General features: G+C 35.1%; 1 protein-coding gene across 1 annotated transcript; it reads right to left on the bottom strand.

Moving 5' to 3' along the window:
* Positions 1-13,118: 13,118 nt before the first annotated feature.
* On the bottom strand, positions 13,119-65,336 carry MUC19 (mucin 19, oligomeric). Its single transcript, XM_024740418.1, is given in 40 exon segments — positions 13,119-13,192; positions 13,931-13,996; positions 14,952-15,044; positions 16,790-16,867; positions 17,145-17,243; positions 31,501-31,539; positions 33,100-33,102; positions 33,340-33,371; positions 34,058-34,199; positions 35,843-35,968; positions 36,978-37,134; positions 37,795-38,034; positions 38,625-38,819; positions 38,914-39,018; positions 40,049-40,187; positions 40,497-40,648; positions 40,888-40,988; positions 41,082-41,134; positions 43,217-43,463; positions 45,561-45,687; positions 46,126-46,220; positions 48,483-48,632; positions 49,340-49,477; positions 49,654-49,738; positions 50,355-50,447; positions 51,679-51,814; positions 53,504-53,627; positions 54,051-54,173; positions 54,837-55,047; positions 56,892-56,989; positions 57,228-57,288; positions 57,714-57,831; positions 58,580-58,808; positions 59,428-59,487; positions 61,071-61,246; positions 61,335-61,489; positions 61,637-61,829; positions 61,947-62,090; positions 63,022-63,136; positions 65,312-65,336. Coding segments are annotated over 40 exon segments (4,797 nt in total).
* Between the last annotated feature and the right edge of the window lie 6,753 nt (positions 65,337-72,089).

Below are 72,089 nucleotides of genomic sequence, written 5' to 3'. Positions count from 1 at the left end.
TTCCTGTCACTCCAGATAATGAACGAGTCGTTCCTGATCTTTCAGTTGATGTTCCAGTTGTTTCTGATGGTCCAGATAATGATCCAATTGTCCCTGAACTTACAATAGAGATTCTAGTTGTTCCTAACAGTACAACTGTGGATCCAGTTATCCCTGATCCTACAACTGATTGTAAACTTGTCCCTGATCCCATAACAGTCGTCCCTATTTCTCCAGATAATGGTGTAGTTGTCTCTGAACCTACAAAAGATGACCCAGCTGTTCCTGATCCTCCAGGTATTGATCTAGTGGTGATTGATCCTTCAACTGATGGTAAACTAGTTCCTCTTCCTATAACTGTGGTCCTTTTTGCTCCAGATAATGGTGCAGTTGTCTCTGAACTTACACCAGGTGTTCCAGTTGGTGCTGATCCTACAGGCAATGATCCAGGAGTCCCTGATGCTCCAGATGAGGGTACACTGGTTCCTGATCCTATAACAGTGGTACCTGCTGTTGCAGATAATGGTGCACTTGTCTCTGAACCTACAACATATGGTAGACTTGTCCCTGACTCTCCAGGTGTTGAACTAGTGGTGGCTGATGCTTCAACTGATGACAAACTGGTTCTTGACACAATAACAGTTGTCCCTCTAGCTCCAGATAATGGTGCAGTTGTCTCTGAACTTACAACAGATGGTCCACTTGTCTCTGATCCTCCAAATATTGATCTAGTGGTCGCTGACCCTTCAACTAATGGTAAACTTGTTACTAATCCTATAACAGTGGTTGCTCTTGCTCCAGATGATGGTGCAGTTGTCTCTGAACTTGAACCAGGTGATCCAGGGGTTGGTGATCCACCAGGTAATGATCCAGGGTTCGCTGATGTTACTGACGAGGGTAAAATGGTCCCTAATCCATAAATAGTAGTCTTTGTTCCTACAGATAATGGTGCAGTTGTCTCTGAACCTACACCAGGTGGTTCAGGTGCTGCTGATTCTCCAGGCAATGATCTAGGGGTCCCTGATGCTCCAGATGAGGGTAAACTAGTTCCTGATTCTATAACATTAGTCCCTGTTGCTCCAGATAAAGATGCAATTGTCTTTGAACTTACACCACGTGGTCCACTTGTCCTTGATCCTCCAGGTACTGATCTAGTGGTCCCTGATCCTTCAACTGATGGTAAACCAGTTCCTGATCCTATAGCAGTGGTCCCTGTTGCTCTAGATAATGGTGCACTTGTGTCTGAACCTACAATATATGGTCCACTTGTCCCTGACCCTGTATGTATTGAACTACTGGTGGCAAATCTTTCAGCTGATGGCAAGCTAGCTCTTGATGCAATAACAGTGGTCCCTGTTGCTTCAAATAGAGACACAGTTGTCTCTGAACCTACAACTGATAGTCCAGTTCTCCCTGATCCTCCAGGAATTGATCTAGTAGAGGCTGTTCTTTCAAATGATGTTAAACTGTCTCCAGATCCTGTAAGAGTGGTGCCTATTGCTCCAGATACTGGTCCAAATGTCTCTGAACCTACAACAGGTGGTCCAGTTGCTGCTGATCTTCCAGGTGATATTGCAGGGTTCCCTGATGCTCCAGATGAGGGTAAACTAGTTCCTGATATTATAACATTACTCCCTGTTGTTCCAGATAATTGCTGAGTTATCTGTGAACTTAAACTAGTCAGTCCACTTGTCCCTGATCCTCCAGGTAGTGATCTAGTGGTCCCTGTTCCCTCAACTGATGGTAAACTGGTTCCTGAACCTATAACTGCAGTTCCTGTTGCTCCAGATGATACCACATTTGTCTCCAAAACAATAACATGTGATCCAGTTACTGCTGATCTTCCAGGTGATGGTTCATTGGTCCCTGATGCTCCAGATGAGGGTAAACTGGTTCCTGATCCTAAAGCAGCGGTCTCTGATGCTCCAGAAAATGGTGCCATTGTCTCTGAAACAACACCAGGTGGTCCAGTTGCTGATGCTCCTCCAGGTGATGATTCAGGGTTCACTGATGCTCCAGATGAGGGTAAACTGCTTCCTGATTCTATAACATTAGACCCTGTTGTTCCAGACAATGACACATTTATGTCTGAACTTACGCCAGGTTGTCCATTTGTCTGTGATCCTCTAAGTAGTGATCTAATGGTCCCTGATCCCTCAACTGATGGTAAACTTGTTCCTGATCCTATAGTTGCAGCTCCTGTTGCTCCAGATAATGGTTCAGTGGTCTCTGAACCAATACCAGGTGGTCCACTTGTTGCTGATCCTCCAGGAGATGATAAAGGGGTCCCTGACATTCCAGATGAGTGTAAACCGGTTCCTGGTCTTATAGTGGCAATTCTTGTTTCTCCAGATAATGGTGCAGTTGTCTCTGAACCAAGACCAGGTGGTCCAGCAGCTGATGACCCTCCAGGTGATGATCCAGGGGTTCCTGATACTCCAGATGAAGGTAAACTGGTTCCTAATTCTATAGCAGCAGCCCCTGCTGCTCCAGATAATAGGGCAGTTGTGTCTGAAACAACACCAAGTGATCCAGTTGCTGATCCTCCAATAGATGATCCAGGTGTCTCTGATGTTCCAGATGAGGATAAACTGGTTCCTGATGCTATAGGAGCGGTCTCTGTTGCTCCGGAAAATGGTGCTGTTGTCTGCAAACCAATACCAGGTGGTTCACTTGCTGCTGATCCTCCAGTTGACAATCCACATGTCCCTGATGTTCTGGATGAGGTTAAACTGGTTTCTGATCCTATAACATTAGTCCCTATTGTTCCAGATAATGGCACAGTTATCTCTGAACTTACTCCAGTTGGTCCACTTCTCTCTGATCCTACAGGTAGTGATCTAGTGATCTCTGATCCCTCAATTGATGGTAAACTGGTTGCTGATCCTACAGCTGCAGTTATTGTTTTTCCAGATAATGCTGCAGTTGCCTGTGAACCTACACGAGGTAGTGCAGTTGTCCCTGGTTCTTGAGGAATTGATCTAGTGGTCCCTGTTTCTTCAGCTGAGAGTAAACTTGTTCCTGCTCCCATAGCAGCAGTCCCTCCTGCTCCAGATAGTGTTGCTGTTGTCTCCAAACCAACACCAGGTGATGAAGTTGCTGCTGATCCTCCAGTTGATGATTGAAGGGTCCCTGATGCTCTAGATACTGGTAAACTGGTTCCTGATCCTGTAACACTAGTCCCTTTTGCTCCAGATAATGGTGCAGTTATCTCTGAACTTACACTAGGTGGTCCACTTGTCCCTGATCCTCCAGGTAGTGATCTAGTGCTCCCTGATCCTTCAACTGATGGTAAACTGGGACCTGATCCTATAGCTGCAGTTCCTCTTGTTCCAGATATTGGTGCAGTTGTCTCTGAACTTACAGCAGGTGGTCCAGTTGTCCCTGATCTTCCTGGTATTGATCTAGTGGTTGCTGATTTTAAAACCGATGTTAAACTGGTTCCTGATCTTATAGCAGCTGTCCCTGTTGCTCCAGATAATGGTGCCGTTGTCTCTGATCCAGCACCATGTGGTCCAGTTGCTGCTGATCCTGCAGGTGATGATCCTGGGGTCCCTGATGCTCCAGATGAGGGTAAACCTGTTCCTGATCCTATAACATTAGTTCCTGTTGTTGCAGATAATGGCACAGATATCTCTGAACTTAGACTAGTTGGTCCACTTGTCCCTGATATTCCAGGTAGTGATCTAGTGGTCTCTGATCTCTCAACTGATGATAAGCTTGTTCCTGATGTTATAGCTGCAGTTCCCATTGTTCCAGATAATGCTTCAGTTGTCTCTGGACCAATACCAGGTGGTCCAGTTGCTGCTGATCCTCGAGATGATGATCCAGGTTTCCCTGATGCTCCAGGTAAGGGTAAACCCATTCCTGATTCTGTAACTATGTTTCCTGTTGCTTTAGATAATGGTACATTTGTCTCTGAACCTACACCAGATTGTCCTGTTGTTGCTGATCCTCCAGTTGATGGTCGTGGGTTCCAAGATGCTCCAGATGAGGGTAATCTTGTTCCCGATCTTATAACAGTGGTCCCTGTTGCTCCAGATAATGGTGCACTTGTCTCTGAACCTACAACATTTGGTCCAGTTTCTTTTGAATTTCTAGGTGTTGATCCAGTGATCCCTGATCCTCCAGATGACCATAAACTGGTTCCTTTTCCAATAATAGTAATTCCTGTTGCTCCAAATAGTGGAGTGGTTGTCTCTGACCCTACAACAGATGGTCCAATTGACCTAGATTTTCCAGTTGTCCCTGATGTTCTCATTGATGGTTCATATGTTCCTGTCACTGCATCTGATATCTCAGTGGTTCTTGATCCTCTAACCGATCGTTCACTTGTCTTTGAACCTAAAGCTGATGATGCAGTCGCCCCAGAATCACCAGTTGATGGTCCAGTAGCCCTTGATACTCCAATTGATGATCCAGTTCTTCCTGATCCTCCAGTTGATGTTTCAGTAGTCCCTGTCACTCCAGGTGATGGTACTGTTGTCCCTGATTCTTCAGTTGATGATCCAGTAGTCCCTGTAACTCCAATTGATTGCACAGTTGTCCTTGATCCTTCAGTTAATGGTACTGTTTTTCCTGAGACTGCATTTGATCGTTTAGTGGTTGCTGATTCTTCTGTTGATGGTCCAGTTTTCTCTGTCACTCCAGTTGTATAAGAGAGACATGAAGACACATAAATGAAATTACTATCCAATCAATCAAACAAATTCACAAACAAGAAATGCATCGAAGCACTAAGATGAAGTGAGGTGATATCCAGCATCTGGAGTTCTAATTTTAGACTGCCTGGTTAGCAAAATGCCTCTCTGAAAAGATGTCATTAATTTTGAGCTCTGACAAGAAGCAGACAACTATGTGAAACTCTAGGGGAAATATCCTTACAGGCAGTGGGATCAGACAGTGCAAAAGACTGAAATGAGCTGTTTATGCTAGCGAAGCAGAACTAGATGAATGTATATGGATCATGGGAGGTTAGGGGGAGAACACTAGAAGGTGAGGACATGTACATAGGACTGGGCAAGTTATTGTGAATCAGGGGAGGGAAATTGGACATTTTTCTAAATGCAATGGAATATAATGTTATGCCTTGGAGTGATAGATTTACATATATTTAAAAATTCCTCTTTCCACTCTGTAGAGAATGTATGGTAAAGGGTGTATAATAGAAGTTGGAAGACCAGTATGAGGTTATTTCAGGAATCCAAATGATATATTAGTGCCTAGGGCTAGAGTGGTGACAAAGGAGATTGAGAACAGTGGATGGATTTAGGATATGTTCTAGAAGTAGCATTAACAGGCCTTGTTTGTATTGGGAAGTGCAAAATTAAAAGAGAGGCATCAAGGAAAACTTTAAGATTTTTTCCTGAGTAAAACGAGTCAGTTATGGTACCATTTATTGTTATGGGAAAGACTGATAGAACAGGTGGGAGTATGAAAGAAAATCAAGAATTCTGTTTAGCTCATACTAAATCTGAGATTTCTATTAGACATAAACGTGGAAATGTCGAGTTATCAATTACTCAATCTAGAGATTACTCAGTCTAGAGATCCAGAGAAGCCAAGACTGGGGATATATATTTGGATATCTAAACCTAAAATGTCTTTGAAAGTTTCTTATAGCTGACTTCCTATGGATTATGCAACCATGCCCACTAGGCCTGTCTTGTCTCTGACTACCAGAAGCTTCTTTCTGAGCTCAATTTAAGGGAACTTCCCACCCGCCAAGTCATGCTCTTGCATTTTTCTACAGACTAGTTTGCTATCTACCAGCTAACACTGTGATTGCCTCTGAAAACTTAACTTTATTCTCATTCATGCAACTTTGAATTAGTATTCTGTTTGAGTTATTGAAGCAATTAATTCCACCATACCTCATACCCTGTCATTCTCTGACACTGAGTAAAGCCTACATTTCAGTTTCCTCTATCATCTGTGGTATTCTAAAGTCATGCTGGGCTTTGTCTCTTTTATTCTAAGCTCTTACTTCTTCCACAGCCTGTTCTCTATCACAATTACTTTTACCCTGTCCTCTGGAATCCACATTCAATGATTCTATATGCTTAACAGTTTTACAAAATGCTTCTACTTCCTCCTGGGCTTAACCTAATGGACTTAATTCTGCAACAACCTGTCATAACTCAGAATGCTTCAAATCTTTATCTGAAGAATTCTAAAGGACCAAATGAGGATGGAGGCCTTGGATTTATAGAGATATGGATCTACACAGTGGTGTACGTGTGTGGATGCAAAGCTCCACTACTTGAGTATAGCAACAAGTAGCTTACTCCCTCTCACATCTCCAGTTCTTCTGGAAGGTTCTCTTTCACATAACCTGTTATTTTTACCCCATTTATAAGAATAAAGCTCTTAATCCTTTACCAGACTGTGAGTTCCTATTCATCTATTTACTTATTCACCAGATATCCACCAGATACTTATCAAGTCAGTCATTCAGCTAAGTACTGGGAATACAGCTGAAAATAAGAAAAGGCAAGTTGACAATATCTTTCTATACTTTTGACAGAAATTCACCATGTTGGTGGCCTATGTAGTAATGGTGAATAACTGGATGAAGAATCAACAGTGTAGGCCCTGTTTTGGCCTCACAACATACTCATCCTGTGACTGAAGTAAACACATTAATTTTTTCGTAAATAAAATGTAAATAATTCTGAATATACTGTCAATTGCTCAGGGCAGTTGTATAATTCAAGTAAGTAAATGTATGTGACAACACTTTGTCCATTTTACACTTAGTGAATTTTTTTCTGCTCATCATTTTTTATTTTTGCTAAAACAGATTAAGGTGACTCACAAATGATATTATATAATGGTTAATGATTGCCTCATATCTTTATTTTTATCCATTAAGTTGTATCAATATATTGGGTAAAAATCAAGGTATAAAAACAGTATTATTTTATTCTACGAATTATATTTCTCAAACACTTTTTTTTGCCTATTTCATGAGAAATATTCATCAATCCTATTTATTTGTTTGTTTTTAGTCTCTATCTTTAGTCCTTCGAAACATGTTAAATATTATGAAGCACAAACATTGTTTAGTATGGGTTGAGCTTTGAGCAAGTGAGGTATTGTCATGTCCCCTTTGCAAATTCTAGAAAATAAGACATTTTTAAACCAATGTGTAGAGATTTTAGGGAGCAAATTGTTTTCTGAATTTTTAGACAACTCAGAAGCCAATGTTATTTATTAAATTACTCTCAGAAATTGGGAAAGCTGTTCTTCATGGTTCTAGATCACTTTTCTGTTCAATAAAGAACTTATGGGAAAATATATTAATATTTTAAACTACAACACTTTCTAATATTAATGAACCGTGAAATTTTTCTAATACTAAAGATAGTGGATTTTTGCAAAAGACTGCAAAATGAAAGACTCTAACTTTAAATTTGAATATCCTTGTTAATGCCTGATAACTTTTAATATCCAACAGTCTATTATTCAAGAAAGAAATGAATTTATTGAACTCAAATATTTCTGTAATGGGAAAATTATATTAACAATCAATAAAATGCAAAAATAACTAACATTGTTTTATAATTATTTAGTACTTTCAATCCATATTTATTTTTGCTTGTTGTTGAAGTGATTTTGTGTAGTGCAATGCAGATCTTAGATAAAGAAATGGAAATAACTGCATGGGAAATACATCCTAAGAAGTCCCTAACTCAAAGACAACATTTAAGGACCAAACAGAAGATGGTCACTATTACTTTTTTACTTAAATCCACTATGATTGTATCAAGTAACATTCCAGTGATTTCTAAATTGGCCATATAAGAATATCAGATTTTAAATTCCACATTAGTCTTGTTTAGTAATGGAGAACACCTGAACTGTCAGATCACTGTCACACTCTGTGACACTAGTTGTACCACCTGACATTCCAGGTGTACCTGTTATAAAGGGAAAAAAATGGAAAAGTCTCATTCACAGAATTTCTTAAACTATGAGATAACCAATTCTGATTTAAATTAACTTCCAACTAAAGATTACAGAAGTGTCTACTTTTCCATATCAATAATAATTATTACCCTTTATACATTTCAAAAAAATGTGCTTTGACATACATTTATTCATTATTTCATTTGATCCTCATCACAATGCTACTCAATAGATTGCATTACTCAGTTTTTACAGATAAGAAAACTAAGGTAATAGAGGTTAAATGATTCACTCACTTAATTACATGATATTGATTCTAGGAGTAGTGTTTGCATATGGACACTGCTTGGGCAAGTTGTTTATTTATTTTTCTTTTTTCACATCAGAAATGATTATTGAATGTTTATCAAATGGCTTTTTTAGCCTCTTTGTAAAAAATTATTTGTTTTTATTTCTCTTAGAGCTATTAGTACAATGAACTATTTTAATGATTTTGTAATTTTGAAAAGCTTTCATTGAAAGTTAATAAGAATTATTATTAAACATTATTTTAATACACTTTTGGATTCTAATTTTAGCCACTTGTCTTTTGCTATGCAAACTCTTTAGATTCATTTTTCTAAAATAAGCCACAGAATTGACTGTTCATGAATGATTCTTCCAGGTAGTTCCTTTCAACGTGTAGATTTGAAATTTTTTTTTAATTACAGGAAACTTAATCAGATTTACAATTTTAAATATTAGTTCTATTTCATTGCCTTTTCTTCTCCAGAAACTGCAATTATATATATATATATACACACACACATATATATACATATATATAATATTTTTGTCTGTTTCCTATAACTATGTCCTACTCTGATCCACTTTACCTTTTTTAAAAGTGTCTGCAATTTTTTTGGGGGGGTGATATTTCCAATTCTACCCTCTAATCCCTTTCCCATATTTTCAGTCATTTATTCTCTGTTGGGTACCTTGTTATTTGGTCTTTACTTTCAAGAATCTTTTTTTTCAATATCTCTCCTTAGTTTTCATCAATTCCAATTTAACATCTTCCTATTATTTATCTGTTTCTACCCTGAGTTTTTTAGTTTATAGTTTTGATGTCTCTTTATATCTTCAGTTGTTTCTTTATTTTAAGTTTGTGTTAATGTTATGTTTTTCAAACTGAGCAGAACCCAGATGGCTCCCCCAAGTACAAAGGCCCTTCCATGTCCCCTGTCTCTTGTTTGCAGAAAAGCTGAACTCTCCCAGGCCTCCCTGGGTCACAAAAGAACAAGTTCAAGCAGTTAATGATTAGGGAATAGAGTCACAGAATCTTTCAGTGTCCGGTGCGCATTCCTGAGTTGTTTTACAGATAACTATGACTGCCACCAGAGGGAAAAAGCTAACTTTATGATGACCAGAATGTACCCATGACATAGGCTGGCCTATGTCAGCCATCTATGGCTAGCACAATTCCAAGAACTGGCCTCAGGAGAATGGGATTAACATTGTTGCTCATAATAATCTATATCTTTGTGGGTATCAAAATAATTATAACTTGCTCTGCCTGCATATGTAAGAAGGAAATTAAAATTTTCAGCAAAGAGATGCTACAGACCCATGTCAACATCTTCCACTCTAAGAATATGGTGCCATATGTCAACATGAAGAAGTTACAGAACATGGACCTTCACCCATAATTCCAGAGAAATAGAATGATGTCTGACAGTGGGGATTTGTAAGAAGTTCCTTTGCCCCTTTCCTGTTGCCTGTTTCTGTTCCTCTCAAACCTTATAGAAATGAGATCACTTGGCAACATTTAACTTAACTCCTGACTTATGCCCTAATGAATGCACATAATACCTTGCCTAACCTGTTGATTCTTTCCCTAGATTAAAAGCAGTAGGAATGAGGGCTTCCCTGGTGGTGCAGTGGTTGAGAGTCCGCCTGCCAATGCAGGGGACATGGGTTCGTGCCCCGGTCAGGGAAGATCCCACATGCTGCAGAGCAGCTGGGCCCATGAGCCTGTGCGTCCGAGCCTGTGCTCTGTAACAGGAGAGGCCACAACAGTGAGAGGCTCACGTACCGCAAAAAAAAAAAAAAAAAAAAAAAAAAAAAAAAAAAAGCAGTAGGAATGAAGAATTCAGTAGTTAAAGAGTGACTAGCTTTCTACTCCCCCTTAGTAATTCTGCAGGCAGACAATGCAAGCAAGAAAACATCTGAAGAAAGATCATGAGGAGTCAGGCATTCTGCATGCAATGGAAAATGATACAGAACCTAACATTTTGCCTCAACAATTCACTGAGATTCTTTCCCCATTTTCCCTTTAAAAACTGTCATGGCCAAGTAGAATCTTTGGAATTGGTTCTGGGACATGAGTCCACCTTCTCCTCAGATTGCTGGACTTCTGATTAAACAACTTTTCCTTTGCCTCTCAATATTGGCTTTCAAGCAGTGAACAGCCAAACCTGAATTCGGTAACATTTTAGTGTTCCTCTGTTTTATGACTAGATTTTTAGAATTTGCTTCCCATTGCTGAAAATTTCTGAAAATGTATACAAAAGAATAGTTTAAAATATATATTGGAATTTAATTTTTTTCATGCCTTTTTATTTTTGCATTGTGTTTTCCTAAAACAGCAATAGCAGGAGATCCTATGCAGTGAGGGCACAGAGGCTTCTGTGAGGTTCATCAGATTTCTAAGATCAAGGGCTTCCTCTTGTTACATTGAAGGGAAGATTCTTTTATAAGTGGAGTTTTTCCTTTTTCTTTCTTCTAATTTTTAATTATTATACTGTTTTCTTGAGACCCTGAGCATTTTTTTTTTCTTTTTCCATTGACATTCATTCTCCAAGGATTCCTTCACCTTCCAATATGCCTCCTTCCCCTTTACAAGCAGTTGCATGCCTTCCCAAGACTGCCAGTTCTCATTCCATGAACTCTCCAATCCTTTCTTTCAAACTCGCATTCACAAATGCTCTGACTTGCCAGATCCCAGATCTCTCAGTATTCTCTAATCAAGGTGAGACCTTTCCTTTTGGAGGTGAACTCAGTTGATGCTACCTACATTCTACCACTATAAAAGACCTCTCTATACTTCCCTCTGTTCTGATGCTCTGACCTGAATCTTGGTTCCTCTATGAGCCCCAGAGCACTCTTTTCCAGTCTCGAGATTTTAGTCTTCTCTAAATATTCTAGATATGGGCTCTGTGTTGATATTTCTGGTTGGTGAAAGGAGGTATGTGTAGCTTCTAATGTATGCAGCCACCATTTTCCTCTTTTTTTAAAAAAAATTTTTCACAGCTTCCTTGAGTTTAAATGCTACTCAATTCTAAGAGCATCAGTGCAAATTAAGGATCAGATCCTTTGTCCAGATCAGACACTGATGAGGGAGGTGTGGTTGGGAACTGCTAAAAAATCATGTCCAGACTTGCCTGACTTCCCAGGACTTGTGGGTCCAGTGCTTGGTTCCCCACAGGTGTTACCACCTCCAGCTTTGGGGATTGCTCCAAGCAATACCCTAGGCAAGGCTTAATTTTATAATGGGAGAAAAAAGCTAGCTAATTAAAATATAAAATTGATCATTTTATGAAGATGGCCTGTGTAAGAACAAATAAAAATTTTGAATAAGAGGCTTAATTCTCTCTATTGAAAATAAGGGAAGAGACTTCCCCTTTCCTTTTCTTAGAGTATTTACTTTAGAATATCTGTAAATGTAAGTTCTTTTCAGTGTCTTTGAAATGTATGTAAATCTTTCAAAAAAACTAAATAAGCCTCTTGTCAGCTTAATGACCCAGAAATGTCTTTCTCAAGGGCTTGAGCACTATCTCTTTGAAATGTAAACATCTAAGAAGACAGTGGTTCTTCCCCCTCTAGATACAAAACTTCCTCCTATCATCAAGATAGAAGTTTATTTTTCTGTTGTATAAAACCAGTTATTAAATAACCAGATGGTCACCCAATTGCCAGGTGAATTTAGAATGAACTATGTGTAATAAATGGTGCTGTCAAGTTCTCTTACTTAAGGACTATTTTTCTGGAGAACATGCATGTAGCAGATTGTATTGTCTTGGTGAGATTTCTTTCTGTCTTTATAGATCTTTAGTGAATTGGCTATAATTTGCATCACATTCTGGTTTAATGCTTATTCAATAATAAAACTGTTTTCTTTCTCTTCTACCTTTGTGGACAGGGTCTCTGGGTTTGGAGATTTTGTTTTCAATTCTATTTCCCCAACACCTGAAATATGATTGCTGTTTATTCCCCTGAAATTGAATACATCCCTAAAATTTCACTCAGTTTACTTATGTTTTGAGTATATTTGCTCGAGTTAAAGTGTATAGTTATAGACAAAGAATGTCTCCTGCCATTCCAGTAAACAAAGAATGTTGCCTGTCATCGCGCCATCAGCTACTGCGGCCTCCCCCACCAACAGTGAACCCTCAGGGGAATTCAAGATGGAGAAAAAGAGGATACTGGCCCTACATAGTTAAGATGAACACCTAAGGAATAATTTCAATGAGACTAGACTCTTGCATCTTCCCATACACAGAAAAGCACTAAAATCATTAACTTGAGATGTCTGATTTTTTTATGATTAGCTGTAATCTTTTGATGTAAGACTACATGTATTGTTTTCAGCAAAAATCCTATATATCATGGCTTCCCCCTTACCCCTTCAGAACAGTTCCTCAGAGCTATCTGGGAGGCTGTCTCATGGGCTATAGTCCTCAATAAGGCCCCTAAATAAAACATAACTCACAACTTTTAGGTTGTGTGCTTTTCTTCAGTCAACACAGTCATAGTGTACTGATCATAATGTCATATTATTTTCAAAATAGAATAATTCTGTTGTCTTTAACCCCAACAAATCAGTTCTCTTACTAGAAGGTCCTCTTGAGTTCCCACTTCAACAATTGTCACTGAACATTTCCTCGATTTAGATTATCTTCTATTGGACATGGTTTTTGCCTTTGTGTGTATATAAATATTTATTTCTCCTGCTCAAAAATCAAGTTCTAAGAGAATAAGTATCTTACTCATCTCCTCCCCTACTTTCTCTAGGACACCCAGTGTGATGTGGGCACACATCAATAAATAACTCTTGATTTATTTCTGATCTTCATCAGTTTTGACACCACACAAATAATAATAATTAAATTTTCCAGAAAACCTTGCCTCTGACAAAATTTTAAGTAAAGAACTCACATTTCCATTGTCTGGTTTTATTCTGATTATATTCATTCAGTACCTGCTCCAGAAGTGTTTTCACCAGCAGCTCCAGTGATGGCAGCATTTTCCTCTCCAGTTGTTCCTAATTGAAAAGAACAATGGTTCTCAGTGGACATTGGGGTTGCCAGATATAGCATATCAAAATAGATGGCACCCAGTTTCACTTGAATTCTAGATAAACAACAATCACATCCCAATTATTGCATGGGGCATACTTATACCAAAAAAATTTCTTATTTATGTGAAATTCAAATTTAAATGGCATCCTGTGCTTTATCTGGCAACTCTACTCTATGTAGGTGGTTGTAATGAAAATGCTCAAACTACCCATATTCATTTGTCCTAAAATTATAACTGTTAAATCCATAGCCATTGCTCAATTCACCTAAATTCCCCATGAGAACTTGGAATCTCAGCTCCTGATGGAGCACCACCAAAGTGTCCAGGTGACCTGCACCTTGACTCTGAGCTACCAGTTGGGCTGGAACCATGGAAAGGTGGTCTAGCTGTGATGCCACTGCCAGTTCCAGTGGTAGTTCCAACAAATTCTCCTGTTACACCTGATAAACAGTATTGGGAGAGTATATATATTATTATGACAATCCAGTACTGTAGTACTTTTGAAGTGAAGATTTGGAGAAACCAGAAAAAAGACTTCTTGAAAATGTTAATCATGTTTATACTATTCTACATCCTACATCTTTTGTTGGATGGTATGTTATCAACTAATACTAAGTGCAATCAGTGGTATTCTGATGAAAGACTGTTCTTTTTGACAAAACTCGTGGCCTCAGTGAGATCCTCTACTCACCTAACTTACCTTCAGATTGTGGCACTTCACTGCTTGGTGCTCTAGTTGTTTCACCAGCTGATGATCTGGTAGTCTCTTTCAAAATAAACAATATATATCAAATTACATATATATACATATATATATATATATATAAAGATCTTTAGTTAAGCGAACAGAATATGCTGTTCTCTGCTTTCAAAAGACTTGTCACACTTATACATTCCCAGTTCACTCTTTCCAAAAATTGATCATAAGAGCCATCTGGGTTGCTTATTAAATATACAGATACACTAGCCCAGTGATTCTCAGCTCCAGCCTATACATTGGAACCAACTGTAAGGCTTTTAAAAATTACTTATGCCTGGGTCTTTCTTCCAGGAGTTCTGATTCAATTACTCTGTAAAAGCCTCTTCAGTATGTATTTTCAAAAATCTTTCTAGTCAATTCTTATTTGTAGCCAAGATTGCAAACCATGACTTTAGCCCCACTTCACATTCACAGCCTCGGAAGTCCAAAGGCAGGAGTCTTAGAATCTGAAACATAACACGCTTTGCTATAAATCACCTCTGAGCTAATGTTAGAGAAACACTGCCATTAATCCCATAAATGCAGGGATAGTGAGGTCACGAATATGTGCATTTACTAGTAACTAATAACTCAGAAGTGCTGGCTACTTCCCTAAGGTCAGTAAGAAGATGCCTCAGACTTCACATTTCAATACCTGCTTGGCCTCCTGGGGTTGTGCCTGGGGTAGGTGAGTCTCCACTTGTGCTCTTGCTTCCATGCGTGGTTGTGAAACCCTCTGATACTCCTGGGGTCCCTGACACAACAGCAGGGAATGAGTATTACTTCCACTGTTGCCGGATTCTACATACCACTCTTCCCTAATGTGACAGAATTGAGGTTTCTCACATAAAAGACAACTTTAAATGATCCCTATGATTTCTGTGACTAGATGGTCTTATACCACATAGAGCTTAATCTTTAGTTCAACCTGCAATATGTTCAGTGCCATTTAACAGGGGTTAAGGAGCACATCCTGAACTGCCTAATTTCCCTGGGCTTATTGCTCCTGTACTTGGTTTGCTGGGTGTGCCATCTTCCTCATCTCCTGTTATTGGTGCAGTAGGACCCCTGTTCCTGCTCATAAAGAATAGCAGTTTGAAAAATAACCTAGATATAAATCAACTCATGTAATCCTATAAAAATCCTCTGAGGCAGGTAATATTACTATTCTCACTTAACAGACATGGTTAAGTGACTTGCTCCAGGTCACCCAGGCAATCTAGACCTAAGTTCATACTCTAACACGTGCTTCTCAGAAGATCTGTAGTAAAAGATCAATTCTGTAAAATTTTCAGTCTTCCATATTGATGCTTTGGAAAAATGCCATGAAAGGAGAGAAATAAAATTTAAAAAAATAAATCCATACACAACATAAGCTTTTATTCAACAAATATAAAAATTGCTGTGTCAAATTGCCATGTTTCTAAATACTTGTTTTCTGTTTCTGTTCTTATCACTTCATGGACCAGTAACAAACAGTTCTGAATTGCATTCATTGGCAGAGCAAACTTTGAGAAGCCCTGGACTGACTTGTCATTATCACCCAAATAATTCCCATTCAAATTCTAGAAAATATATACTAGTCATCACCCTCAAATTTCAGTCAATTCACTGATCTAGTTGGAATTAAATAGTTTCTTAATTTGTGCTACCGTAGCTTATATCTTTCAGCACATTATTTTTTATGCAAACAATATCTTATTCCAAAAAGTTTTTGACAAAGATTTTAAATTGAGAAATTTACTAAGGGAAAATAAATGTAGGAAAAATAAAGTCAGGCCATCGATTAGTTAATAAATGCATAAAGAGAAATTCCATGCAAACACTATAGAAATGGCTTTTAATGGTATATAAAGGAGTTTTGATTTATCCTAAAAGCAATCTGAAAAGTTGAAAGATTTTAAGTAGTGGAGTGGTATGATGACAGTTGAGGTTTTGTAAGTTCATTCTGGTGTGGTATCAACTAAAGTGTAAATTGGGAGGGAAGTGGGGAAGGGTGGGAAAGTTCTCAACATTGACAAGCATCCATTGCCTAAAGGGCTTGTTAATACACTGTTTGCCTGGCTCCACACTAAGACCTTCTGATTCTAGGCAGGTAGGCCCCAAAATTCTGTGCTTCTAAAAAGTTTGCAGGAGCTGTGGATGCTGTTGGTCTGGGAACTGCACTTTGAGCATCACTGTATCAGAGGAAAGTGAGCGAGGTGGGTGCATGTAAAGACTAGGTGGAAAACGTCTAACATCTGATCAAAAGCAGAGGCAAATGTGATGCACAGAGGAAATTTAAGAGTTATTCAATATTTAAAGTCACTAACTAGCAGCATAAGGGACAGGGTGAACTCAGGCTTGTTTGTTTTTAACCAAAATCATCTACACTTAAAGAAGTCAATAATATTTTATTCATGAAACCAACAGTAGTTGAAATTTAGTCAGTGATGCACAAGGGCAAGCATACTCTCACTGACTTCTCTTGGATGTTTGCTCTTAGGCACAGATCACAGAATTGTGGAGCTATGACAGAGGAGGCTAAGGGTCTGGGTTCTAATCCTGCCTCTGCCAGTTTTGAGAACTTTTATTATTTTCTTCCACCTGGGAAAAAAGACACATATTTCAGCATAATTCAGAAATTTCAGTGTGCCATAGAAATGTCACTAATATTTTGTTAACATATAAATATTAATTTTTGAATTTTTCCCAAAGTCATTCAGATAACATAGTGCTGCCACCAGACCCCTGTTATCTAATGAACTCAGAGTACAGTTGTTCTTGACTTGAAAAGGAGGACTGCTTGTGGAAAGAAGCTATGGAATCATTTCTTTGTCTCACCTGCTCTGAAGCCTATGTCACTTGTGCTTCCATCTTCAGCACCTGTGCTTGCACTTACTGATCCTCCAGTAGACCCTGATGAAGGTAAAGAAAAAACAAAGTTTTTTTCTGTTAAAAAAGTGTGTGCTGTCAACTCTCAAGGTAATGGGTGTATATGATTATAACATGATATTCAATAATAAAGTAACTTGTGCAAAAACTATGGAGTCTACATTTTAATTACATATAAAGAACATCCAAATCTGATTATATATGTCAGATACATTTATTTTGTAAAATATTGCACTGAGCAGTATTGCCTGAAACCAGCTGCATAGGAGTGGCTGGTATATTTGTTCTGAACTTAATTTACCTGATATGAGCCCAGGACTGGTGAAGGTGGGGCCCACTGCTCCTGTGGTGCCCACACTTCCAGCTGTGGAGGTGATAGGCACTGGAGTTCTAGTAATACCTGAGAAAAATATAAAGTGAACTTCTCATCTCAAGTTTACTTGGCCTTTAATACCAATGGGTGATTTAGCTGTTCAGTCAGTTCCTACTATAGAAAAGAGAATCATGAATCCAGTGACTTTCTTCAAAGAGTCCTTAAGATTTTTGTTCTGTTATTACTTTCCTACTAAGATTTTGGTTTAGTTCTTGCCATATTTTTTTTTAACAAAGTCATGTTATCTTTTCCCACAAAAGAACTTGGGAAGAGGTAGGTCTGAAATTGTTGATATAGCAATAAAAAGTATGGATAAGCCTCTACTAACAGGAATATATGAGAATCCACATCCATTTGTCTTCATGGTTTAATTACCAAAACTGATAGATAAAGCATTTCTGTTCTCATTAATTTTGACATCCATAACCATTACAATTTCAGTTGATTTTTCCATTACTTGCAGATGAACATACACACTAAAGTACTTGATGTTATGAATTACTGTGTATCAGATTCTTTGTTGCCAAGACATAAATGATAATAGAAAGAGCTGTCTTTACCAAAATATTGATAGCTCTGTGTATTACAAAGTAGTAATCCACCCTAACAATTTTCAAAGTGACTGTGTCCATTTATTTTTACCTCATGATAAAATTAATAATTTATTTTATTATTTTAACCTCATTTATTTTTCACCTCTCAATAAACTTAATAATTAAAATAAAATCTTGCAATTAATTTCCCAGCTACTGCTAAGTTTTTTGTTTACTTCTAAGAACCATTTAAATTTTTATAAAATCTTTTATAAATGATTAATTTGCCTTTTTTCTTCAATGGATTCTATTTTACTTAATATAAATTTGAAAGATAATCTTAAGGAGTATCTATAACATTTACCATAATAAACAACACATTCAGTACTGCAAAGTTTATTTTTTGCAAAATATCTTATTCCTGAAAAAAGTTAAAAATACATAAAATTGGTTTTAATTAAGGAAGCAGTATGTTTGTGATTAATTATTAAAAATACTAAACTCCTCTGCTAAAATTTAAGTTTATTTACATAATGAATTATTCTTTAAAAAATTGTAAGTAGTAATAAATTTGACTTTATTGAGTATTTATTATGTATTACACAAAGCTGCACTATCACATTTACTCAAGTCCTGTAATGTAGATATTATATTTTTCCTACTTAAAGAATGAGAAAACTAATCTTCAGAGTGTTTGACAGACTAAAACTAGGGTCATACAGCTAGTAAGTAGAAGAGAAGAGATTCTAGTTCTTATTTATCTGCTTCTGCTTCCCACTACACTCAGCTGGCTCTCTGTAATATCCTGGTACAATTATCTTCTTTCTATGATTGATGCAATTTTAGAATAAGCACATTATACAAACAAATAAAATTTATATACAACTTATATAAATTCTGATAAAATTTAACTTTTTGAGACAAGAAAGATGCATTTTAAGATATCAAATTGTTATGTAACAGAAACCTACATTTTAATTATATGAATTAATATCCCATTTAGTCAATGAGCTATTTTTAGTTTTAATAGAAACTTATTAAATAAGTTATAAATTTATTAGAAACATTAAATAAGTTATTATAAATTTTAACACAAGTCCCAATTTGAAATTGGAATCTGCAATTATATGCTACTACTTCAATAACTGATTTAAATTAAATTTAACTTTTTTTTAAATATCAAAACACAAAAGCCTTAAGACTAGAATCTAGAAAACTATGTCCTGGATTTAATCCTCTCTCTGCTACTTATTACCATGTGACCTTCAACACATGGCTTAACCTTTTGTGCTTCCATTTCCTCATTTGTAAATTGAGGAAAATAATGGTGCCCACTTCATAGAATTCTATATCAAATGAGATAATATGTGTCAAATAATTATAATAGTGCTCAGTAAATATTAGCTCTGTGTCAAGATTTGTCAAGCTAAACAGGAAAGAAGCATAATTGAATAATTTTTCTTCTAAAACTAACATACTTCTTGCAATGGTTGGCTAAGCATCTCTCAGGGCATTTTAACCCTTTGAAAGCCTTTACTGTATAGAAAATAAAATAGATATATAAGGCATGGAAAAAAGCTTAAGCTTTGCATATTGCTTCCTTTAACTTCCTTTAAAGTTTTAAAGTCAAATACATCATAAATCCTCTTCTGAGCACCCAGGCCTTTCTCCTTCTATCTGGCAGGAATGCCTTTGATCCATCCGAGAAGGTCATTTAAATTTATGGAAGAAACTTTAAAATAACTTGTACAAGTTATTGTACAAGTCATTTTCAAGTTATAGATGGGAAACAAAAACAAAAAAATAGCTAATGGCCAGTGAAAAGTACTTGATACAGGGAAGTATTTGATCTATTACTTGATCAAAAGTACTTCACTCAGGGAACGAGATAAGGGAAAAAAGGTGCCCTTCTGCACAGTCTCTTTTTGAAATAAATCTTACCTATTCAAGAATCATAGGGTTTTTTTTGAATACCACATTGATATCTTAAGACAATGTAGAAAATAAAAATAGAAGAGTTTTGGCTAAATTAAATTAACCCATTAATCATATTGGTTCAATTCAACAGGACAAATATATTATCCAAAATGAAAGTACATTTAGAACATTGAGACTATAAACCAAATTTCTGGGTAAAATGGGTTCTCATGTCTAAGAAAGAAATCCTTCCATCTATCGTAGACAGTTCATGGAGAGGCAACACATGTTCAAAATGATGTGTCTTCCTAGCTATATTATATCTGGAAATATTACATTTCATTTTTCAGTGTCTATTTAAATATTCTTAGTTGAGGCATACTATATTTAGAAAGAAACAAAAAACTTGCTAGTGATGATGACTAAACTCTTATCTTGGGATCCATTTTTCTCATCACTGATCAAGAGAGCTTCACCACTAGAAAGCTAAAAACCAAAAATCATTATGTAGTTATGAATTCATCACAACTTGTCAAATGCTGTTCAACTTTTAAATCACTGATGTCAGTAAAAGAGATGGGATATGATATTCAAGCCTTCACTTTGTGCAAGGCAATTTCTCCACAAAAAGGATCCTTACTTCCTTTAAAAAATGTTATAGATAATCTGATTTGCAAAGCAGAAATAGAGACAGAGAACAAACTTATGGATACCAAGGGGGAAAGTGTAGGGTGGGAGGAATTGGGAGATTGGGATTGACACATATACACAATTGATGCTATGTATAAAATACACAACTAATGAGAACATACTGTATAGCACAGGGAACTCTACTCAATGCACTGTGGTGACTTAAATGGGAAGGAAAAACAAAAATGAGGGGATATATATATATATATATATATATAGCTGATTCATTTTGCTATACAGTAGAAACTAACACAGTGTTGTAAAGTAACTATACTCCAATAAAATTAAAAAGGAAAAAGGAAAAAAGTGTTCTAAAAGCAAACACTTTAAACTGTTTTATTTTTACTATGGCGTGATGCTTATTGGATGAATTTATAAAACCAGTTTTTTTTTTAATTATGTTGATGTGCCTTAAAATGAAATGCTTTATTCTTACATGAAAAATGAAGATCAATAGAACATTAAACTTAGCTTTTTTAAGAGCTTCAAAATAAGACTATCAATAAACATACTCGTCCTTCTGAGAGTCTACTGATTGCCACCTTCACTTTAAGTAGATTCTTATGATACTTCAGTCACCAGCAAATGAACATGTTATCTCTTATGACTGTTAAAATTCAAAAATGTCACATTCAATTCTCAACATTTTATACCCAGTCCAGGAATCTATAGCACATTTTGAAGTATAAAATTTATGGTTGGTATGGTTCCAGAGGGGAGACCTTCAAGACAGCAGAGGAGTAAGACGTGGATATCACCTTCCTCCCAACAAATACATCAGAAATACATCTACATGTGGAACAACTCCTACAGAACACCTACTGAATGCTGGCAGAAGACCTCAGACTTCCCAAAAGGCAAGAAAATCCCCACATACCGGGGTAGGGCAACAGAAAAAAACAGAGACAAAAGAATAGGGACGGGACCTGTACCTCAGGGAAGGAGCTGTGAAGAAGGAAAAGTTTCCACACACTAGGAAGTCCCTTCACTGGTGGAAATGAGGGCTGGGCAGGGGGAAAGCTTTGGAGCCATGGAGGAGAGTGCAGCAACAGGGGTGCAGAGGACAAAGAGGAGAGATTCCCTCACAGAGGATCGGTGCTGACTAGCACTCACCAGACTGAAAGGCTTGCCTGCTCACCCGCCAGGGTGGGTGGGCACTGGGAGCTGAGGCTTGGGCTTCAGAGGTCAGATCCCAGGGAGAGGACTGGGGTTGGCTGTGTGAAGACAGCCTGAGGGGGCTAGTGCACCACAGCTAGCTGGGAGGGAGTCCGGAAAAAAATCTGGACCTGCCTAAGAGGCAAGAGACCATTGTTTTGGGGTGCACAGGAGAGGGGACTCCTTCCCCATCTGCCCACAGAAGGTAGAGCACCGCCTAAATGAACTCCAGAGAAGAGTATGAGCTGTGTCTATAAGCTCGGACCCCAGAGACAGTCAGGAAACACTAAGGCTGCTGCTATAGCCACCAAGAATCCTGTGTGCAAGCACAGGTCACTATCCACACCACCCACCGCCCCCCTGGGAGCCCATGCAACCTGCTACTGCCAGGGTCCCATGACCCAGGGACAACTTCCTCAGGAGAACACATGGCATCCCTCAGGCTGTTACAACATAACATCAGTCTCTGCCACTGCAGGCTCACCCCACATTCTAGTTATGACTACTGTACCCCTCACTCCCCCTGGCCTGAGTGAGCAAGAGCCCCCTAATCAGCCACTGTTTAACCCCCTCTTGTCTGGGCGGGGAACAGATGCCTGAGGGTGAACTACTTGCAGAGGTGGGGCCAAAACCAAAGCTGAACCCCAGGAGCTGTGTGAAAAAAAGAAGAGAAAGGGGAATTTCTCTGTGCAGCCTCAGAAGCAGCGGATTAAATCCCCACAATCAAATTGACTTACCCGGCACCTGTGGAATACCTAAATAGACAACAAATCATCCCAAAATTGAGGCAGTGGACTTTGGGAGCAATTGTAGACTTGGGGTTTGCTGTCTATGACTGATTTGTTTCTGATTTTTATGTTTATCTTAGTTAGTTTTTAGCCCTTGTTATCATTAGTGGATTTGTTTATTGGTTTGGTTGCTCTATTCTTTTTTTTTCTATTTATTATTTTAATAATTAAAATTTTTTTTTCTTTCTTTTTTCTCCCTTTTCTCTTGAGCCTGGTAGCTTACAGGGTCTTGGTGCTCTGTCCTGGTGTCAGGCCTGAGCCTCTGAGGTGGGAGACACGAGTTCAGGACATTGGACCACCAGAGACCTCCCGGCCCCATGTAATATCAGTTGGCGAGAGCTCTCCCAGAGATCTCCTTCTCAACACTAAGACCCAGCTCCACCCAATGGCAAGCAACGTCCAGTGCTGGATGCCCCATGCAAAACAATTAGCAAGACAGGAACACAACCCCACCCATTAGCAGAGAGGTTGCCTAAATTCATACTAAGTTCACAGACACCAAAAAACACACCACCGGATGTGGCCCTGCTCTCCAGAAAGACAAGATCCAGCCCCACCCACCAGAACACAGGCACCAATCCCCTCTACAAGGAAGCCTACACAAGACACTGAACAAACCTCACTCACTGGGACAGACACCAAAAATAACGGGAACTATGAGCCTGCAGCCTGCAAAAAGACCCCAAACACAGTAAGTTAAGCAAAATGAGAAGACAGAGAAACACACAGCAGATGAAGGAACAAGGGAAAAACACACCAGACCAAAAAAATGAAGAGGAAATAGGCAGTCTACCTGAAAAATAATTCAGAATAATGATAGTAAAGATGATCCAAAATCTTGGAAATAGAATGCAGAAAAAACAAGAAATGTTTAACAAGGACCTAGAAGAACTAAAGAGTAAACAAACAATGATGAACAACAAAATAAAGGAAAATAAAAATTCTCTAGAAGGAATCAATAGCAGAATAACAGAGGCAGAAGAACGGATAAATGACCTGGAAGATAAAATAGAGGAAATAACTATCCCAAAGCAAAATAAAGAAAAAAGAATGAAAAGAATGGAGAACAGTCTCAGAGACCTCTGGGATAACATTAAATGCACCAACATTCAAATTATAGGGGTCCCAGAAGAAGAAGAGAAAAAGAAAGAGATGAGAAAATATTTGAAAAAATTATAGTTGAAAACTTCCTTAACATGGGAAAGGAAATAGTCAATCAAGTCCAGGAAGCACAGAGAGTCCCATACAGGATAAATCCAAGGAGAAACACATCAAGACACATATTAAACAAACTATCAAAAATTAAATACAAAGAAAAAATGTTAAAAACAGCAAGGGAAAAGCAACAAATAACATACAAGGGAATCCCCATTAGGTTAACAGCTGATCTTTCAGCAGAATCTCTGCAAGCCAGAAGGGAGCAGCAGGACATATTTAAAGGGATGAAAGGGGAAAACCTACAACCAAGATTACTCTACTGAGCAAGGATCTCATTCAGATTTGACAGAGAAATTAAAAAGTTTACAGACAAGAAAAAGTTAAGAGAATTCAGCACCACCAAACCAACTTTACAAATACTAAAGGAACTTCTCTAGGTAGGAAATACAAGAGAAAGAAAAAAACCTACAAAAACTAACCCAAAACAATTCAGAAAATGGTAACAGGAACATAAATATCGATAATTACCTTAAATGTAAATAGATTAACTGCTCCAACCAAAAAACATAGACTGGCTGAATGGATAAAAAAACAACACCCACATATATGCCGTCTACAAGAGACCCACTCAGACCTAGGGACACATATAGACTGAAGCTGAGGGGATGGAAAAACATATTCCATGCAAATGGAAATCACTAGAAAGCTGCAGTAGCAATTCTCATATCAGACAAAATAAACTTTAAAATAAAGTCTATTACAAGAGACAAAGAAGGACATATCTATTGATCAGGGATCAGTCCAAGAAGAAGATATAACAATTGTAAATATTTATGCACCCAACATAGGAGCACCTCAATACATAAGGCAAATGCTAACTACCATGAAAGGGGAAATCAACAGTAAAACATTCACAGTAGGGAACTTTAACACCCCACTTTCATCAATGGACAGCTCATCCAAATTGAAAATAAATAAGAAAACATAAGCTTTAAATGACACATTAGACAAGATGGACTTAATTGATATTTATAGGACATTCCATCCCAAAACAACAGTATACACTTTCTTCTCAACTGCTCATGGAACATTCTCCAGGATAGATCATAACTTGGGTCACAAATCAAGCCTTGGTAAATTTAAGAAAATTGAAATCATATCAAGTATCTTTTCTGACCACAACGCTATGAGACTAGATATCAATTACAGGAAAATAACTGTTAAAAAATACAAACACATGGATGCTAAACAATACACTACTTAATAATCAACAGATCACTGAAGAAATCAAAGAGGAAATCAAAAAATACCTAGAAATAAATGACAATGAAAACATGACGACACAAAACCTATTGGATACAGCAAAAGCAGTTCTAACAAGGGAAGTTTATAGCAATACAATCCTACCTCAAGAAACAAGAAAAATCTCAAATAAACAACCTAACCTTACACCTAAAGCAATTAAAGAAGAGCAACAACAACAACAAAAAATAATTTAGCAGAAAGAAAGAAATCATAAAGATCATATGAGAAATAAATGAAAAAGAAATGAATGATATGATAGCAAAGATCAATAAAACTAAAAGCTGATTGTTTGAAAAGATAAACAAAATTGATAAACCATTAGCCAGACCCATCAAGAAAAAAAAAGAAGTCTCAAATCAACAGAATTAGAAATGAAAGAGGAGAAGTAACAACTGACACTGCAGAAATAAAAAGGATCATGAGACATTACTACAATCAACTATACGCCAATAAAATGGACAACCTGGAAGAAATGGACAAATTCTTAGAAAAGCACAACCTTCCAAGACTGAAACAGGAAGAAATAGAAAATATAAATAGACCAGTCACAAGAACTGAAATTTAAACTGTGATTAAAAATCTTCCAACAAACAAAAGCCCAACACCAGATGGCTTCACAGGCGAATTCTACCGAACATTTAGAGAAGAGCTAACATCTATCCTCCTCAAAGTCTTCCAAAATATAGCAGAGGGAGGAACACTCCCAAACTCATTCTACAAGGCCACAATCACCCTGATACCAAAATCAGACAAAGGTTTCACAAAAAAAAACTACGAGTCAATATCACTGATGAACATAGATGAAAAAATCCTCAACAAAATACTAGCAAACAGAATCCAACAGTATATTAAAAGGATCATACACCATGATCGAGTGGGGTTTATACCAGGAATGCAAGGATTCTTCAATATATGCAAATCAATCAATGTGATACATCATATTAACAAATTGGAGGATAAAAACCATATGATCATCTCAATAGATGCAGAAAAATCTTTCGACAAAATTCAACACCCATTTAGGATAAAAAAAATCCTACAGAAAGTAGGCAAAGAGTGAACTTACCTCAACATAATAAAGGTCATATATGACAAACCCACAGCCTACATCATTCTCAATGGTGAAAAACTGAAAACTTTTCCTCTAAGATCAGGAACAAGACAAGGTTGTCCACTCTCACCATTATTGTTCAACATATTTTGGGGAGTTTTAGGCACAGCAATCAGAGAAGAAAAAGAAATAAAAGAAATCCAAATCAGAAAAGAAGAAATAACACTGTCACTGTTTGCAGATGATGTGATACTATACATAGAGAATCCTAAAGATGCTAGCAGAAAACAACCAGAGCTAATCAATGAATTTGGTAAAGTAGCAGGATACAAAATTAATGCACAGAAATCTCTTGCATTCCTATACACTAACAAAGAAAAATCTGATAGTGAAATTAAGGAAACACTCCCATTTACCTTTGCAACAAAATAATAAAATACCTAGGAAAAAACGTACCTAAGGAGAGAAAACATCTATGTGCAGAAAACTATAAGACAGTGATGAAAGAAATTAAAGACAATGCAAACAGATAGAGAGATATACCATGTTCTTGGATTGAAAGAATCAATATTCTGAAAAAGACTATAAAACCCAAAGCAATGTACAGATTCAATGCAATGCCTATCAAACTACCAGTGACATTTTTCACAGAACTAGAACAAAAAATTTCACTATTTGTATGGAAACACAAAAGACCCTGAATAGCCAAAGCAATTTTGAATAAGAAAAACAAAGCTGGATGAATCAGGTTCCCTGACTTTAGACTATACTACAAAGCTACAGTAATCAAGACAGTATGGTACTGGCACAAAAACAGAAATAAAGATAAATGGAACAGAATAGAAAGCCCAGAGCTAAACCAACGCCCATATGGTCACCTTATCTTTGATAAAGGAGGCAAGAATATACAATGGAGAAAAGACAGCCTCTTCAATAAGTGGTGCTGGGAGAACTGGACAGCTACATGTAAAAGAGTGAAATTAGAACATTTCCTAACACCATACACAAAATTAAACTCAAAATGGATTAAAGACATAAATAAGGCAAGATACTATAAAATTCTTAGAGGATTCAACAGATGAATGGATAAAGATGATGAGGCACATATATACAATGGAATATTACTCAGCCATAAAAAGAAATGAAATTGAGTTATTTGTATTGAGGTGGATGTACCTAGGGTCTGTCATACAGAGTGAAGTAAGTCAGAAAGAAAAAAACAAATACCATATGCTAACACAATATATGGAATAAAAAAAAAAAGGTTCTGATGAACCTAGGGGCAGGGCAGGAATAAAGACGCAGACATAGAGAATAAACTTGAGGACATAGGGAGAGGGAAGGTTAAGCTGGAAAGAAGTAAGAGAGTAGCAGTGACATATATATACTACCAGATGCAAAATATATAGCTAGTGGGAAGCAGCCACATAGAACAGGGAGATCAGCTCGGTTCTTTGTGACCACTTAGTGCGGTGGGAGGAAGATGCAAGAGGGAGGGGCTATGGGGATATATGTATACATATAGCTGATTCACTTTGTTATGCAGCAGAAAGTAACACGACATTGTAAAGCAATTATACTCCAATAAAGATGTTTAAAAAATAAATTAAATAAAATAGAATTTATGGTTATGCAGTTAATTGAACAAAGATAACCAAGTGGTACTATCTGAGCCCCCAAGTTACAGATTTTTGATGAAACTAAATCAATGATTATTTGAATAATTTCTAAGTTCCTACCTGTTATGTATGATATGGGCATATTCTCAGAAAAGATGTTGTGGAATAGTCGATGAGGAGCTAAACATTAAATCACTAATAATTATTTTAGAATTGAAATTTAATTAATATACAAAATTTTATGTGCCTCAGTTCATCTGGGAAATAAGCAATTACTAATTTATTCCAGTATCAATATAAAGCTACATCTACATTATCCAAAAATTCTGGAAAGTTACTAATGATTCTATAACTTGATAATCAATGTTTTCTCTATATTAGGATTATTTGACTAAATCTACTTAAAATTTATTTGATTTGTGGCACATTTACAGAATTTTAACATGAAAAAAATAAACTTCTAAAAACTACATTTTTCTCCTGATTTCAGATTAACGTTGGGGCAAGCCTTAATGATTCACATCTCTGAAATTATAATTTCTGATTTTATAATTTCTTGCTTTCACAAATAAAAAGGAAAAGACAACTCTTTTTTCTCTCTACATCATACCAGAAAATCCCTTTTTCTTCTGATATTTGTAATGCTGGAAAAAATATTTGAGCTCTTTTTATCTCCTCCCCTGTAAAATATGAGGGCACCTGTGTTGTGGAGGATTGTGGAATCAGGGGATTGTTGAGATTTAATGAGAAATTGAAGAAAAAGTTCTTGATATAATGACTAAAATATAGTAATCACTCATTAACAGTTATTATTTGCTATATATTGTAATACAGTACTAAGATGATGTTTTAGTAAAATAATATTATACTAATAGCATGAAATGTCTGCTGGAATTTCAGTGAAATTAAATAAAACATTAGGATTTGGTAAGGTTAAGCATTAAAAGTCATAAATAATACCAAATGAATTCAGGAAAACATCACCTAGCTAATCTTCCCTATAATTAAACTCTACATTAGATTTATAATTTTTTTAAATGCTATGGTGGAAGCAATTGATAAGATTTTTGTAGTGTTTTAAGGTTAATTTTACATGTAAAACCTTATCAGTGGCTAATGATGAAGTAACGAAAGCTCTAGGTAATCTACTCATGGCCTTCTGTTTTATGTGAAAAGTTTGCTTGCTACAATACAGAATGTTGACAAAATTAAATTGCCAGAATATTATGTTCAAAACTGAATGCTTGGGGAAGAAAAGGCAATAAAAGAAAATATATGTATAAACTGGAAAAAAATCAAACCAGTCTTCTTAGTTCTGATTGCCTACTTTTAATGCAAGATGCAGATATCAGCATCACATTGAAATAGTTATCCAAATTGCTTATGACTCATGCATGACTACACAATTCATCAAATCAACAGTCAAGAATACATTAAATGGCCTCAAGATTCAAAAGTTTTAGTAGCTGAGTGAATGATTTTATTTTAACTGAAAGAGACCTATATAACTGAACCAAATTACTTATCTTAGACACAGAACAAGGCTGAGAATTAGGAATTCAGTCCATTGTTTATGGCTGAGATAATACATAGATAGAATATCATTATGCAGTGTATATTAAACAACTACTGGGATGAAATTGTTACTAAGCCTTCAGAAATAAATTTACAATTATAGAATAAAGAAAAATATTTCTGAAACGTGTCAGTTCTTCTAAAATTACATTGAAAGAGCCAGACCTGCTAATGATATTCAACATAAGAGAAAGTTTGATAGAAATTAAAAATGTCAGTTGGGCATTTTAATGATATTCCACACTATGATGGTGATAAAATTACATGTTTGCCCTTTGAATATAAGCAACATGTATTAAGTACCAAATAAATCAGACAACACTAAAAATTACAAAAGTACCACAAATTAGTCATAATTCTATATCATGATATAAAATCATAATCAAAAAGTAGTCTTGATTTTACACTATCTCTTTGTATTCTAGAGAAGAAATATTAGCTCCAATGAATGAAATGTATGAACTATAAGATTCATCAGTATAAATAATATCTAATCAATAGTATAATCTTCACTAGAAATTCTGTGCCAAAAGAAAAAACCTGAATTAAAATTTGGGACAGGGAAAAGAAGAATCATCCATTAATTCTACAAATATTTATTGAATACTAACTATTATATAGCTTGGGACTAAGTGCAATTGGGAATACAAGGATGGCAAACCATTATCTGTGACTTCAAAGATGTTACCTAGACTTCTTGTGCTGATCATTTTGCAATATATATAAATATCAAATCATTATGTTGAACACCTGAAACTAATAAAATGTTAACATGCCAATTATACCTCAATAAAATATTATGTTTTAAAATATATATGTATATACAGAGACAGACAGATTGGAGAAAGTAATAAATAAGAGGAGAAAGAAAAATAATGTTAATTGAGGGGAATTAAAAGGTATTAAGTATAGGAGAGTGGGTCTGTTGATTCTAATATGTAAAACACAATTTTAATATATGTAAAAGCCTATATTTGTCAGTTTATAGGCTTGTTGATTCACCTATGGATGATTTCACTGCTTGATGTAGTAATCTCTGGAATGGAAGCTGCTGAATTGGAGAACATAATGGAAAAAAATGTTTCATGTGGAAGGAAAATTGTGTTACTGATAACATCTATGGCAATATATAAGATGGATTACCTTGAAATTAATGTTTCAGAGAAATTTGATTAAATAGTACATAGATGTCCAAATGTAAAATTAAAGTTTAAAATCTATAGACCACAAGTAAAAGTCAAAGACTCTTATCAGTTTGTATAACATTTTTTTCCAAAGTTTTCTTCTAAAATGTTAAAAATAAACAAAACAAAATCTTCCCTGAGTTTATTTTTGTGTATGGTGTTAGGGAGTGTTTTAATTTCATTCTTTTACATGTAGCTGTTCAGTTTTCCCAGCACCACTTATTGAAGAGGCTGTCTTTTCTCCATTGTATATTCTTGCCTCCTTTATCAAAGATAAGGTGACCATATGTGCATGGGTTTATCTCTGGGCTTTCTATCCTGTTCCATTGATCTATATTTCTGTTTTTGTGCCAGTACCATACTGTCTTGATTACTGTAGCTTTGTAGTATAGTCTGAAGTCCAGGAGCCTGATTCATCCAGCTTTTAAACTTATAGCTAGTGGAAAGCAGCCACATAACACAGGGAGATCAGCTCTGTGCTTTGTGACCACCTAGAGGGGTGGGATAGGGAGGGTGGGAGGGAGGGAGGGAGACACAAGAGGGAATAGATATGGGGATATATGTATATGTATAACTGATTCACTTTGTTATGAAGTAGAAACTAACACACCATTGTAAGGCAATAATACTCCAATAAAGACGTTTAAAAAAAAACAAAAATCTTCCCTGAAAAGTGTAACTGCAAAGGTATAATACTGAAAAAGGAAGTTTTGGAATTTTTTTTAATGATTAAGTTGATTAAGTTGTGGTTGATGATTATGGCTTGCCTGTGCCTGAGCTACTGGTCACCAGTGTAATTGCTGTACAAAGGAGAAGACAAATATTTGGAAATGTATGTTAAAATGGTGTTGAAAGGCAAGATTACAAAGTATTTATTTAGATATGGGTTAGATATCTCTATAATTCAAATAAATAATAAAATGTCAGTTAAATTCATTTACCAGAAGCACTCCTGTACTTCTCTGATCACTGCTTTAATTACAAATGATTCAATTAAAGTTAAAATTCCTTGGTGTCAGTTGAAAAGAAAATATAAATTATTTTCAAAGAATTTAGCATAGAATTTTCTTCTGTAGCCACTTTCTTCCAAATTAGTAATATGTAGAATGTTATTTTTAGGACACATGATCTCTGAATAGGGAAAAGGTTCTTCACCAAAATCACAGTTGGGATGTAGACCCTGCCATTTGTCATTTAGAAAATAAATAAATAGAGAATGACAAATTTGAGAAAAGGGCCAAATGCCTGAGTTGCAAATTCACTTTGATGCTTATTTAGAAGCTAAAAAGCAAATAAGCATTTTTTTTACCTGCTTCAGCGCTTAGTATGGAGGTAGCTGTTGTAGTAGCTGTTTAGGGAAGAAAATATTTATGAAAATAAATTACTTAAATAATTTTGCTGGGAAATTTAGTTCAAGAAACCAGTTGCCATAAACTTAATAAAAGTTTCTGAAGTTGTATGCAGAGGTTAATTAACAAAACAATCTTTCATTAAATCAATATGAATACCACTGTATACTTACTGTATGCCCAACAAAGATAACTATTTTCTGTTATTACCACTTAACCAAAATCTCACAGGAACTTTATAAGACAGGGCCAAGACAAACCCTGACATGTGATACCTTAGCTTTAGGAAAGTAACCAATGATAACTAAAATAAATAACACTTCACTGATGACCACATACTAACTACATTACCAAAACCTAAGGTTTCCAATTTACTATACTATCTCTTAATTGACACCACCTCCAAATAATGATCAACAGGAAATAAATTCTATCCCTGAATCATACAAGACAGGAATGTGTAAGTGTACTGTAGCAACTCTAAGTACACTTATATCACCAATGTATTATAAGTTCCAAACCCAAAGGTAAACTGCATTTTGCCCAATACTCTCTTGAATGGACATAACTGAAATACTTGCAACAAATTATAGCTTGCAACAAATACATGAGTTAAGAAAAATAAATTAACTTTTATTTCTATGTTTTCAAGTCATCTCCCAGTATAATCATGATTTCAAAATATTTACTTCACAGGAGATCACATTTACTTCTTTTTCATTCCACTTGTTCCAATTATCATCTAAAAATATCAAGCTTTGGATGATTATATTTAACTAATAAGCATACAATACCTATTGTACGTTCTAATCATATTTCTAACTTGAATCACAGGAGTATAATATTTTGACATATTTTCTAGTAACTGTTAATTTTATGTGTTTGTTTTCTTTGAGGTACGCGGGCCTCTCATTGTTGTGGCCTCTACCGTTGCGGAGCACAGGCTCCGAACGCGCAGGCTCAGCAGCCACAGCTCACGGGCCCAGCTGCTCTGCAGCATGTGGGATCTTCCCGGACTGGGGCAGGAACCTGTGTCCCCTGCATCGGCAGGCGGACTCTCAACCACTACACCACCAGGGAAGCCCAGTAACTGTTAATTTTAATTTGAAATTTTATATCAGCATATTTACCAGCATATCTTTTGCTGGCACAGATTCATGTGAAACTATAAATGATTATCCATAAAAAGACATCAGAAATACACATTTAAACCATAATGATGATTTTACCTGTAAATGTTGAATTTGTAGGAGCAGTTTCTGAAATAATCATAAATTACTATTATTGACAGGAATGAAAAATTGTGAAAAAAAATCTAAAACTCAAGTTGCCTATGAGTTATCTGGCCTTTTTTATTTCACTTCTTGCAATTTCGAATGCAAAACAGGAGTCGTTTATATATTCTTTGGAAGCTTATTAAAATTTCTTTTTAAGATATATGTTGCACATGAGTAATCCTTCAAGTATTGAATTCTATCTATATAATCCTCACCTTCCACTCCATCCCTTTATTAAATTATTTTAGTTGATGTCTCACTCCCTTAATTCCCAGAACCTACAGACTGGCAGGAGTGTGGCAGGAGAATTGCCCCATCTACCAGTGGTTCGAAGTGCCTTGACAGCATTGGTTTTGAACTGACCCAATATGAACAAATACCCTGAAACGGAATAGTCTCAATCCACTGAGGAGCAGTCTAAAGCATTAAGTACTTACTCCTCTGCTGTTGATGATATGAAAAGATTCCAAACCCTTTACCTCATCTTTCCTAAATTGATTACAGTAAAACATAGTGACTCACCACTGCACTCCAACTCTCCTGCGATGCAATAGCTGAAAGTTAAATTATAAACAAAAAATAAACAATCAAAATAAAAAACAAGAATTAGGTTGAAATTTTTAGCTCCTAATTACATACATCTCCCAAATTTAAAATAACAAATTGTCTAACCGTGAAAATCAAAACAGAACCAAATAAGAGAACAGTAAATAACTGTTTCCCCAAGAGCATGCTGTGGATTCAAACTGGTTTTTTGTTTTTTTGTATTTTTCATGTACTGTTTCCTAATCTTTTCACTGAGGAGTTCTTGGGACCTAAAGGAATTTTTGGAGTCAAGCTGTAAAGTTAGTTCTTAGATTTTAAGTTTCAAACATGACTTTTTTTTGATGGCCATGCCGCTCTAGTACAGACCTCCCTTCTTTACTTCCATGTCACTGTCTGAAAGCCTATAAACATGATCTTACATTTATGGAATGAAAACTTTCTTTTTACCCAAAAGTACATAGTGACATTTTCTGTTCTGTCTTATGCACTAAGTATAAGATTTAACAAACCATTTGTTGATATGTGGATTTACTGAAAACACAAAATAACCAACAGAAGTGATATAAAACTGAACCTAAAGCTGACCTTCCCATTTAGAAATAACAGTTAAAAAATATATTCACTGATTTTTTTCTTAATTGTTTTCTAAATAAAAATGGAAGAAACAGAAATACTGGACAGTTAGAGAATTTACCATATTCTCCCACAGTTATCTTGGATCACTCCACCAGCAGGTATGATGTCATTATAGAAGCAGCTGCACTCAGACAAACTGACGCATTTCATGGTGTTCTCATCCAGGAAGGGAGCACTGTCTGGGCACTTAGCATAACAGCCTGTGTGTAAAAATGACCTGCAGTTCATCTCTATTTGCTGAAACTACATTGTACCTTTGTAAACTTACTTCAATGGTTCCATGAACTGAAGTAGATAATAGCAAAACAACAGCATACTCTTAGTGAAAAATATATAAAATTGAAACGGCCACTATGGAGAACAGTATGGAAGTTCCTTAAAAAACTAAGAATAGAACTACCATACGACCCAGCAATCCCACTACTGGGCATATACCCTGAGAAAACCATAATTCAAAAAGAGTCATGTACCACAAAGTTCATTGCAGCTCTATTTACAATAGCCAGGACATGGAAGCAACCTAAGTATCCATTGACTGATGAATGGATAGAGAAGAGTGGCACATATATATAATGGAATATTACTCAGCCATATAAAGAAATGAAATTGAGTTATTTTTAGTGAGGTGGATGGACATAGAGTCTGTCATACAGTGAAGTAAGTCAGAAAGAGAAAAACAAATACCATAAGCTAACACATATATATGGAATCTAAAGAAAAAAAATGGTTCTGAAGAACCTAGGGGCAGGACAGGAACAAAGACGCAGATGGAGAGAATGGACTTGAGGACACGTGGAGGGTGAAGGGTAAGCTGGGACAAAGTGAGAGAGTGGCATGGACATATATACAGTACCAGTTGTAACACAGATAGCTAGTGGGAAGCAGCTGCATAGCACAGGGAGATAAGCGAGGTGCTATGTGACCACCTATAGGGGTGGGATAGGGAGGATGGGAGGGAGACACAAGAGGGAGGAGATATGGGGGTATATGTATATGTAGAGCTGATTCACTTTGTTATACAGCAGAAACTAACACACCATTGTAAAGCAATTATATTCCAATAAAGATGTTAAATAAATAAATAAAGATGTTTTGTTAAGAAAAAAGAATTGAACAGGATTCAGACCTTCTTGCAATGAATATAAACCTGAGAATTTAGAAATTTTGGCTGATTTAATTTTTTTCTAATATGTTTCCTAAAATATTTTAAATGATTTACTACTTTAATGATAGCCACGCTGTTGAACATAATGCAAGACTTGGATAGATATGGGTCTTGAAATGTGAATGCCAGTTCTAAATATCTACTTTCACAAGGGTAGACGAAGATAACAGAAATCATAATAAAATGGGCTGAAAATATCCTAAAGCCTGGGATTTAACACAGATGTGACTTTTGGAAAGTTTCTGTATCATCTTGTTTTCTTGTCACTTCATTCTTTTTCTCTAAGATATGTAATGCTAGGAATAAGGTAATTTTTAACTGTGAGATATAGTTAATTGGCCTCCATTCAAGTGAGATTATATTATATGTTGCATTCTGAAACTACATTCTCAACAAACTACCTTGTCTAATGAAATGTATAAAGATTGCCAATGCGATCAGATCACTATGTTCTCCCTATCTCTCTCTCTCTCTCTCTCTCTCTCCTGTTAAATAGATAATTTATGTCTAGACAAAATATTTCTAATGTAGAAATATTAATATCATAATAAAGATAAACAACTATTCATTAAATTACAAAATGTAAGATACTGAATTGTCAGTATCCTAAAATATTTTCGTTTTAAGGTATCAGTATAATTTGCGCTTCTTCATGGAAATTATTAAAATATGTCTTACCTTCTAAAACTGCAGAAAACTTCTGGCCAATTACTCTATCTTTGCACGTTTTTGCAGTCAATGTACCACAAGGTTCATAATGCCAGCTGCATTCCCCAGGTGCATTATAATAATCACAGTAGACAGCTATGATTGAATTATATCAAATTACTTGCATTCATTACATGACAATTTTCACCTTTCATTTTCCAAAGCATTTTTATAAGAGTTTTTGAATGAAACTAACAATAAACAGAACTAAAGTATATCATTCTGTCTTATCAAGTCCCTTTGGCTTTATCTAAATTGCCATATGAGCAAAAACAGCTTACAAAAAAGGAGGGAAATCATATAGAATCAAAATAGCACTTTTCTTTGACATCTCACAATAAGATTGGTTTGAGGTGGAAGAGTAAATATTAATTTTCCCATTTTTTAGCTATTTTAGGTCATAGTCTATATTCATGGTTTTAATGTCTAAGCTTAAATGAGAAAAATAAATCTCCAGGGAAATTAAGCTTCTTTAATATGTAAATAACAGTTCCCAAATGAGGCAACTAAAGATTTCAATATAATATATAAAGCTGTACATAATAAACTAAATAGAATGAGGATTCAATTTCAACCTTTCTCATTTGGCACATTTTCTCTTATCATACCGTCCTTTGGAAGGAAATGTGTTGACTAATTTCTACTAAAGTTACCACATTCCACACATAACAAAATTCAGTTTATATTCATTTAACAGTTTATCTTGACTAGAACTCTGTAGAACTTTTCAAGATGATGTGTGAGGACTTCACCCAAAAGTGATATAGGAGGTAAATATTTAAGAATATATAACTATACCAAGATAGGTAAACAGTTCATTGTTCATTTAAGTATGAATAAGAAATATTTTCCATCAATATTCAATTTTCCCCTGTGAACAGAAGAACTTTTGAAACTAAAAAAGTTGAATTTGATGTACTGTGCCAGGTGCTATACCTTTTTAAATAGGTATTTTTTTTCCAATCATAAACAAACATTAACATGTGTTTAAACCTGTCTATGCCCAAGAATATGTGTTTTATAGAAAATATGAGGAGAAGAATGGTTGTCTAACAAAACAATTCTGTCTGATTATGTTTTAAAGAACAACAACATATGGACTTACGACAGAGATCTGGTTTCCTCCATGTAACACAGACTCCAACCGCACTGCATGCTTCTGCGTACATCGCCACAGCTGTGCAGAATCCCAGGTACTTCCCCTCCATGTCACATGCACAAGCTTCTTCAACACATGCATCATAGTACGTACTGGGGTCCACCTAGGAAGACCATGTTAAAGCAAAAATAGAAATGAGATTTTCTTTTCTGATAAACAAGGAAAATAAGAAAACAATGAACAGACTGGGGAAACAATATAACCACACCTGAAAGAGTTAAGCAATCTTGGTTATTCTTTAGCTGTTACTACTAACAAACACTTGTAGCCTTGTCCTTCACAAGGCTAGTTACTCTCTGACTCCATATGAACTACCCTTTGCACCTGGCATTTCTTCTCCCCTGCACTCCCTTGTAGCACTATTCATTTCAGAAAGAAGGTCACAGGCAATAACTTCAGGGACACCAGACCGGGTTGCTGAGCCACCTGACACCAGCTTTGGCCATGAATTTGCAGAAAAAAAGACATGCAAGACCTTAATTACTTTCAGCCTTATCACCTACCCCAGACCATGAGCCCCAGGCTATATAATCTTTCCCTGTTCCCCAGGGAAGGGGAGCACAGTTCTTGAGGCACTAGCCTGCTGTGTTTTCCCCTTTGCCAGGCAAAGATTAAAGCCTTTTTTCTCATTGCTCCAAAACTCTGTCTCTGTATTTCTTTTCACCATCGGTGCACAGAAAGCCAAGATTTTTGGCATCAAGCACAGCACCTGAGTACCTGAGAGTAAAACCCATGCCTGTCATTGCTCTCAGAGCCCCACTACCTTATTGTGGCAGTCTCTGAAGGTGCTGTCCCGGATGATCTCACATTTCCGCACGGCCCAAGCTTTACAGTATGGGTTTGAGTCACATGGGAAGGTTTGAGCTACTGTGTCTGAACATTCTTGACTTGTTTTCCAACTATTTCCAAATTCCAGTGCTCCAGCAGCTACTGATGAGTATCTCGTTGTGAAATCATCCTTAAGATCGCCATTGTTATTTCCACAAAGACCACACACTTTGCCCTATATAGATCAGAAAGGGAACTTTAAAAGTGAGTTATGCTAGAGATATAGAGAGAGATAGATAGGTATGGATAGATAGACATATGATAGAGATATTAAGATTGTGTATATTATAAATCTATTTTAAATTCCAAATTTTGAATGGAAACCAGAATCTGTGGATAAGATTCTGCTCCCATTTAATCCAAGATATCCTACATTTCAGTATTGACCAAGATAAATGCCTTAAGAATTTAAAAATAATTATATTCAGTAGCTTCAAATCATACAGGAGTATACTCTTAGGTTCTTAGAATATTTGTTCCAAGGATTACATTAATTCTATCTATACACCAAGCAACCACATATGGCTAAACTAGAATGCTTCAGGTTTATTGCATTTATTTTTCACCAACTTCTATCATCTTTGATTACATTTAATACTTCATGTAAGGTTGAATAGATGTGGAACCTTGTTCTATAACAAAGACTACTATTCTCCCACTTTCCACATTTGAATATGTCTCTAATCTTCAGCAGCAAAAATGATTTTGCTTCTATTGTTATTTGCTTCTGTTATATTATTATATATATGAACGTGATATACATACATTCCAGCGTGGATCCAATAACACAGAAATTCTTGTATTTTTGTCCCAAATTATGGTTATTCCACTTAAAATTTTCAAAATCAAGTACAGGCCAACAGTATGAACAGAGTATGAATTTCCACTGAGTTCACATTCCTTACTTTCTGTAGTTTTGACTGCTGTGACTTTACCATCTTGCAAGACAATATTCTGATCCTATAAATGAAAAGATAGACTTACAAAAACATTAGTTTTATTTGGCGGTGCATAATCTGAGAGAAAAAGAAAGTGAAGAGAAACAGTACTGTACCTGAAAAGCAACTATAATTTTTCTTGAGCATGTAAGCCCATCTTCACAACACGGGATGCTTTCAGTTAAAATACGGAATGTCCCATTTTCACGACCACAATAATCCTTTAAAAATTAAATGTTAATAATAGTTTATTTATATCAGGGACATGGAACTCAATTACAATGTTTGCATCAGACAAACATTTCTTAGACAGTGACCCCTTATAATCAATAAATTACCACATGTTTTGTTATGGAATTTCCAAAAGACAGTGGTGTAACTGTGTTATGGGTCTGTAGCCTTTGCTGAGTCCAAACTAGTTAACTTGTTTTGACTGAGTCCTTTTCCCATTACCTCTATACAAGTTTAGAATTATACCATAGATGTATATATATTCAAATTGTGTAAGTCTTAGATTTATTTCTAGGCTCTGCAAATAGCTAGATAAGATGTGGGGGCTTTTTCCTCAGTGATTTATATGAAATTTGATATTCAATCAAAACTAATGCAAAACAATCCAAACTTCACCCATTACATGTTACTTAGGAAGTAGTTTAGGTGTATGGAACAAGCATGAACTCCAGAATCAGACAGATCTAGGTTGAATATAGCATTTTCTGCTTAGTAATTCATGTTGCTTAACCTCTCTAACCCTCAATTTCATCTCCATCATAGGAATAATAATATAAGCCTTTTATATTTTAAATGATTGAATGTAATAAAATATATAAATTCGCTTTGCAAAAAGCACTCAAGAAAATGTAACTGTTATTGCTGATAGTGCTGTTGTTAAAATAATGACACCTAACATTTATTGAGCATTTAGTATGTGCGCCAATATTTTCTCTACTTTGGTTTCAAGTAGGGGCTATTTCCATCCCCATTTTATAGCTGAGGAAACTGAGACACAGAGAGATTAAGGAATGTGCCCAAAGTAAGTCATACATCTGAGAAATGGCAGAGCCAGGAGTGAAATCTAGGTCTACTGCCTCCAGACTCATTTTTACATTATGTTACATTTTACTGCCTTTGAGAAACATATAAGGGGCCATTTTTTTTTAATTTCACATTTTGAGAATAAAATACTCCAGAGTTCATCTACAAATAAATAATAAGTAAAGAAAAATTGTGATAAAATACACTTGCAATTACCTCGATAAATGAATACTGGCAGAGACCATCAAAGCTGTAACTTTTTCCATCAAAAGATCTAACATGACCTTCCCCATAGATATGGCAGGTGGTTTGACATTCATTTTGTGTACAGTTCCAAGATCCTTTTATGCAAGTACTAAAGGAGAGCAATGATACAGTGTGGTAAGTATATTACGTCAAGATTCATATACTCATATGGTTTTTGTAAAGAAGCACAAAACAATGCTTCATATTGGTTTAAATTTTGCAGCTTCTTCATTATCTGATGTTCATTGTACATAATGCTATGTAAAATTTCTATTTTAAAGATAGCTTTTTTCTAACTACATTTTACCATTATTTTTCAAAATATCCCAGAGTATGACTTCTTTCCCATAAAAATCAGAGCAGATTGTCCACTTTCAAATATCCAAAACAAATAAAGTAGTAATCTTTTATTATGCACCATTTGTTGCAGCCAACCGAGGTGACACTTCCTTGGTCATACTCTTGTCCACCAAAAGAACATGGGCAGTCATCAGGGAAGACACAGTTCCCTTTAGAATTTCGAACCATTCCTACGGGACAGTAGCATCCACGCTTGCAAGGCAAGTTCTCCTACAGAAATAAATATAAAATATACACCATGAGGCACTAGTCTAAATACATTACATTATCAGTTTTAATTGACAATGCAGAAATATACCAAATATACATTTAGAGTCAACATTTGACAAATCAAAATGACACACAGAAAATAATATGACCTTCTAATTACTTTTCATTGATGTTTTAATTTCCTTCTTCACTGAAACAAAAGTTTTTAAGAAACTAAACTCTAATGCCATGTTACTTACTTCAAAATTAGGTATGTTCCGAGTGCTACAGGTACTGTCAACTCTTCTCTGTGCCTTAGGATTCCTACAGTCAACATATTCAGCCCCTCTAGAACAATTCTCTGTGGAACAAGGGAAGCTGTTAATCAAGGGCCCCTTGGTCTGCTTATTTTAACCAAAGTAGATATCTTAAGCATCATGATTTCAAAACTTACGTAGTGTTAAATCAATGGGAGTCTGGCAAAGAAGAATTCCATCTCGACATATGCTGGAAATAAAAGAAAATGATACTTTTTTTTTTTTAGGCTGTGCTGTGCAGCATGAGGAATCTTATTTCCCCAACCAGGGATCGAACCTATGCCCCCTGTATTGAGAGAACAGAGTCTTAACCACTGGACCGCCAAGGAAGTCCTGGAAATGATGCATTTAAATAAAATTCCAATGACAGCTTCTTAGTACACTGTTACAGCAACTTTAACCTCTCATTCATAAACCACCTGTTTTATCACAAATAATAAGACCAATGAGACACAGTCCCCCAGAAGATGCATAAAATGTACCAAATTATAAGATATAATCCTGTATGTATTATAGAAATGTACAAGCAAGGTTCTTATGGACATACAGAAAACTTCATGGAAAAGATGGCTTGATCTTGATGGATGAGTAAGATTCAACAAATATTGCTGATAAGATGTAAAATGTGACAAAGGAAAGAACAAGGTATGTTCCAATGACTTGTTTGATAGAAGGCAGGATACATTACAGGGAGAAGTACTGGAAGTAAGTTACGGCCAGATTTCAGTTAGTCTCACATGCAAGTTTGTTTCTATTCTTTTTTTTTTTTTTTTTCGCGGTACGTGGGCCTCTCACTGTTGTGGCCTCTCCCGCTGCGGAGCACAGGCTCCGGACACGCATGCTCAGCGGCCATGGCTCACAGGCCCAGCCACTCCGCGGCATGTGGGATCTTCCTGGACCAGGGCACGAACCCGTGTCCCCTGCATCGGCAGGGGGGCTCTCAACCACTGCACCACCAGGGAATCCCTGTTTCTATTCTTTAAGCAACTGTCACCATAACAAAAGTGTTTGAGCAGCTAAGTGACACAGTCAGAATAGTGCTAGAGATTTGATATTCTATTGGTAGTACAAGAAACTTGAGACAGAGACAGAGAGAGACAGGGCAAAGAACAGCCAAGTTAGCTCTCACAGTAGTGCCAATAAGAGGTCTTAGAGGTCTGAAACAGGATAATGATGAAGGCAACCATAATTTGGAGGTGCTGGCCTAAGTTTTATTAAAAAGGTAATGTACGGATTCCCCAACATCTACAGGGAATGTATCATTACCAAACCCCAACCAAATGTTTTACATATTTGATGGAAAAGAGTTGATACGCATCCTTTCCTTTAAAATGACCAAGAAAAATTATTCATAGCTAAGTGATATCTTTATGGAACTAAAGAAAAGAGAGAAGGTGCATCCAAAGTTTTTTTGAAACAACTGCTTCAATTTTGCAGTTATGTTTTTAAGAATTGCTATTTATGTGTATCGAATTAGAAATGTGGATAGACTACTTTGCCCAGACTGCAGAAATCACAACCTTCTTATCCATTACAAAAAGTTACAATTCTTCAGCACCTCCTACTTCCCAGGAACAAAGTTCAAACTCTTGAGTGTGCCTTGGTCACTGCCTTCTTTTCCAGCGTAATCCTGTGCAGCAACAACCTGCATGTGCAATACTTTTTCAAACATTTCCTACATCAGTTCATTCTGTTTACTCCACTAGAAGTCACTCTTCACAACTCAATTTTGTCTGGAAGATTCATCCCTTAGGAAAACTGAAATGCTGGTCTCCTCTGAGAAGTTTTTTATCTCCTGCAGTAGCAACTGGCCCTTTTTGGTACCATATGATAGTATACAAACCTCCTTGCAATATCTGAGTCCAAGACAATGCTCACTCTTTGTAACTCCAGGGCTCAGCACAAAACATGGCACACAGTAGATATTTATTGAATAACTCTTTGTTGAATGACAAATGCTGAGAGACAACTAGGAAACATTGAATATAAAATCATTTTGCATTGTCTGTATGTAGTAGCTTCTAGAATATTTTTTCTACTGTCATTTAAAACCAAACAAGAGTGGGATAAATCAGCGATGGCCATTACAGTGTAGTGAACACTCTAGGTAAAAGAGGTAATATCAAACTTTAATAAGAAATACAAAATTTTAAATATGATAGGTCTAAAGAAGACTTCATACTAGCAAAAGACTATTTCTCTGAAAAGCACAGTCCCTTGATTTCAAAGTCATAACAAGTATATTTGTTATACTGACATATAAATGACATACCATTTATTGTCATCAATATGGATGAGTTTGCCTGGTTGTATGACCTCGTCATTTATGTAGCAGTCACACTGAGATTTTGGAACACAGTTTCCTTCATTAGTCTGGTACATTCCATCAGGGCAAGTGCATCCATCAACTAGAACATCTTTCATATCGCAGCTCCTATCTCTCTCTGACAATGATCGGCAGGAACTATTGCAGGTTTTAACATTGTACCTGAAAACTAGGCCACTTGGACAAGATTGATCTGTTGGTATAGGGAAAAATAATCAACATGTAAATAACCAGGAAAATTAATAATCTTACCTCAAGTTGATGTTTATAGGTATTATAGTGAATTAATCATAATTGAGATTATGAATAATAGAGGAAAAGGTACCTGTCCTTTTTTCATTCTTTTTTTCTGTCATTATTGAGACACTACTATAATGTTTACACATTCTGCTGAGAATAAAGCCCATAAACAAGATAGGCAGAACACTGCTCTCCTGTAGCTTATATTCCTGGGGAAAGGACAATTGTGCTGCATGCTAAAAAAGCAAGATAGGAAGCTCTAAGTGTGTACAGCTGGGAACCTGCACTTAGTGAAAAGGAGGGGGTAGATGGACAGCATGAAGACAGCCTGGAGAAAGGTAATTCTATGTCTGGTAATTCTATGTCTAAATTACAAGAGAGGGAAATTCTTTCAAAAAGCAAGTAGAAGAATAGAAACTATAAGCCCAGAGACAAGTAGCCTTTAGAACTTGCACGACCCTTGTAAGCAGCTTGGTCTTTAGCCTAAAAGCAATGAATTGCCATTGACTTGTTTTAGACTGGAATGTCACATGATCAGGTTAGTTTTATTTGGTTTTACTTTAAAGATTATACTGATTTCTCTGCAGAAATTGGATTAGAGGGAACCAAGACTGGATATTAAAGGAGGTTATTGCAATCACCCAGAAGTAAAAGTGACGGCTTTTGAACTAGGTTGGTGGCAAAAGAGATGGAAAGATATGAATATATTTGAAAGAAATTTTGGAGGTGGACTTGGCAGACCTTACTGATTAACTGGATATTGGCTATGCAGTATTAAGATTTATCTATAGAGATGTGTTTCTACAAAAGTTTTTCTTTTTTGTAAACCAAGTACTTCTCTGAAGTCGTTTTTGAATAGTGCAATAAACATTTTTTTCCATTAAATGAAGGATTTATCAGCTTTCTAATAAGAATTTTTTCACTTTTTCTTTACTGAGTACAGTTGATTTACAATATTGTATTAGTTTCAGTGTACGACACAGTGCTTCAAAATTTTTATAGATTACACTCTACTTTATATTTATCACAAAATATTTGATGCATTTCCTGTGCTATACAATATATACCTGTAGCTTATTTATTTTATACATAGTAAATTTGTACCTCTTAATCCTCTACCCTTATATTTTCCCTCCCCTTTCTCCATTGGTAACCACTAGTTTGTTCTCTATATCTGTGAGTCTATTTCTTTTTCGTTATATTCACTAGTTTGTTTTATTTTTCAGATTCCACATAAAAGTGATAACATACAGGGCTTCCCTGGTGGCGCAGTGGTTGAGAGTCCGCCTGCCGATGCAGGGGACACGGGTTCGTGCCCTGGTCCGGGAAGATCCCACATGCCACGGAGCGGCTGGGCCCATGGGCCATGGCCGCTGAGCCTGCGCGTCCAGAGCCTGTGCTCCGCAACGGGAGAGGCCACAACAGTGAGAGGCCCGCGTACCAACAACAACAACAAAAAAGTGATAACATACAGTATTTTTTCTTCTCTTTCTGACTTTAGTGTAATAAATATTTTAAAACAAAATAAGATTTTTTTTCTGGCCACGTGGCAAGAGGGATCTTTGTTCCCTGACCAAGGATCCAGCCTGTACCTCCTGCAATGGAAGTGCAGAGTCTTAACTACTGGACTGCCAGGGAAGTCCCCAAAGTAAGATTTTGTAAACATAGTAGTTGAGCCCTTAGCTTACTAATTTATTTTTTCAAAATAAGTTATTAATATTTGACTATGAGTTAAAAATGCATGTCAGAACATTATTTATATTTCAGCATACAAAAGTTGAACAGAAACATATATTTATATATAAATGCATATATATTCTGTTCTTGTTAAAATATGAATGTATTTAATCAAGATAGAAGAAATAAACCAAGAAGTAAATATGCAAGGACTGCAAAAAACATATTTTTTGAAAAAACATAAAATCATCTTTGAAAGAACAAAGTACAGACTTGTAAATACACATGCTTAAAGTACACCTAGACACACACACTCACACACAACTGTTGTAAAATTGAGAAGAAAGTAGAGTTATCTAAAGCCTCTGCTTACCACAAAGCCCAGCCCTCCATCCTATCATGTAAGTTTCCTTCTCAGCACATGCTTTCACATAGTTGCCTAAAATCGTGCACAGGCAGTCTTTACTATTTTCACAAGTACAAGTATATTTTTTGCATTCCTTTAAAATAAGAAACAAATTTATATTACATTATGAAAATATTCAGAACAGGAAAACTGTGTATAACAAATCAGTTCACAACCACTCCTCTTCCCTGAAAAACGTATGTCCTTGAAACTTTTGGAATTACTTCTTTTCAAAAATATACAAAATAGCAAATCAATTATTAAATGAGTTTTCCAAGAACTTAGAAAAGACAGAAAAAGAAACTTATTCAAGACTTTTCTCATTTGGGGTTATTTTCCAGTACCTCTTTTTGTTTTGAGTTGGTATATCTAACAATTGAATAAATTAGTATAATCCAATGTTAAATTTAAACATATATCTTAATCTACTGACAATGGCTGCTATTTGAACATTTTTAATATCTCATGCTGCTTTTAATATATTATCAAAATATTTCTCAAAAAAAGCTGTTAATATCAGACCCTCACATACCTCTTGATATGGTTTAGGGTCCACAACTGAATGGCAGGAAGCAAAAGGCCCACTCAAATCAAGAAGAATTCCACAGTGCCTTTCAGCAAACCTTTCTGGAAGAAAATTAATGAACCACATATTAGATCAAAAATGTCATAATTTTTTGATTAAAAGAGAAAGTGTAAATTTTTAACTTTTGTCTTTATTAAAACAGTTATTTTTTTTTTTTTTTTTTTTAAAGAAGATGTTGGGGGTAGGAGTTTATTACTTAATTAATTTATTTTTGCTGGGTTGGGTCTTCGCCTCTGTGTGAGGGCTTTCTCTAGTCGTGGCAAGCGGGGGCCACTCTTCATCGCGGTGCGCGGGCCTCCCACTATCGCGGCCTCTCTTGTTGCGGAGCACAGGCTCCAGACGCGCAGGCTCAGTAGGTGTGGCTCACGGGCCCAGCCGCTCCGCGGCATGTGGGATCTTCCCGGACCGGGGCACGAACCCGTGTCCCCTGCATCGGCAGGCGGACTCTCAACCACTGCGCCACCAGGGAAGCCCCAACAGTTATGTTTTTAAAGTGTTTTGCTATAATTTGTTATCACTATATACAAAAATAGCATGATATAATCAGAAACTATTTAAACTTAGAGGCAAATCTTTATTAGCTTTGGACTTTTATATTAAATCAGTTAACATTTTCTGAAGGGCAGTTTCTATATAAAAATATGAATAAGGGAACCAGAGTATTTATTTATGTACCTTTTAATTTAAAATACATATTTATGTCAAATTATGAAATGTTAGTACTGTCACCCAAGTAGGTCAGATCAGTGTTTCTGAAGGTCATACATTAGGACAACCAATATCAATAATTCAGATATGCTAATTTTATTTTTAACTGCTTAATTGATATTTGGTTGGTTTATAAATAACTAGTCTCAGATTAAATTAACAGAAGAGAAAATTCACAAAAATAGCATCTGAGTAGAAAATGTTTTGCTCAGTGATTTGCAGATTCTTAAGGATGATGACCATGACTAGGACAAACATTACTAAAATTTTTTTTAACTATTTGTTGATTGACCTTTAAAAGTTACTGTCACCAGGAAGCAATAAAGGAACATGACTGAACCTATTTAAAGGACATTGAGGCCAATTATGAGGCCAAACTTGCAACCAGGTTTCACTGTTTTTTTGTAAACATTATTAACATCTTATTAAAGTATAGTTTAATTTTCTGTATTTTATTTTATTAAGTTATATATAAAACACTGAAAATTGAGTCATTTACATATCTCTCAAAATTGTTAACATATAGTCTGCTTAACATAAATTGGCTTGGTTTCTATGAGATATATGTTTTTTACCTATGCTCATTTTTTTCATTGCAACACCCACAAAACAAAATAACAACAATTAAAACTGTGAAATATGTATTACCATGTTGATGTTAATGCATTTACCAGCTCATCTTTTAAATCAAAACAAATAGATGAAACTTTCAAAAGGAATCGCTTTAGTAATTTTTAAATATTATTAAAAACTGATCAGACGTTTGTTTCAAATATGCAGATTAATTTAGAAATAACTAATTAACATATTATCCTAATACATCTTAACTTACCTTCCGTTGCATTCCATTACTTATGAAAGAAGCAACATAAAGTGAAGTATGTATTAAAATCAGCAATACTAGGGGAACAATCAGAGAAAGACTTGGACTCAAAACACTTGGATTACACCTTATTAAGAACACCCTATCTAAACTCCATTATCACCATCTACATTAATGGAGATAATAACCTCATCTATGTCCTTCATGAATATTTGTGGAAATAAATTGAACTAATAGGTATGAAAGTATTTGGTAAGCTAAAACATGAGCTGAATCATACAAGTGTACAGTTTTCCCATTAAGATCTATATTTGAGGTTTGGTATACATGATGGCAATGGTTAGGAGACCTGGATCTAACTATAGCTGCATCATTAAGTGTCTCAGCAGTTACGGTGAGTCTCACTATTCAAAGAAATGATGACTTCTACAACTAAATAAAATAGGAATACTAATAAACTAAGTGATAGGTAAAGTCTCCTCTAACCCTATTATTCTATAACCATGGAGAAAACTGTATAAGGAGGAAAAGAGTAAGTACAGAAAAAGACAGCTGTGTCTTTTCCTCCCTCCATTGCCCAATGAGACATGTTTTCTAAGAGTGTCATCAACCAGCCCGATTGTTTCTCCACTGTTCCCCCTAAAACTGGGATAGTACAACAAATGCTAGCTGAAACCAGGATTATCTGGTAGTCTCATATTATTACCAGAATAAGTTTATAATTCCAGTACCAGATATCTAATTACAGAGTTTGATGTTCAATTAACATTACCTTTTTCTATACTGACGCATGAAGCAGTGTTTCCTTTAGGACAAGGCATCATTTCCCAAGAATTAGCAAATGCCTGAGATGTCTTCTCTAATATATTCTGACTTGACATGAAATCATCCTCTGCTCTGTTGTTGTAGGAACCACAGAGTCCTGTATAGAGCACAGAACAAATTTTAGCATTTTCTCATCTTCTTTTTGGATTCATATTCAGTTCTTTACTCAAATCAAAACATGTATAAGCCACCTGAGAGTATTGTCTTTCTTATCTGGACCCTTCTGACCCATGAGTTACATTTTTTTTCTGTGTATAAATGTCACCTTCTTAAGCAAAAGTATATTGCAAAAATTTAGATGGTTTTAAATGAGTAACTGTAGGATTTGCCATCGTTTCTTTGTTTTGTTTCATATTTGGACAGTATGTAAGAGCTGATTTCTATAACAGAAAAACTCAGTAAAAGAAATGTAATCTATGAGCAGAAAGACAAGTTATAATAGCTTGTATTTGAAACTTGATTTTCAAAGATTTATATGTATAGTATTTTCATTTATTCTTCTACAAGTCAAAGCTTTAGTAACATATATTAGCAAAATGAAATAACAAAAATTATCAAATCTCACTTAATAAATCCTTAATTTAAAAACCTTAAAATTTTTAAATTGTTGAAAACCATTAGGAAATAGATTTTGTAATAAATAAAGCTGTCCTCACTGTATGTTAGAATTATTTTACTGCAATATGGAAGGAAAGATTAAGTTAAAATGCCTTATGGTCTAATGTCATTAATTGAGACAACTGAAAATTACACTAGATGTTTACAAGAGCGCCTTGGAAATAAAAATATATCTAGACGACTTACCTACAGTGTCTGTGAATTGGTTGGGTGGCATGGAAACATATAATTGCATCACAGGAACAATTTGTATTTGCAGTTTTCCATGAAAGTATGTTTCTGCTTGAAGGTATGAGGAAGATGCATTGGAGATCTGTATTTTTTCTGTTAAAGTAATAATTTATATTAATAGCAACAATTGACATATTAAACAGTTTTTGATTTCTTAAAATGCTTTTATACTTTAATAGATTTTAAAAAGGAGAAGCATTTAATATCCTTAAAGATTGAATAAATTAATGCATTTTATATTTATTTTAAAATGGTATTATTAAACTTACCTGAATAATAATAACCTTGATTTCTAATCTTGTCATTTGTGACTGTTCCATCTCTATTGAATATGTATTTTTCAACTGGAACAGACTAATATTTAAAACACATTGTTAGTTCATATTAATTTACAATATTAATTCATTTTAGTGTAATATATGAACCTGAAATTTTTTTCCATAAAAGTTTAATTGTAATGGATTAATTTATAAATATCTAAAATATAGATCATTTTTAAAGCATTTCTTATATCAATTCTTTGAGGAGGATTATAAAGGACTTTTCATCCCTGATTTGTAGATGAGGAAGCCAAGACCCAAGAAGGTAACTTGGATTTCCAAAGGTCGAACCACTTGTAAGTACCAAAGATCAAGCTAGGTGACCTCCCCACCATATAGGTCATCTCCACTTAAAATGATAATTCCAAATACATGAAATTCTAAACAAATATAAATGTCTTCTTAAATGGGCCATAGATTTTAATAATCGAATAAGCACATAAGGCTGACCTGTAATTAGCACATTAGTTATGTGTCTACATTAATTTTGATATACTTAAGGATCCTTGGAACTATCCAGCTCTTCCAGAGACTTTACCAATCTTATTTATGCTTTGAATTTACACAGTAAAACCTCTCTTTTACAACCTGAAAATTCTGAATTTGTGGAGTAACTGATTCAATTTTGCTTTAGGAATCTGATTACTTACCGAATTCAAGAGGAGTGTAACACTATTTAAGCACGTTCCTGACTGACCACTTGGACATGGACGAAGCTCAACACTAATAGACCAATCTTTATCCTGTTAAAAAATGCATTTCATGTAAATGTTTATTAAAATGTCATTGAATATATGCTATTATTATGTGATTCATTCACAATGCATGTTTGCATTTCAAATATGCAAAAGGCTTACATCTTATCATTCTGCTCTGAAACTAGAAACCTAGTTCAGTCAATGGCACAGTCTAGGATTGGCCAAGAGCTTTACAGATGGTTCAAGTTTCTTGCATCTAAGACTATCTAAGTAGTCTATAACTGGTGGATTTTCATAACATTATTTTTTTTTCTTTTAGCTTTACTTTTCATCTTCTCCACAGGAATTGTGCTGCATTATTGAGACTAATAGGACTTAGAGGGAACATAGCTTGTTTATTCTCTGGAAAAATCCATGATGTCAACTTAAATCCAATGAGAGAGGTATTTAATTTGTCAACCCATAATAAAAGTCATGCCAAACATTGACTTCCAGTTTTCATTTCAAGATCTAGGAATCTCTAATCTATAAGAAGCAAATATTCTATATATTTTTACATATTTCCCTCTCACTTTGCCCATCCCCTATTCTCATGGATTATGTGAGGAGTATTACAAAAAAGGAAAGAAGATTTGGAAAACTGACTTTTGATAGCAGCAACTACATTTTTCAGATTACTGGTCATTGACCCACATCTCTCACTTCAGGAGTCACAAATTCTGCTCATCTTTGTTTCTGACCAGGAAGATTCAGTAAAATTTCCTGTTCTCATGCTAGCTAAAGGTACAAGCTACGAAATAGAATCCCCCTTTTATTGAACTCCAGATTACTTAAAATTTTAATATTGAAAAGAGTTTAAATGTAAGGATAACCTCTATCATACTGTTATATTATAAAAACTAAAAATAAATGTAAAAGAATAATGATGAAAGAGGAAGATCCTTTATGGAATTGAAAAGTTAGTTTCATTTGAGACATTAATGAACACATGCAAAGAAAAGTAGAAAAAGGAAAACTTTTCCCGGTGTATTTAGCAAATTATTAGCAATGAAGGAGATTTTGATTGTTTTTGTTTATCAAGAATTTCTAAGGAGCACAGGTAATAATCATTGTCAATGTCAATATGTGACCGAAAGCAGATACTGAAATACATAACCAATGATTGAAGGGATGTTTGTTATTTTTAATAGTAAATAAAGATGAAGATTGTATTTTTAAATGGCTAAGAAATAGTTTGATGTGTCAGTTTTCTCAAGTGTTGTAGACTGTTACGTACATGGATGGCCAAAAAGTGACAGTTTCCATGATGATTGTATTTAACACCATCAAAGGTGGTAATCAAACTTCCTTCCACCTTACATCTTCCAGGACATAACATTTCAGTGCAAGACCACTTTGCTTCTTGGCATGTGCTGTTAAAATGCAATGGTTATGTTAAAGGTCATCAATTATGTTTTCTCTATGGTGAAAATAAATAACACAACATTAAAAAATCATAACTTAAACTACGACATCTAGTTAAGTTTTCTTACACTATTTTCATTCCCTACCCAACATCTCAGCTTTGATAAAATGTCTCATTGACCATGGTATCCTGGTATTTTAAAAGACTCTAATTCCATTGACCAAAATAATAACTTCTGCCTGCATTAAACATATAAAAACTTGTAAACTGGATTTCAGGAGTTTGTTTAAATGGAACACATTTCACTATTAGTATTAAAACACCTGTTACATGCTACATTATAGACCTGCACTGTCCAATATAGTATAGAGACATAGCTACTGATTATGTGAAATGCGGCTTGTCAGTCCAGATTGAAATCTGCTGTAAATGTAAAATACACACAGACTTCTAAGACTTAATATGAAAAAAGATTGTAAAATCTCTCAACATTTTATACTAATTTCATGTCGAAATGATAATATTTTGGATATGTAAAGTACATGATTATAATTAATTCTACTTGTTTGTTTCTTTTTGCTTTTTAAAATGCATCAACTAAAAGTGTTAAATTATATATGTAGGTCATATTTGTGGCTCACATTATATTTCTCTTGGACAGCACAACTCTACACATTCAATAAATCATAGCTCTTGTTATTCATAATTATTATTAATATATTATTACCAGACTAACAGAACATTGCCTATTTATTGAGAAAATATTACAGTATTAATAATATATTAGTTTTCATTTAGTCAGTTTATTTCCTTACAAGGACACAGTACATTCTAGAAAGTCCTCTGAAGTCCAGCAGATATGTGGAGTTTCAGAGAAAAGGCATAATGAGGAACAGGGAAATCTGTCTGGTCAGAATATTGTTCCTGAATGTGAAAGGAAGAATCAAGCTATTCAACTAAAAGAGAAATAATCTACACTAACGTTTGGCACATTAAAATCCTATCTGGAGGTTTGGAGAGCACTGGTTTAATGGGATACAATTAGCAAAGTTTATATTTTTGTTATTGATGTTGCCTCTTCTTCCCTTTCTCCCCCTCACCCCATTCCTTTCCAGCCTTCCCCCAAATTTGCAAAGCAACTTTATTTTCCTTATGTAACGTAGTAATGTGGATAAGCTTTACACCGATACTTCTTGTGGCCAAGGTGACAGAAAGTACCAATAAAATGTCAAAAGTATAGAATCTAAAAAAAAAATCCTATCTGGATTAAATGCATCTTCACCAATGTAGCCTCATATAAAAATTATTTGAAAAGTGTTGGGTTGTTTCTAATTGTATATTTTTAAATATTCTTGGAAATTAGCATATTGTTTCATTATTGTAACCATACTTTTGTATTATGCTTTGCTCTGTTTTGCAACCACCAATCGGTTTACTATTCAAAACACTATTTTAGTTAGTAAAAAAACATTGTCTTTTAAAGATACAAAGAAAGCTCATATATTTTACATAAAACACAAAGCTTTCCTCAAAAATTGAAAGACAGAATATCAACACAGAAAATGCCAGAAGTTTGCTTTTTTTTTTCTGAAAAGTTTATTTTACATGTGGATTTAGGGAATTACTTCAAATTACATTAAAATATTAGTATTATGTCACTATCAATAAAATGTAGACCAAAAGCACACACACATACCACTGAGAACCACAAGAACCTTCACGGATTTCTCCTGACTGATACACCTTTCCATTAGATTCACAGGGACAGTCAGCCTTCAACACGCATCTCCCTTTCTCTCCAATATCATCCAATAGATAACCTAGAGTATATTATATAAAGTTAATCTTGAAACTATATAAACATCAGTAAATTCTCAAGCAGTGTGTTGCAAAATCACTTTTGAGGTTGTTCTTTCAAGTGTAAACATGCACTTAAAATGATAATTTCTATTTAAGAAATTTGAGAACTGGCAAGAGTATAGACAATTTTCGGAGCCACAGAGCAGTCCTTTTGAGCCTAATACAGAGCTAGCGAATCATCTGTGTAGTACCATGGCCCTCAGGTATTGTAGAGACAGAAATGCACATTAACTTTAAAAGTCTCTCTACCCCTCCCCTGCAGTATGCTAGAAGGATGGATTATAAATAGGTAATAATTTATTCATTAAATATCTTGTTAGAAACAATATCCCACTATAACTGAGTCACTTCATTTTCAATTGTTTTAGTGTAAATAGTATTACCTTCTGGGCAGGTGCAGCCACTCACACAGTCAACGCCTTGAAAAGGAGCCACATTAGAACAAGTTGCAGGATTTGAGGGACCACATTCTTTGTAGATATGTTTTTCTGGGCATCTAGGTTTTTCTGGAGAAATATAGAAATATGTATACATGGAAAATAAATGTGATAAATACATAATATTCTAATGTGGATCTTTTCAAATGGGATTCTTTGAGTCTACTTTTCAAGATATGTCAGTTTTTAAAGATATTCAGTACTAAATTATGCCAATTTCCTATGCATTATTTTATGATACAATATTTAATTTGGAGGAAATGTATATTATATAGTATCATTTTACCTTACTTTGAAATTGATATTCTATTTGTATTTTAACTTATAAAGACTGAACTAAGTATAAATGAAAAGTATATTCATATTTGTATGAAACTCATTTAGGTTTTCTAATTTTCTGAAAAAAATAATTACTCATCAACATACTTTTGATAACTTTTTCAGTTATTTTTTACAGAGTTTTTACAGAATTTCACAGAATTATTCATTTTTCCCAGTGACTTTTACTAATTATAAAGTTCCAAATTAAGATCTTAACACAAAGCACTTGTAGCAAGTAACCCCACAAAATGGACCTCAGTTTCCTCACAGGTACGTGTCAGAGACAAGATTATGGTCTCTGAGGTTTCTTCCAGGGCTTAGGCATTTGAGAAGATTACTTTGAAACACATCCCAACTTTAAGTGCTATAGAAGCTTCCTGATTTGGAATCTACAATATATTTGAAACCTACCACAAACCACATCGGGATCGTCTCTCCAGGATACATAGGTGCCGGGACCATCTGATGAACAGAGGCGGGACAATTCTGCATAAGTGTCACAGGTGGATTTTTTGTCTCTACTTTGGCAGTACTCATCAATGCAGATCATTTTGTAGTTGTTGGATAAAGTGCCAACCTTTCCACATTTCTCAAAGTAGGTTCCAATAATTTTGTTACAGTGCTAGGAAATAAAGCATGAAGTTTTAAGAAAACATAGGAAAAATGGAGAACCAAATGAGTATTTTGGGAAAGATAAATTCAGAAATTTATTTTGCATAATACCCTGTAGCTTTGACAGGAAAATTCTTGAACACTGGTTGAAATGGGGAGTTTTGAATCATTACATTTGGTACAGTGACTCCTAAAAGAAAACGTCACCTCTGATACTTTTGATTGCTATATAAGGACTTCAAAATTTGTTGTACCTAAACTCATCCAAAATTTCTCTAAAAGTGACATGAAGTTTAGAACTTGAGAAAATGAAAGGGGTGAGAAAAGGAAAGGTTGTCAATGTCAGAGATTGGGATGGTGAATGATTGACACCACAATACACAGAGGGATATTGACCCTTTAACTGTCAGTCTGCTTACATTTGATGAGCAAAAAAATAAAATAGACTGATTCTGTGCTTTCTTGGTGGGGGCCATGTGAGTCTGCTCTGGAAACAACATATCTGTTCTCATGTTGTTTAAGGAAGTAAAGACATATTGTCAAGCACTAAAAGTTCAAATTTCAAAATATTTTAATTACCACATAGCTTTTTGCTATCTTAACTATGTTTGTTTTCAGAGAAATATAAAAGCTACTAGCAAGCAAATAACACAGTTTGCACCAATTAAGCCCCAGGACAACTGATAACATTCTCCAAGTGAGGTATAAAATTAAGTGAAACGAAATCTTCAAAGATTGTTTTTTTTTTTTAATGTACTATACTTTGTGTATATTTCTTATTAGATTACAGGTTTCTTTGGAGCAAGAAATAGAACTTTATAATTTCTAGGCTTAACACAATGTCTTGTACATAGTAAGTTCTTACTAAATACACATTGGCTTTAATATAAATTTGTATACTCATTCAACTAACATTTTTGAGCAACCAGGCATAAATTCTCACACACTGTGCAACTACCACAACAGTAAAACCTAATCTCTGTCATCACAGAGCTCAAAATCTCTTAGGAAACATGTGAGAAAAACATGAGGAATTTTTATAGATCATAAGTACCAATGAGTGACATAGGGTAACAGAGGAAAGAGAAAGCAATTCTAACTGCAAAACTCAAGGAGCATTTCACAAGGAAGATAGCAGATGACCTTAGTTTGCTTTGCTAAAAGATGACAAGGTGGTTATAAATACAATACCCATTGTCAATTAAAACACAAGTCTCTTCTACCTATACTATTCATACATATCTTGGTCTTGAGAATTTTGTTCTAGATTGAAATAAGAATATGTGAAAATTCCTTCAGTCATCAAATAAGTGCAATCTACCAAATTCAACATTAAGAGTTTCTGCAAGTGCAGAAAATTCAGAATAAATGATGACTATTTTCAAGTGGTGTAGTAAAAAATATTATCTGTAACTTTTTCAGAAAGAAGGTAAAGTACACTGGAGATGACAATTCAGACTGGCTATCTGGGGCGAAAGTAAGGGAGTGAGAGCAGAAAGTAGTTCTTAGAAATGCACTACAGGGATTTCTAAACTGTAAGAGTCAAGTCAGTCCTTATTAAGAAATAATCATGGAGAGGTGAAGCATGTCAGTTTACAGACCAACTAAAACACTGTTCAAAGGAAATTAGAATTGTTACACTCATATACAGCAAATATCATTTAAAAAAAAAACACTTATTTTAGCATCTACAACTAAACTAAAGCAGAGAAGCAGACCACAGGGACATTGGAGAGGAAGCAATGGCAAAATTCTAATAAGGTATGAGTGTTAGAAAAGGATGTTGGCTATCTAAATTGAAACGAAAGAGAATATTGTTGAAATCTGCTATTAAATGAAATATATATTTCTTACATGCACTCCATCTTCACAAACTTGATAGCTTTTGGTAACAGCTTTGGGACAATTACCAGGAATTTTACTATTGTCAATGTGCTCATTAATATCTTCTCCTTGAAAAGAAAGCAATGTTAACTTCAAGATATTCATTATATATATATATATATATACACATTATTTTTAAGATAAATATGGACTTGACAATATAAATATATTTTTTTATTTTAACAATTTCTCATTCTATAGACAAATGCAAATTGTTAATTGTTGGATTTATCCAAATATGAAAAATTACTTTATAATTTCCTTTTGGGAGGCAATTTTCTTAGACAAAATGCATTGAAATCTTACCTGGAATGCTGTTGAAGTCACCACAAAGACCACAAGTTGGATACTGCTTGTGAAGAGTGAGCTTTAAAAAAAGATTACATGTATGTTTATAAAATATTGAAAATATCTCAAGACAAAGTTTAACCAAACCAAAAGACAGGCCCTCTTCATGTTCAATTTTACCTAAGCTGGTTACTTAGGAATGTATTACAGGGCCTTTTCTAAAGGATTTAGATTTAGAATTTGGCAAGATCCTGACTTCACTTTTACTAACTGTGTCTTTGGGTGGATTATTTAACTTTTATTAGCCTGAATTTCCTGAGTTCCATCATCTGTAAAATAAGATTAATAACCATATTTTAAATATTAGATAATCCTTAGTCAGTGCCTGATACATAGAGATTTCTCAATAAATCTTAGCTCTTATTTTCCTTATATTGTATTATTTTGTAACTGAAAGTAAAGAACAAAAAGCACAAACTATAAGAAGATCATAGATGGACTTACTGAGAGTTTATTATTTTCATCCCACATTAAAGACAGGATTCCTCTACGGCTATTCAGAACATTATGTTCTCCATATTTCTTAATGTGAATCATTTTATTGTCATATGGTATCTGTACACTGAAAAGTATAAAATACAAGTACATATAAAAGGTGTAAGAACAGTATTATTACAGCATGTTTTTTTCTGGTAATTCATGTTTCTATATTTAGTATCATAAATATAATACTGCTAATGAATAGTAAAGTTTTTTCTTTCTGATCATTTCAGAAGAAGAGACACAATGGCTTTCATCTGATTTTGGAAAGACTTGCAAGGAACAATGAATAAATCTTTGAGACTTTGGAGAATTGAACAAGAAGAAACTGGTCCATTATAAGAATAAAATGATTAAATAATTTGAAATGTTCACAAGCAGAATATCATGCCTCACTTTCTTATCCTGAAAAATATTCAAATATGTCATCCCTTCCAAATATAAATTGCTACTTCTAAAAACAATGGCCTAAGTTTCAATGTATTGTAAAAGCTCAAATTTTTGTTTAACATTAAACATGCAAATGAAAATTGAAATATTCTATTAACAGTTTTGTTGAATATGCATGTTGCCCCAAATCTAGATACTCAAAATAGTCAAACAACAGAACTACTCTTTTTTTCCCACCTTGTGATAGGAATAAATATAATATCTTATAATCCCACATATAGCAAAGTCTTATACATTTTACAAGAACTTATTATAAATATCAATATGAGCACCAAAATAGGAAGAGTACTATCTCTCCCCTAATAAACCTTTTATTTTCTTTTTGCTCAGGTTACTTCAAGTGATTCTATAGCCTTTATTCAAAACACTGTGACATTTACCTTTCTCCATTAACTAAAATGATATTGCCAACAATAGAGATGACATTACTGTCTACTATAACTGTTATTTTTTCAATCTCACTATCATTGTTTCGTTTGATCTCAATATTGAACTCTCCTCCAGATTCAACACAGTGACGGCAGAAACTATACGTGCATGAAGACTCAAAGGAAAAGACACGGCCGTTGAAAGCTTTATATGCTCCTTTGCCCCAAGTAGAAACTTCACCTACAAAATATTTAGGGTAGAATATTCATTATTATTTAGAACAATTCATGTAGCTTCTAGTTTCGGTTTTTTAAGTGTTTATGTACCAAGAAAAAAAATCACTGAAAAGTACTATTCTCACATCCACCTTAAGTCTGTATTTTTCTTTCTTATATACTGCAAAATGTGCTAAAAGTAATACCTGAGTACTTGCAAATACCCAAAGTTGGCTAAAACAAAAAAAGTAAAACATCTTGTTTCCCAGTGGAAAAGGGAAATTGTCTCTACTACGGGAAGGGATATATGGAGGGAAGCTGTGGTCTGTTTGCTCGTTTGTTTTGCTTTTTGTAGAGCTAGTTTTTCTAATGTTGTCTGAGTGGGTTATCATTAACATTAAATAAGTATAAAGAATTATATTATTTCTCTCTATACATATATGTGTATGTACATATGTATATGTGTGTATATACGTTATGTGTATGTGTGGTGGGTGTCTGTGTCTGTGTGTGTGTATAAAACAGATAGATGATGGAAAAAATTTTTAAACCAGTTTCAAATTTTCGATACTTTGAAACCTCATTAGGTACTGGTTGTCTTGGTCATATAAATATGGTTATAAATCAGAGTCATTTTTACTTACCAATAGTTGTGTTTGTTTCTGAGTATTTGGGGGTTGCTTCTGGAATATGGGTTCCTTTTCCTATTCAACACAATGCATAGATTACTTAAATTACAAAATTGACTTTAAATATACAGGATATTTGGTTTTCTACATGGGAATTTAAAAGTTGGTTATTGAAGGCCATCAGTGGGTTTTTTTAATCCTAAATATATAATTTGATTTTGTGACAGCTATGATTTGTCAAAGCCATATGTATGATTATCTGTGAAACCCATATTTTTTCTTGTAGCAATCAGCCACAATATGTTCAGAAATCATTAACAGTTTATTCATTTTGGGTCATGTACAATTAATAACATATGCTGCATTCCTTACAGAACTATATTTTCAACTTCAAAAATAGAATATTTGTAGTCTATTTTTATTGGAAAATGCTACCCAAACAGGCCCAAGATAGATTTTATTAAATCAGCCTACTGTATAATACTAATAACTCAATCATCTATATACAAAAATTATCAATTCTCCTGACCAAAGGGAAAAATTCATAACCTTGAAACTTTGTTTCCCATTATCATTTATTTCCAATGCATGGACCCTTTTATGCAACCAAGTAAACACATGAAGTCTTAGAGCAAGGTTTAAAAGCAAGCAGAATAGAATAGTAACAACAATTTTAAAAAGTGAACATTTTGATAGAATTTTAAAATATTTTTCACAATGCCATTTATGTATATCTTGAGGCCACTTCTCTTTGCCCAGGTTGAGTGATAATAGATTAAATTCTTAATTTATTTATAAAATCATTCTTTAAATACTATATCTAAAATATAAAGGGGAAGTTGTATTGTTTCATTTAGGTTCTATTAAGATATAATTTAATCTTTCTTATTCAAAAAATTGTTTCAAATATCCAATTGGTCATCTAAATTTTAGTACTGGAAGAGGAGAAGCACTTAGATGTTCAATGCTACATGAGAAACACATAATAATATCAAGCCCTAGCAAATCAATAATCAACAGAACATCTTACATATACATTATAAACACTGAACATTAAAAATCAAACTACCTGGAGTGCTGAGTAGTCCAGAAGTACTGTAGTCAGATGAGCTTGTGACATCTATTTAATACAAAATGATTAGGCTGTTTATGTGTATAATTTTATCTGGTAAAATATGAAAAAAATATTTTTAGATCTGATGTATAAACCATAGGTCCAAGTTCAGCAATGGTATGCTAGCAGACTTAAAACCACGTGAAGCTATATAAGAAAAAAATATTATCAACTCAACAACCTGCTGGAGTAACAAAATTATAAGCCTCACTATTAAATGAACTGACACCAAATTACTTTATTCCAGATAAATTGCCTTAAAACTTGTTCAGGGAAAGAGAAAAGGGTTGTGTAGACAGGGCTCCAAGTCTGATATTTCAGTTTCAACCAAACTTACTCCCACTTTGAATTGTTTTACACTTGGGAAACCTAGGTACCATTTCAAGATTTCAACTGAATAAAGGATTCTGCATTCACAGAAACTGGAAGTATTAAAACTATTAATCTAGATGAACTGAGATGTTCAATCTCAAGATGTCTGATATCAAGAGACATTAATGTCTCTGTCCCTTAGTAATAGAGACTGAGAGGATATCTGAACTACCGGCATCAGAGCCAAAGTCTTTATGTCTACCCCCAACAGATGTACTGCCACTCATTCTATCCCCTCCAAGTTCATTGATTCCAAATCCCTGTTGACCAAAAGCCCCTAATTTGGATTCTAAGTTTCCAGAGCTATCACCAAAAAAGGTATTACCATTTCTCAAATTGGTGTCACCTGCAGAATATAAAATGACTGTCACAGAGTATATTGAAAATATTTTATGATTCAGAAATTTGTATGCACAAATATGAGATATCAATAACTAGATCATTGGAAATGGATCCTTCAGATCTAATCACTCAATTTCCTTCAACTGTTTTGCTACTAAAGTCACCATCACCAAATGAACTCAAACCAGAAGCTCCAAAACCAAATGCAGCATTGCCCTTCCCTGCTCCAAGTTCCTAACTAAAGACCCCGTTCCAACGGATGAAAAAAAATCAAGATGTTATTAAAATTCAATCTTTAATAATTAGTTAGTTTGTTGTGAAATGTTATTTAGAGAAAAGTGTTTCCACTACTTAGTTAATTTAATTAACTTAAAATTTGCCAGAATGAGTCTTTATTGGAATACCTGAGCTACTGACATCAGATCCAAGGCCTTTAAATCCAGCCCCAACAGATGCACTGCCACTCATTCTATCCCCTCCAAGTTCATTGATTCCAAATCCCTGTTGACCAAAAGCCCCTAAATTGGATTCCAAATTTCCAGAGCTATCACCAACAAAGGTATTCCCAATTCTCAGACTGGTGTCACCTGAAGAATATAAAATGATCATCACAGAGCCTACTGAAAACATTCTATGATTCAGAAGTTTGTATACACAAAAATGGGATATCAATACCTAGATCATTGGAAATGGATCTTTCAGATCTAATCACTCAATTTCCTTCAACTGTTCTGGTACTAAAGCTGCTGTCACCAAATGAACTCAAACCAGAAGCTCTAAAACCAAATGCAGCATCGCCCCTTCTAGCTCCAAGTTCCCAGCCAAAACACCCTGTTCCAACTGATGAAAAAATCAAGATGTTATTAAAAATTAATCTTTTTAAACTAATTAATTTGTTGTTAAATGTAAAGAGAAGTATTTTAACTAATTAATTTAATTAATTTAAATTTTTTCTGGAATGAGTCTTAGTTGGAATACCTAAGCTACAGGCATCTAAAACCTATGGATTCACCCCCAGCAGATCCTCTACTGCTAATTTCACTCCAATCAACTCTACTGACTTCCAATCCCTTTTGACCAGATGTCCCCAAACCAAATGCTAAATTTCCAGAGGCACTGCTACTAAATCCAGCCCCTCTGCCTATGTTGGTGCCTATATGTTCAGCTGTCTGCTGAAATTAAAAAAGATTGTCACCAGGGAATATTTAGGTACAACTTATGAGTCAATACTTTTTATGCACAAAACCTAAAGAGTAGTACTTAGATCACTGGAACTTGATTTTCCAAAGCTCCCTGTTTTATTTTTACCATAGCTTTTTATTTTCAAGATCACTGACACCAACTCTGCGTGAGCCAGAATTACCAAGACCAAATCCAAATTAACCTGCCTTTTTGCCATCAAGTCCAAAATCAAAAGACAAATGGAAACTTAAACTGTAATCAGGAGCAATAAACAAAGGATGTAAATCATTTGTGTTTTTTCTTAATAGAGTCTAGATCAGAATTCCTGAGCCTCTGAAGTGAGAGCCAAAGCCAAAGCCCAGCGAGAACAAACTCCTTGCTCTTCTTCCTGTTTCCACCAATTTCCACATCTTTTAAGATAAGTTGCTCTGACACCAGAAATACCTATATTTACTGTACTTTATTGACCCTCACTTCTGTCACTGACTTTAATTTCCAAATATATAAAAAGTTATTTATCCACACCATTTTGTTTATTGAAAATATAATATAAAACAATATTGAAAACCATTTTGAAATAAAAATCACTATAACAAATTTTAACACTTTTGTTTTGCTTATCACCTCCTAATTCTTGACTGTAGATATACACATTTGACAGTTTCAAACATTCTTGCCTTTTCAAGACAACTAGTTCAAATATGAGTAATAGAACTTAAAAAGTCAAATTCATACAGAAACATGAGACCAAAAAGTTTCTGTTTCTTATGACAAAACTTGGGAACAAGAGAGTTTAAGTGGCTTTACCAAAGTCCACAGAAGGTTAGTAGAAAAGACTGGATAGAAACCGGATCTCTTCATTCCAGGTCCAAGTCCCTTCATAAAAGCATTCAATCTATTGTCCCTTCTAAAAGCATTCAATCTACTTGCCTCTTCACTAAAATGTTTAAATTGATTTCTGTTGAAGATAACACAGATCCTTTAAGAATCAAACATAGTTTAAAAATCTTTCCCATGAGTCCCTCCAACACTAAATCTGTATTGGTCAAAAAATAACCATCAGTTCCTCCTTTGCTAATTGATTACTTTTTCTGTCAAAAGCAGAAACTAAGAAACAACTTAGAATACTTGTTTCACTGGCAGCAGAATTCAGAGAACAGTTACATTCATTCATATTATACAAGAAATTAATCTATACACATTGCTTGAACTAGGCCTTCATTATAGTTTTGAATGTAACATTCCCTCCCTTCCACATATCTTTCCATATATGATTCCACACAGTGTAACTAGGGGTGTGCATGGCAACAAATTTACCATGAAGTTTGAGAGAATTCCATAAGAAAAGTGAAGCACTAGGTTCATTTAAGATAAAGTTTCAATATATTCTATAGAATATGAGCAAACAATTCACACCTCAGTGTTGTAAACAAGAGCAAATATCTGTGTTAACTTATTAGTCATACTGAGCTTGTCAATCCCAAAACAGATGACTGAACAGATAGGAAACCTTTGTGTCTTTCCTGAAGAGATTTCAACCGTATCCCTACACCTAAAACTGCTTCTCTCTTTTCAGTTATCACCACCTGGACTCAAATATTAAATTTTAATATAAAATATTGAAGTTATCTTCTTCACTGTATCTCCTTCTTTCCGACTTTTGCAGAGGTACAAAATACAGAAACTTCAGGGACCAGGCAAGTAAAGGAAAAGTTTGAATCAGCCAATAGGTAGAAGCATATTGAATCAGAGAGGACATGCCTCACCGAATGAAAATTAAAATTATTTTCCAAACAAAACAAAATTAAAGGCCATAAACAAACTGTCTAAAAACCCTACTTTATAATATTGCTTGGCAAACTGAGTATGCAATTTCAAGAGAGAATCTTGGTATAGAAAATGGATTGTGGTTGCCGACAGAAACATGAGAGATTCTGCACTAAAATTGGGTCCAGGAAGCATTTTAAATTATTAGTTTATAATCATAAAAATGATTGATCTTCACAATAATAGTAAGAAAGATAGCATAAGAAAATAAAAATTATCAGGAAGAATTTAATTTAATGTAAACTGCTTTGCCAAAATTCTCTTAAAACAGAATTCATCACTCTCATTGGCACTGGAATTAGTGCCTTTAGCTTTTCACTGTTACTATTAAGGCCATGTGCTGCTAATAAAACAAAGATGACTAGATTATCCCAAATGAAAAAAGCACTTCTAGGTCAGTATTTTTCTCCAACAGTACCTGCTGGGGTGTCTTTTAACTCTAAACTGTTGACATCCTGAGGTTCTCTCGACCTGTCTTCAGCTCTCCTTGAGCACTAAATCCACTGTTAAGGAGTGAACCAACAAGAGATTTCTTTCTCCTGTTTGAGTCACAAAAGGATAAGCTACTGAGCAAAAAAGGACCTAATGCGAATAACAGAAGATTGTATTTGAAAACAGTATTGCTAGCACTATAAAGGGTTATTGGATTGTGACACTATAAAAAGCCATATTTTATTTTGTGTAAGTGCCTTTACTCTGGTGGCACTTAGAACAACATACACCCCTTATTGACTTAATCACTATGCCCATATCTTTTTGTCATAGTTCTAAGACTTCAAGAAAGAGATGAATAGAGGTGTGAAGATTTAATTGATGTGTAGTAGAAATTCTTCCTCTCATGGACAGGGCAGAAACCTCCCCATCTGCTTCATTGTCTACCGCTAAGCTCCAAGTTCCATTGTTCAACCTCCTCTCATCAAAATATTCTACCATGTTGGATCCACACTGTCCTTGGCTTAGTAACAGCTGATAAATTTAAAATAACATACCTGATTCTCTTTTCCATATTTCTACAAAGAAAAAACGATGAAAACATTTACTCATAAATTAACATTTACTCACCTCCAAGTCTTAGCTTAAATGTCATCTCAGTGAGGCATACTCTGACAGTGTAAATTTGCAACCCCCATTTTAATCCTCCCAATTATCATTATATTACTCTAATTTATTCCATAGAAATTGTCACCCTGTAGTATATCATGTTTACTACTTATAATGTTTATTGTTTATGAACTGTCTCCTCCTTCCAGATTTTAAGCTCTATAAACTCAAGATTTTTGCCTGTTTTATTCACTGGGGTATTCCAGATGTCTTGAAATGTGCCTGAACCATAAAGGACACTCAATTAATATTTATTTAATAAATGCATTCATCAACAAAGACCTTTTGTTAAGGTAATATACACTGAATTACATGAGTTATTTTGTGCTTTCTGTCATACCATTTATGTTTTTTTAAATCTCTATGATAAAATTAAAGTACTTTAGAATTAGGCCTTAATAACTATGATATTCTTGTAAATTTGTGGAAGACATGCATTTTGGTCACTAACTAGACAATAAAATAATATGTGTGATTTGTAAGCAAAACTTGAAGACTATGTAAGAGAAATACAAATAAAAATAAAAGACAATTCTCTCTGTTGACAATAAGGGGAGAGACTCTCCTCGTTTTTAGATCATTTACTTTAGAAAATTGTGAGTTCTTTGTCTACATCTTTAAAATGTTTGTAAATCTTTGTAAAGGTTATATAAGCAACCCAAGAATGTTTCTTCGAGGGATTGGTGACCATCTTTTTGAAATGCTGTCATCAAGGGAGAGAGCTCCCCTATGTCCTAGGTGATATGAACATAACTTCAGCTGGTGTCTGGCTCCAAGCACAAACCTACTTCTTTTATGATTTTAAAGATACAAGAAAGTACTTTTTTTCTTATAAAGGCAATTAGCAAACACAGGTGGCTACCCCAACTACCAAGCAAATTTAGGACAAATCATGTGTGACAATTGGTGATGTCAAGTGCTCTTACTTGAGGACTAGTTATTGTTCATCTTGAGGACAGGTATGTAGTGAGTTGTATCTGCCTGGCTGTATAAAAGGGTGAGATTTCTTTCTGTCCTTGCAATCTCTCCATCAGATTGCCTGTGACGTGTATCACATTCTGGTTGAATGCTTATTCAGTAATAAAACTGTTTTCCTTCTCTTCTACTTTTGTGGAGAGGTTTTCTGGGGTGACAGGAGATTTTGTTTTAAATTATCTTTCCTCAACAACTCTTGCATTTCTTAGCCATTTTCCATGTTTACAGCAAAATTATTTTTCTATAGCAAACAATATACAGGAATAAAATATTAATGATTTTGAGAATAGTAATGAGTTAGTCTACTACGTAGTTGGATGAAGAGGCCCCCAACATTTAAAACATCATGAAATTATAATATTTACTTATTAGTGTTTGGTTTAGGAGGAATTCAAGTGCTGCTTAAATTACAGCCAATTTGTATTATTATGTTATTAAGTAATCCTCAAACCACTATTACATTTACAACTCTTCTCCATATAGAACTTTTTTCTTTTTCTGAGCTTTCCCTCTACCTGCCTTACTTCACTACACACTCTTCTCCTTTCCTCTTTTATCCTCTCTCTCTCACTGTCTTTCTTCACTGCCATGTACTTTTATAACTGCATCTTGAAATCTAAATATCTCAGTTTGATGGAAAAGCAGAAAGAAATAAGGCCATATTCAGTAGTGGGAAATATATGAGCTTTTGAGTCAAACTCATCTGGACTTCCAAACTTGCAATCAGAACGGCCTTTGATAGGACCTCCCTTAAACTCAGACAAGAGGGGTTCCTACTTTAAGCCACACAAGTTTCACTCTGGCCTTCCTTGAGTCATGGTCCTCCTTAGAGGGCAAAGAATACAGACATAGGGTCAGGTGGATATGCTAACCCAGAGCCAGGACCATCTTCCCTCCTCCACTGTAGATCATACTAAGGCCCTAGGGCCCTGTAGTCTCAAGCATGTTACTATCTTTCTCAAGACGGTCTTTCCAAGGTTAGACCACATCACAGAAATGAGAACCCCTAGGCCTGGGGGGATGGCCAGGAGGTGGCTGTTTATAGGAAAAGTAGATGGAACTGAGACATGCAGGTTAAGGTATCCCTCTATGTGTGTGACAAAGCAAGGAATGGAAAGGGCAATGGGACAGGAACATTGGCAAGGGTACTGCCCATCCTATTCTTGGGTTGAATTCCAGTGATCTGAAAATTCTGCATCGGTATCAGGCCTTCCATGTTGTCACAAATATATTTTTGTCAAGGTGGAAGAAAAAACACATTTTAATTAGATGTTTTTCTTTTTATTTATGCATATGCTATGTAGACATTCATTTTTATTCTTGCCCCTGGCTGTGCCCTTGACCTGTCCTTGGCTAAATTATTTAATACTTCTGAAACAAAGTTTCCTTATCTATTAAACTGAGAGTACATAATAAATGAGGATAAAACAATATCTACTTCATAATATATTTATTAATTAAGTAAAAGAATTAAATGAGATGAAAGCACCTCTCACAGTGTCTGGCACATAAATAGTCAACAGTCAAAAGCCACATATCTTTTAATATATTTCATTTTCTTCACCAAACTTGTCACATCAAACTCATGCAGATTCATTTTATTTCACTTATTTAATTCATGATAAGTATTCACTATATCCATCATACCTCTCCTGAGTTTAACCTCACAGATATATTAGATCCTTCATTTTGTTAGACCAACATTTCTTCTGAATTTATTTCCTCATTCTGTTGTTGAAATGAATAGCCTGGTATCTTAGCCAGTGTGCCATATTCGTTTCTACTAACTATTTTATCCTTCTCATATTTTACTATATAAGACTTATTCAATATATAAATATTGCCATTGGGGTTACCAGCAGTAATGGCCAGTTTTATGTGCCACATCTTAGATGTGTAAAAGTATCTTACTTGCCTTATCTCTTTTAACTCTCTTACTCTTACTCTTTAACTCTTGCCTTATCCCTTTAATGGTTCTCCTATTAGGTAGGTACTATTATTAATCCTCACTTGTAAATGAGAAAACTGATACTTTAAAAAGGTTGAATAACTTGCCCAAGATCAGGTGGTAAAATCTGCTAAGAAACCCTTTTCTCTTAAGCAAGAGGTACACTGCTTTCACCTTGCTTAAAGACAGATTGCTTATACAATTCTTAGAGATAAATAAAATATGTTCATATACTTCATAGCTCAGAGGTAGGTAAAATACATTTACTTATTTCAGAGTAAAGTCATACTATATTTTGCATACATTTTGCATAAATTTTTGGAAGAGTTATCTTATACTTTGGATCTTAGAATGGAATAGAATAAAGAAATAGACATAATTCTGCTCCTCCACCCCCACTCTATGGAGAAAAATTGCCAGATCAGAGAGGAGAATATGCGTGAGCTGTGTGGAAGGGGAGATTTTTAAATTAATGGTGCTAGGGATTCCCTGGTGGCGCAGTGATTGAGAGTCCGCCTGCCGGTGCAGGGGACACGGGTTCGCGCCCCCGTCCGGAAAGATCCCACATGCCGCGGAGCGGATGGGCCTGTGAGCCATGGCCGCTGAGCCTGCGCGTCCGGAGCCTGTGCTCCGCAGCGGGAGAGGCCACAACAGTGAGAGGCCAGCGTACCGGAAAAAAAAAAAAAAAAAGTAATGGTGATAAATGAGTTATGTTGTCTAAAATTAATGAATATCAATAGTATAAAGTACTACAGTGGCCTATGGATCCTTTTCTCAGGTATGTGAGACTTTGTCCCTTTTAGGAATGAAGGTTGTGGAATTAACATAGCTCTGGAGCTTGTCCAGTTTGTTTTTTTTTTTGTTTTTTTTTTTTCGGTACGCGGGCCTCTCACTGCTGTGGCCTCTCCCGTTGCGGAGCACAGGCTCCGGACGCACAGGCTCAGCAGCCATGGCTCACGGTCCCAGCCGCTCCGCGGCATGCGGGACCCTCCTGGACCGGGGCGCGAACCCGTGTCCCCTGCATCAGCAGGCGGACTCTCAACCACTGTGCCACCAGGGAAGCCCGAGTTTGTCCAATTTTACGCTGGCTGGTTGGGTGGTTGGTTGGGGCTTCCTTGCTTGGCATTTTTATTCATCCAATGCAGCTCTAGTTTTAGAGACCCTCAGGTCCCTCCTCAATGAGACCTGGAACGTTCCCTGAGCGACAAAGGAATAAATCCAATTGCTCATAATTTCAGAGGATTTTCAGAGAGCTATGGAATTCCAAGTGTTCCCTTGCCTCGTTCTAACTCCCTGAATGAGGAAGTAGAGAAGCTCTTGCTATGCCATTGTGACAGAACCTAATGAGTCTTGTTTGTAGTTATGATGAGGTGACTTCTTCATGAGACAGTGGACCTGCTGCTTATTTTCAGTTTCTGTTTTACCTCAAAGGAAATATGTGCCAATTACATTTTATTGTATTAAGGTTGTAGAAAGAGAGATCGAAAAAATATATAAAAGTAATCTTGGGCTATTTGATTGCTGTGTACATTACACCAGAATCAAATTGAATCTATATTGATATTGACAAAAATCCTATCATTAGGTTTACGAAAAATTCCATAATAGTAGTGTTCATTTTCTGTGGCTTATTTTTCATTTGGTGGAGGGGGAAAACAAATAATGGGTGATAGCGGCCTAGTTTCCAACTGTACCAAAATGATGAGTAATAAACATAGCTATTCAGTTGCTCAAAGAAATCTGTAGTAAAACTATTGGAACTAAGATCGATTTTAATTAAAATAAATCAGTAAGGAATTAATCGCAGAATACAAAATAAAAGCATGTTCTGTCAATAAAAATATAGGAAAGTAAAACTTTAAATCTACATTCACATTTTTCTCATAGGTTTAAGAAATTTTTAAAAAGCACATAACCAGAGTAGTTTCCTATTTCAAAGGTCACCACCTTCATAAATACTGATTAAATATTAAATGGCTGGCCCAGATTATGTTAAAACACACTATGGTATGTTCCTTTGTATTAATAAGGAATATTTCATTTTAGGTGTTTTAATGATTTTCCATGGAAGAAATGTCCTGTCTCCAAAGAAAAGCACTGCCACTCTATCGTTATTTAGCATAAATAGCATAAGAAAAGAAAACAAGGTAATTTACCTGATTTGCTTTGAGCTATTTTATCATCTGAATAAAAAAAGGGAGAACTGCTGTCAGTGATAGATTTTTAAATAGATTTTCCAACAGAAAGTGAATCTTGATTGCAGACAGTTCTTGTCCTGAGAGGTGTTCCCATATACATCTGCTAACTGAGTCAATACTCAGGCATGAATATAGTAATTATCCATTGACCATGGTATCTTAATACCCCTCCAGACCAGACCCATAAAGGAGAATGGCTGCACTAATGCTCCAGCCAATTTATAGAGTCAGTCTAGATGCATGAATTAGAACACAGCAAAATATAATTCTTAGATGACTTGAAAAGGTGCCTCAAAGCATAAATTATTATTCTGTTGGTGAAATCTGTTGGTGAAATGTAGAAGAGTTAGTTAAAAGTTTTTCATGTGACAAAAGTACTGTATAAATTAAAATTAATTATGAATTAAATGGCTACAATTTCTATTTTACAGCTGGATACCAAAATTCATGTACACACAACTTACAGATGATTCCAGGATTGTTATTATTATGAATCAAGGTGAATTTTCTTCATATTTAAATAAATAGCATGTAAATTTGCAAGATTGTCAAGCTATAGTAAGTATAGCAGAGTCAAAAACACACAATAAGAATGAGTACTTTACAACAAATGGCATGATTTACATGCAAGCACACATATTAAGAAAGATTTAGAGTCATCAAAATATTTTTATCAAATACATCAAAGCATTGGTCTCCAAAAGAATTTTCTCAATAACTATGTGAAATAAAATACTTAACAATGGCAATAGAATTTTGCATAAGGTTACCAGTCAATTATATATTCAAGAAACCTCAAAAAAACCATTTTGGGTAATATTTTTATTTTGGGACTTAGTGGATTACAGGTTTCTTTTCTTTTTTAGTGCTTCTCTATGCTCTAAAATTCACAAATTTCCTAAATACAAACTGACTATATCATTCAAATAAAAAGTTAAAGCTTTTTTATTTTTTATTTTTTGATACTAAGATAAAATTTTAGAAATTGGAGCTCTTCTGGGAAATCCAAGACTTATGGTCAGCAAATCTATCTGAGAGATATAGGTGCAAATTAAAACAAACAGTAAATAGAGCTGGTTAAAAGACAAAGGTCTTCCTATGTGTTCTGATAAATCATTGCCAAAACTAAATTGTGCATAGTTATACACACACACACACACACACACACACACACACACACATACACATTTAGCCAAAAGATAAGAGGAAATGGTTTACAGACAGTGTTTGGGGACACTTAATATTGTCTCTAAAGAAAAATTATACAATAACATTCCCCATATAGGTTAAATACCTGGAAAATTCTAGCTATCTGAAATGTGGGTTGCAATCAGGAGTCATCCCCAAACCCCCTTGCAATAAATAGAGATGTCACAAAACCCATGCATGAACTTTTCCCTCCAGGAAAAATTCCTTGGTGTCTCACAGAGAGTGCCTACCCTTACAGCATATACGAGGTTAATGAACTGGGATCAAAAGTGTTCTCATCACACTAGACTGAAGACAGTAAGAATTGGAACTGAGTGCTAAAAGCAGACATAATGACCCTATAAAGATATAAAGCTAGATATTCAACATAAGTGAGGAGAAAGAAAGGCAAATTAAGAAGAAACATAGA

Source organism: Neophocaena asiaeorientalis, unplaced genomic scaffold (assembly GCF_003031525.2).
Source record: "Neophocaena asiaeorientalis asiaeorientalis breed wild unplaced genomic scaffold, Neophocaena_asiaeorientalis_V1.1 scaffold340, whole genome shotgun sequence".
Lineage (NCBI taxonomy): Eukaryota > Metazoa > Chordata > Mammalia > Artiodactyla > Phocoenidae > Neophocaena > Neophocaena asiaeorientalis.
Note: the sequence above shows the minus strand (reverse complement) of the source record. Positions and strands in the feature narration are given on the sequence as shown.